The 71,422-nt window shown below is 41.0% G+C and overlaps 5 protein-coding genes across 6 annotated transcripts in view; 2 read left to right on the top strand and 3 right to left on the bottom strand.

The window, feature by feature from the left end:
- Positions 1 to 22,013: 22,013 nt before the first annotated feature.
- Positions 22,014 to 25,972, bottom strand: LOC147858875 (uncharacterized). Of its 2 annotated transcripts, none has more exons than XM_087325324.1 (11): positions 25,491 to 25,972; positions 25,085 to 25,374; positions 24,594 to 24,731; positions 24,007 to 24,096; positions 23,839 to 23,922; positions 23,670 to 23,732; positions 23,307 to 23,342; positions 23,152 to 23,226; positions 22,959 to 23,033; positions 22,553 to 22,612; positions 22,014 to 22,447 (listed from the first exon to the last, which is right to left on the bottom strand). In XM_087325324.1, the coding sequence occupies exons 1-11, from the start codon at positions 25,732 to 25,734 to the stop codon at positions 22,319 to 22,321; spliced, it is 1,284 nt and encodes a 427-aa protein (XP_087181450.1). In that variant the 5' UTR covers positions 25,735 to 25,972; the 3' UTR covers positions 22,014 to 22,318. The 2 variants fall into 2 exon arrangements, 1 of the variants encoding a protein (XP_087181450.1); XR_015530316.1 differs by lacking the exon at positions 22,014 to 22,447 and adding an exon at positions 22,744 to 22,853 and having other exon boundaries at positions 22,556 to 22,612.
- A 6,729-nt stretch (positions 25,973 to 32,701) lies between these two features.
- Positions 32,702 to 45,557, top strand: LOC147858874 (alpha/beta-Hydrolases superfamily protein). Its single transcript, XM_087325904.1, has 6 exons — positions 32,702 to 32,972; positions 42,305 to 42,543; positions 42,814 to 42,923; positions 43,094 to 43,246; positions 44,452 to 44,695; positions 45,353 to 45,557. The coding sequence occupies exons 1-6, from the start codon at positions 32,732 to 32,734 to the stop codon at positions 45,371 to 45,373; spliced, it is 1,008 nt and encodes a 335-aa protein (XP_087182030.1). The 5' UTR covers positions 32,702 to 32,731; the 3' UTR covers positions 45,374 to 45,557.
- A 3,372-nt stretch (positions 45,558 to 48,929) lies between these two features.
- Positions 48,930 to 54,754, bottom strand: LOC147858873 (endoribonuclease Dicer homolog 3a-like). Its single transcript, XM_087325650.1, has one exon. It carries the CDS (start codon positions 54,733 to 54,735, stop codon positions 49,321 to 49,323), a length of 5,415 nt encoding a protein of 1,804 aa, XP_087181776.1. The 5' UTR covers positions 54,736 to 54,754; the 3' UTR covers positions 48,930 to 49,320.
- A 7,118-nt stretch (positions 54,755 to 61,872) lies between these two features.
- LOC147858872 (luminal-binding protein 3) lies at positions 61,873 to 65,898 on the bottom strand. The gene is made up of 8 exons (XM_087325520.1): positions 65,795 to 65,898; positions 64,716 to 64,983; positions 64,238 to 64,452; positions 63,902 to 64,144; positions 63,333 to 63,812; positions 63,036 to 63,190; positions 62,868 to 62,950; positions 61,873 to 62,623 (listed from the first exon to the last, which is right to left on the bottom strand). Exons 1-8 carry the CDS (start codon positions 65,844 to 65,846, stop codon positions 62,128 to 62,130), a joined length of 1,992 nt encoding a protein of 663 aa, XP_087181646.1. The 5' UTR covers positions 65,847 to 65,898; the 3' UTR covers positions 61,873 to 62,127.
- Positions 65,899 to 68,074: 2,176 nt separating this feature from the next.
- LOC147858871 (endoplasmin homolog) overlaps positions 68,075 to 71,422 on the top strand; it is a 6,004-nt gene continuing 2,656 nt past the window's right edge. Inside the window, exons 1-11 of the mRNA XM_087325271.1 lie at positions 68,075 to 68,208; positions 68,750 to 68,870; positions 69,034 to 69,187; positions 69,509 to 69,589; positions 69,718 to 69,829; positions 69,937 to 70,063; positions 70,398 to 70,536; positions 70,619 to 70,742; positions 70,821 to 70,859; positions 70,963 to 71,096; positions 71,192 to 71,404. Coding sequence (XP_087181397.1) covers positions 68,139 to 68,208; positions 68,750 to 68,870; positions 69,034 to 69,187; positions 69,509 to 69,589; positions 69,718 to 69,829; positions 69,937 to 70,063; positions 70,398 to 70,536; positions 70,619 to 70,742; positions 70,821 to 70,859; positions 70,963 to 71,096; positions 71,192 to 71,404 — 1,314 coding nt within the window. The 5' untranslated portion in view covers positions 68,075 to 68,138. The remainder of the gene's footprint in view (positions 68,209 to 68,749; positions 68,871 to 69,033; positions 69,188 to 69,508; positions 69,590 to 69,717; positions 69,830 to 69,936; positions 70,064 to 70,397; positions 70,537 to 70,618; positions 70,743 to 70,820; positions 70,860 to 70,962; positions 71,097 to 71,191; positions 71,405 to 71,422) is intronic.

Raw genomic sequence — 71,422 nt, 5'->3', positions numbered from 1 at the left:
TCATCGGATCCTTTTATAGGCATCCGGCAAGGTTACAATCGGTGCGCTTAGGCAACCGACATCCGAATCGGTCCGGATCCGGATCGGTACAACTGTACCGAATCCGTCCCTCCGAATAATAATTCTACTATTATTTACTTCCTATTATCCGATCCGATTCCGCCTTCCCACTTGTCCTTGCTCTTCTGACCGGCCAACAACGACCCGACTGAGCGGACCACAAGAGCCTTTGAGTGATCAAAGCACATCACGTCCTAGCCCGAAGATGGACAAAGGCAAGGCGAAAATGGCGGAATATGAAGACGATCGCTTCACCGACGATGAGTCAACTCACTCACTCGACAGTGAGTTCGACGGTTTCGAGGTACCAATCGGAGCAAAGAAAGCCCTCATCTCTGTAAATGAAAAGCTCCGTCGATCCACTCGTGAAAAGAACCCTGTAAGTCGATTCGGCTACAACGATTACATGGCGTACCATTACGCCTTTATGATGAAGGTAGCGACAGTACGGGAGCCGGAAACCTTTTTCGAAGCCGCGAAGGACCCACGATGGATCGAAGCAATGAACGAGGAGATGTAGGCACTACGGAAGAACGAGACATGGGATCTCGTTCCCACCTCACTGCACAAAAAGGCGATCGGATGCAGATGGATCTACAAAGTGAAGTACAACGCGGACGGTTCTGTCAACCGCTACAAAGCTCGACTCGTAGCGAAAGGATACGCTCAGACACATGGCGTCAACTACGAAGAAACCTTTGCCCCGGTGGCAAAGATGACGACAGTGCGGACCGTAATTGCGATTGCTGCAGCGAAAGGGTGGCACCTTCATCAAATGAACGTCAAGAACGCCTTTCTACAAGGCGAATTAGAAGAGGAGGTGTACATGATCCAACCACCCGGCTTCAACTCGACCACCCATCCGAAAGCCGTATGCCGACTCAAGAAGCCACTCTACGGCCTCAAGCAAGCACCGTGTGCTTGGCATTCGAAGATAACGCAATATCTTCATCAAATCGGCTTCCGTATGTCCAAATCGGACAACTCCCTCTACATACGAAGCAATTCCGCAAGTCCGATCGTCATCATCTTATATGTGGATGACCTAGTCATTGGAGGTGAGCATCTCGTTGAAATCAATAAAGTCAAATCCCTCCTTTCCGACAAGTTCGAGATGACGGACATGAAGGAGCTCCACTACTTCCTCGGCATCGAGGTAATTCGGACTCCGGCCGGAATCATGATATCTCAACGACACTACATCCTCAACTTGTTATACAAGTTCGGGATGGCTCAGTGCAAATCCGTGGCAACCCGATCGTAATCTCAAACTAGATGCGAACTCCGGCACCAAAGCGTGTGAGCCGACTCAGTATCGGCAACTCATCGGGAGTCTCATCTACCTCACGATCACACGACCCGATCTCAGTTATCCGGTCGGTCTCCTTAGCCAATTCATGCAAACACCGCGTGATACTTACTTGGATTGCGCTAAGCGAGTTCTACGATACGTGAGCGGCACAATGGATTGCGGCATCCTCTACAAGACCGCAATGCCAATACGACTCAAGGGGTACACAGACGCTGATTGGGCCGGCTACAAAGCCGATAGAAGATCAACCTCTGGATTTGTTTTCTCCCTCGGTAGCGGAGCAATATCCTGGAGTAGCAAGAAGCAACCTACCATCGCTCTTTCGAGTACGGAGGCGGAATACAGGGGCGCAGCCATAGCTGCGTGTGAAGCCGTATGGCTCAAGAGGATTTTGAAGGATCTGGGCATACCCATCAAGGATCCGACTTCCCTTTACTGCGACAACATGAGCAGTATCTATCTGGCTCGAAACCCGGTGTTCCACGCGCGGACAAAGCACATCGAAGTGCACTATCACTTCATCCGAGAGCGCGTTCTGGCTGGCGATGTCGACCTACAACACATTAGCACCAATCTTCAAACGGCCGACATCTTTACTAAAGCCTTAGGAGCCGACAAGCTATGGCAATTCATGACTGGTCTCGGATTGACGATCCCTAACTTGGCAAGCTTGAGGGGGAGTACTGAAGACACTATGCAATAACGCGTAGATTCCACAACCACGCAACAAAGCCGCGAAGAAAGACGCAAGCCGAAGCACAGACTTCGCAACTACGCACGCAAGCTGAAGCACCGACTTCGTAACTACGCACAACACAAGCTGGAGCACGGATTCCGCAACTCCGCATACATGTGAGTCGACACGAGTTGACGCGGACTCCAGAACACGAGTTGAAGCAGATTTCGGATACAGTATGAAACCGACCTGACTTGAGCTTGAGGGGGCGTGTTGAGAATCAAGCTCAACTTGGTCTAGTGTGTGAACTCACCTTGAGAGTGAAGAGACACTCCAACGGTCAAGAGTCACCATTATGTCACCACTTTGTATTCTAACATTAAGTATGAGTCATAGAATCATATTCTATGACACATAACTTATGAGCTTTCACATTCCCCATGCTCCATGAGGCTTGTAGTTAATGAAGAGAGAGGGTGACTACATAAAGCACCCTCCTCCCACCATGTATAATGTTGAGTCTTTCTCCTTTGTCAATATACTTTTACCTTGCGTATTCTCTGTGTTTCACGCTCTCTCTCTCTCTCTCTCTCACACACACACACACACATAACTCACATCTATTCCGCTTCACAAGAATCCATCTCTTGATTCTTTACACATATCACCCTCATCACCCTTGGAAGGAGACTCACCGCAGAAAGTATGGACCGGTAAAGATGTATCTTACCGCTATCTAAAGGTGTTCGGGTGTCTCGCCTATGTGCATGTTGCAAAGGACAAGAGAGCAAAGTTGGATCCGAAGTCCAAGCCATGCATATTCCTTGGATATGGCGATGATGACTTCGGTTACAGGGTGTGGGATCTGGTCGACAAGAAGTTGTTCCGGAGTCGGGATATAGGACTCTTCATGGAAGACAGGACCATTGCCGATTGGGAGTTAGAGAAGAAGGTGAAGAACTCCGGATCATCCAATGAAAACCGGTTTGAGGACACAAGAACCTACCTGGTTGAAAACCGAATGTTAGCCGGAAGCCGGATGATACTCGATGAACCAGCCGGATTCGGACAAGAAACCAAACTGATTGAAGAAGAAGAAGAAGGGGACACCGGAACCAGACAAGACCTTGAATCAAACTCGGATGAAGAACAAACAGAGGAACCAGTAGTTGAAGACCAAAGGCGGAGATACCCTCTTAGAGAGAGAAGAGCCCCCCGGAGATTTCCGAATGCAAAGCACGTATTACTGACCGATGAGGGGGAGCCGGAAAGCTTCGAAGAAGCAAAGAAAGACACCCACAACCGCAAGTGGTTAAGTGCCATTCAGGACGAAATGGATTCCCTGCATGAGAACCACACATATGAGCTGGTGGAACTGCCAAAAGGAAAGAGGGCACTCTGGAATAAGTGGGTGTACAAGCTGAAACCGGGAGACACCGGAAATCCACCGAGGTACAAGGCCCAAATCATGGTGAAGGGTTTCCAGTAGAAGAAAGGTGTGGATTTCAATGAGATCTTTGCCCTGGTAGTAAAGATGACATCCATTCGGACGGTTTTGAGCATAGCGGCAAGCATGGACCTTGAGGTAGAGCAACTGGATGTCAAGACGAAATTCCTACATGGCGACCTCGAAGAAGAGATCTGCATGCATCAACTAGAAGGTTTTGAGGGGAAAGGGAAGGAGAGCTTATACGGATTGAAGCAAGCCCCTTGGCAATGGTACTGGAAGTTCTACTCCTTCATGACCGACCAAGGGTACCACAAGATGCAAGTGGACCACTACGTGTTTGTGAAGAAATTTGACGGAGGCGACTTGCTAATACTCTTACCTTATGTGGATGACATGTTGATCGTCAAACTAGACCGAACCAAAATTGGGATGCTGAAGAAGGCCTTCAACCGGACCTTCTCCATGAAAGATTTGGGTCCAGCAAGACAAATTTGAGGGATGCACATCATCCGGGACCCAAAGAAGAAGCTATTGTGGTTGTCACAAGAAAAGTATGTGACAAAGGTGCTTCATCGGTTCAACATGTCGGATGCAAAACTGGTAGGATCAACACTCCCTGCAAACTGCAAGCTATCTGGAAAGCAAAGCCCGAATACAAAGGTAGAGAAGATAGATATGATGAAGATAACATATGCCTCCGCCATCGGGAGCTTGATGTACGCAATGGTGTGTACCCGGCCGGATATCGGATATGCAATCAAAGTGGTGTGTCAGTTCATGAGCAATCCGGGAAGAGAGCACTAGAACGCGGTGAAGTGGATACTCCGGTATCTGAAAGGCACCTCGAGTATGTACCTCCAGTTTGGCTCTAATAAACCCCAACTTGATGGATTCACGAATTCAGATATGCCGAATGATGCAGGTACCAACCGGTCTACATCCGGATATGTCATGACATATGCAGGGGGAGCCGTATCATGGCAGTCGAGGTTGTAGAAGTCCATTCTGTCCACAACGGAAGCAGAGTATATGGCAACTGTGGAAGCCGGCAAGGAGATAATCTGAATGAAGAATTTCATCAGAGAGCAAGGGATCCGACAGGAGGAATTCCGGTTCTATTGCAATAGTCAAAGTGCCATCCACCTTGTGAAGAATGCGGCCTACCATTCCCGGACGAAGCACATCCAACGGAAGTATCACTGGATCCGGGAGAGAGTAGAAGATCAAGACTTCATGTTAACGAAGATCCACATGAAGGAGAACGGATTAGATATGCTGACGAAAGGTGTTGTCAACTGACAAACTGGACACATGCCAGAAACGGATCGGATTAACGAGAAATCCCATGCCGGAGTGAAGGGGGAGTTTGTTAGGAATTCAGTCCCTCCGGATGGGATCTGGATGAGAACCGGAGGAGCCGGATCAGACGAGTCGGATGAAGGAACCGGATCCGGAAGGGTTCTGGATGAGACTCGGAAACCGGATCCAGTGAATCCGGATGCATTCGGTGCAAACCAGATCAAAGGACATATGTGTAAATATGTTTCATGGTTAGCCTATTGAGGTTATATTTGTAAATAGCCCAAAATTTCATATAAGTATAAATATGACTTAGGGCAATCATATTAGTTATAGATGTTGTATATTGTTGTATATAGAGAGTGAGTGAGAGAGAGAAACATATAGAATTAGTTTTCTGTCTGTAACTGCCATTGGCAAAGACATAGAGCTCGAGGTCGTTGCCTCTAAGTCTCACTTTGTATTCCTCCTCTCATAGTGATGGTTGGAGTCCGTGGGCTCCCGTGGTTTTTCCCGTTTAGGGTTTTCCACGTAAACATCATGTGTCATCTCAGTTTTAGTTTGTTCTCTTCTATTCCTTGTTGATTACTCGATTGTGGCCGAGCGTTATTTTCGCACATGTACATGGTGCAACCACCCGAATTTGTGTTAGGTATGAATCTGACTATTGTTTGCCGACTCAAGAAGCCTCTCTACGGTCTCAAGCAGGCACTGAGAGCATGACATTCGAAGATAACCTAATGTTGACAATCAAGCTCAACATAGTGCAACGTGTGAAAACACCTTTTGAGAATCTATGATTACTCAAAGGTCAAGAGTCACACCACTACTCTCTACACATTAACTATGTGTCATAGAATCATATTCTATGACACATAACTAATGAGTTACATATTCTCCATGACTATGAGTCTTCACATTCCCCAAGAGAGAGTGGTTGTTATAGTTAGTTAATGAAGAGAGAGGGTGACTATATATAAAGCACCCTCCTCATACTTCATACTAAGTTTGTTGTGTTTCCTTGTAATGCTACATTTTGTATTTGCTATTCTATTTGTAAATATACACCTTCTTCTTGAGTATTCCTTTTTCTATCTATCTGTCTTGTGTTCTCTCTTCTCTCCTCTAATTCCTCTCACACATACACATAACACACATCTCTTCCACTACACAAGAATAAGACTTGATTCTTTACATGGTATCAGAGCGGTTTGGTAGCTCGATCTAGCCCATCCGTGTGTTGTGTTCTACGCCAACGTTCAAGAAGAACCAGCTCATCCCTATTGAAGTGCGACTACATAGCTCGTGTTCGAGAGAGAAGGAAAAGAAGAAAGAAAGCTTCATTGACAATGAATACTCAAATGGGGAGTGCTCTCCCTAGCGAGAATTTGGATCGAAACAACTTTGCATCTTGGGAGTACAAGATGCACCAATACCTTGTCAGCCAACTTAGGCAATTGGAGCTACATCAAAGGAGCACAAGAAAATCGACCCGACCCGAAAGATGCCGACTACGCAACATGGGAGCAAGCGGCAAGCCGAGTGATGTATTGCTTGGCAACATGTGTTCACGACCACATGCTCGGGTACATTCGAGAAGCCGAGACGCCAAAGGAAGCGTGGGAGAATCTATGAAAGATTTTCTCCGCCAACACAACCGCGAGAAAGTTTCAACTCCGCCAAGAGTTGAACAACATCCAACAAAGGGATATGTCCATCACGAGCTACATCTTGAAGATCAAGGAGCTTTGCGACTCGCTCGGCTCGATAAACGTCAATGTGGACGATGATGAGATGGTGCAAATATGCCTCAGCAGCCTTGCACCACGGTTCGGCACAATGAGGACCGTTGTATTAGCACGGGAGAATCCATCCTCCTTCTTCGATCTTCAATCCATGTTGTTGGTCGAAGAAAACCATGTTCGAACAAGGAGCAACGTCTCGGAAGACCACATGCTTTATTCACACTCGGACGGAGGAAGAGGACGAGGTCGTGCAAGAAGAGGCCAATTCGGCCAAGGACGAGGTGAATGAGGCCCGACTTACGAAAACAACTCGCAATTTCGACATCAAGACGGAAGCCATCGAGGAACCTTCGCAAGAAGGGGGAGCTTCCGTTACGGTTCGAGCCAACAAAACTCGGTCGAATGCGGATATTGCGGAAAAATCGGTCACCACGAAGAATAGTGTCGTAAGAATATGTGCGAGTCAGCTTCCACAAGCCGACAAATCACTAATTACGCCACCAACTCCGACTATGACGATCATGGTGGAATGTTCGTGATGAGACATAGAGCAAATTCTATGATGGCTTCTACTTCGAACAACACATCCAGTTTGGAAGACGTATGATTCGTTGACTCCGGTGCCTCGAACCATATGACATCTCATCAAGAATGGTTCCGAGAACTTTGAGAGCCGGACCGACCTGGGTATGTCGAAACCGGAGACGACACTACGCATCCGATTCGACACATCGGCAATGTCCCATTCAACAAAGAAGGTAACCAAAATTTTATTAAGAAATTATGTCTTGCATGTACCAACCATTACGAAGAATTTGGTCTCCGTCGGCCATCGGCACCCATTTCCGACGGAGCGGAACGTGAGCAAAGGCGTACTTGAAATAATTCATTCCAATGATTGGGGTCCGGCTTAGATGGCTACATTTGGCAGATGCCGATACTACATGGCCTTCATTGACGACTTCTACAGGCACATCTGGATCTACCCCATGTGGCAAAAGAGGGAAGTGTTCGGACACTTCCAAATATTTAAGAATGAAGTCGAGAAAGCCACGGGCCGACATGTACGATGTCTTCGGTCGAATGGAAGCAAGGAGTACTTCTCCGATGAATTTTCGGCTTTTCTACGGAAAGAAGGAATTCGGCAAGAGTTTTCGTGTCGACACACGCCACAACAAAACGGAATCATCGAACGAAAGAATCGGCACATCCTTGAAGTAGCACGGGCCATGATGAACGAAAATCACCTACTGAAGTCGTAATGGGCAAAAGCGGCTAACATGGCCGTATACCTCATGAATCGGTGTACGACATCGGGTGTGCACGAACTTACTCTGCACGAGAAGTTTTTCAAAAAGAAGCCAGACCTATCACATGTTCGGATATTCGGCTCCATTACATACGTGCACATCCCCGACGAGAAGCGACAAAAGCTCGACCCAAAGTCAGAGAAATGTATCCTCGTAGGATACTCACTTGAGCAAAAGGGGTACAAGTGCTATAACCCCTGAACTTGAAAAGCTCGAGTAAGTCAAGACGTCGTTTTCAACGAGTCCGCATCCTGGTACGCACTAGAGACAACTTCGACTCCGATTCCACTCGACCCGGAATCCGTCGAAATAGAGATAGAAGCGGAAGATCGGCTCATGCGCATGTTTGAAGAAAGCCCTATTACGACAAGGCTTAGTGGGCCACAAGAGCCTCCGAGAGATCAAAGCACATCTCGGCTGAGTCTGAAGCTAGACAAAGGGAAGGCAAAAATGCCAGGGTATGAAGACGATAACTTCGACGGCAACGAATCGACTCACTCCCTCAATAGTGAGTTCGAAGGCCTTGACATCCGGACAAATGGAACAAAGAAAGCCTTAGTATCCGCAAACGAGAAGCTCCACCGATTCACCCGTTAAAAACAAACCCATAAGCCGATTTGGCTACAACGATTATATGGCGTACCATTATGCCTTTATGATGAAGGTCGCGACAGTACGGGAGCCAGTTCTAAACGTTTTCCGAAGCCGCGAAGGACCCCAGATGGGTTGAAGCGATGAATGAGGTGATGCAAGCACTCTCAAAAAGCAAGACATGGGATCTTCTCCCCCACTCACTGCACAAGAAAGTAATCAGCTACAGATGGATCTACAAGGTGAAGTATAACGTTGACAGCTCCGTAAACCGCTACAAAGCTCGACTTGTAGCAAAAGGATACGCACAGATGCATGGAGTTGACTACGAAGAGACATTTGCCTCAGTAGCAAAGATGACGACTATGCGAACCATGATCGCACTCACAGCGACGAAAGGGTGGCACCTCTACCAAATGGACGTCAAGAACGCCTTTCTTCAAGGCAAATTAGAAGAGGGAGGGGTACATGGTACAACCACCCGGCTTCGAATCCAGTATTCATCCGAAAGCCGTATGCCAACTCAAGAAGCCTCTCTACGGCCTCAAGCAAGCGCAACGTGCTTGGCATTCAAAGATTACGCAATATCTTCATCAAATTGACTTTCGAATGTCGAAATCTGACAACTCCCTCCACATACGAAACGACTCTAGAAGCTCGATTGTCATCATCCTATACGTGGGTGATTTGGTCATTAGAGGAGAAAGTTTAGTCAATATCAACAAGGTGAAATCCCTCCTCTCCAACAAATTTGAGATGACGAACATGAAGGAACTTCATTACTTCCTTGGCATCAAAGTAATTCAGATTCTGACTGGTATTATGATCTCTGAACGGCACCACATTCTCAACTTATTATACAAGTTTGGGATGACAGAGTGCAAATCTGTGGCAACCCCTCTCGATCGAAACCTCAAACTAGATGCCAACTCCGGCACAGACGAGTGCGGCACACGCGTGTAACAAACTTCGTTGTCGCGTTGTTACACGCGTGCATGGAGAATGAGGCAGGACCACAGGGGCCTTGGACCGAGAAATAACCGAATGAGAAGAGGGGAAGGAAACTACCAATGTACTTCACACGCGCACAGACACACAGATTCACAGGAGTTTCAACTAACTCTGAACAATGGAGGCAGAACGAAGGTATATGTATATATATATCAAGGAGTTACAACTGGCAAGCCGGCGAGTGATAGGCTTTGACGCCTACACACACACACACACACACAATGTGAGATGGAGACTCTACAGGAAGCACTTGGGCGTTCCGCGGGGCAGAGTCAGCTTCCCGAAAACCTGCACAGAACGACTATGGAGAAGACAGAGGAGAAGAGCTCGGTTCCAGTCCGGCAACACTTCGTCTTCCACAAAACGCGATCCCCTTTACAATACCTCTCCCTCTCTTTTATAGCCCAAGGAGGGAGGCCGTTACCACCCGTTACATCATGTTTATTCCCTGTCCTTTCGGACAGGGATACGCCTCGATTTTCTCCCTAATGAATGCGTGCTACCTAGGATTTCACCTCAGCCGACTTGTACCTACCTACGTACTATACAACAAAACTTGTGCCCACGTGTAAGGGTCGGTTTACGCACGTTGTCGCGTTGTTACGCGCATGCGTGTGGAAGGGGCAGGACCACGGGGGTCTTGGACTAAGGAGTAGAGGAGAAAGAATAAGATACAAAATGGAAACTTAGCTCAAGAGGAGGTGAGAAAGAATAAGACAATAACATAGAATAGATGGGGCAAGATGCTCAACAAGTTAGCTTAAGGAAACATAAATGCTTTACAATGGTGGCCGCCATGGCCACACCAACGACTATGAGAAAAACCCTAAAGCAAAACCCAAGAAGAAAACCCTAACCGAATAGGAAACCCTCAACCTAAGTGGTATGCCTCTCTCCCTCAAAATAGGCAACCCCTCATAAGTGACCCTAGGGATCGGCAACGGTTCGGTTTAGGCTTAGCCGGTTTGGCTCCAAACCGGCTAAGCCAAAACCGTTTACAGGATCTCAAACCTGAGCCGAGCCAAGCCAAGCCGGTTCACAAACCAGTTTAGGCTAAACCGGTTTGTGAACCGGCTTGGTAAACGGCTTGTAAACCGGTTTAGAAACCTCCCTCTCTCTCTCTCTCCCTACCTCCCTCTCTCTCAAATGATCCACTATATACTATATACTATATACTATACATTGTACAAGCTCTCCCTCCCACTCTCTCTCACGTCTGTGGTCTCGATTCTCTCTCCCTCTCCCTCTCTCTCCCCTCTATGTAGTTCCTCTCTCTCTCTCTCTCTCACGTCTATGGTCTCGACTCTCCCTCCCTGTCTCTCTCTCTCCCCTCTATGTAGTTCCTCTCTCTCTCTCTCTCTCTCCCTCTGTGTAGTCTCTCTCTCTCTCCCCTCTATGTAGTTCCTCTCTCTCTCTCTCTCTCTCTCTCTCTCCCCTCTGTGTAGTCTCTCTCTCTCTCTCCTCTATGTAGTTCCTCTCTCTCTCTCTCTCTCTCTCTCTCTCTCTCTCTCCCCTCTGTGTAGTCTCTCTATCTCTCTCTCTCTCCCCTCTGTGTAGTCTCTCTATCTCTCTCTCTCTCCCCTCTATGTAGTTCCTCTCTCTCTCTCTCTCTCTCTCTCTCTCTCTCCTCGTTTGTGTAGTCTCTCTCTCTCTCTCTCTCTCTCTCTCCTCGTTTGTGTAGTCTCTCTCTCTCTCTCTCTCTCCTTATATGTTGTCTCCCTCCCTCTGTCTCTCTCTCCTCGTCTATGTAGTTCTCCCTCCCTCACACTCTCTCTCTCTCTCTTTCCCCTTGTCTGTTGTCTCTCTCCCCCTCTCTAAAATTTATAAACGACTTAAACGGTTTATCCGGCTTAGCCGGTTTGGCGAGGCTCAAGCCAAGCCGAGCCGAGCTCAAACCGTTAAGGCAAGTTCAAGCCTAAACCGAGCCGAGCCAAGCCGGCTAAGCCAAACGGTTTAGGCTTGAGCCAAGCCGTTGCCGATCCCTAAGTGACCCCTCCCTTCCTTTTATAGCCCAAGGAGGGAGGGACCTTAGAATGTGGGATAGAATTTCCCCTCTTATTTCTATACACCATTTCCTAGTATACATGTGCACATGGTGCACACCACCGATTTGCCTATTCCACCCCGATTTCCGCCTATGGACGAAAATTTTCACGACAACGTTATACCCGGTTTCCGCCTAGGGACGGTTTTCTCCACGACATCCGCCCCCACCTAACCGCGCATCCACCGATATGCGCCAAAATTAGACTCTTGCCGGAGAAGACCGGCCCACGCTTATCCTTCATCTTTCGGATCGACATCCGTTCCGAGTCGGTCGTTGTCACTATCCAGGTCGTCCGGGTCCGGTTCAGCCTTGTGCCGCTTTTTGAATGCTTTGATCCTTTTCCCCGCCACTGGTACCGCCATCCTTGTCCCTTTGAGCTCCGTGAGATGGTAGGTCCCATTGTCGTTGGCGCTTGTCACCACATAAGGCTCGAACCACCTTCTTGCAAACTTCCGCATTGCCCTGTGCTGGTTGTCGAGGCTGTTGTCATACACTAGAACCCAGTCGCCTTCCTCGATCTTCTTTGGTCTTAGTCGATGAGTCCGGTCGAACCGTCCTTTGTTCTTTACCCTCGCCAACCATAACTTCTCCGCGGCTCGGTTCACATCCTCCGGTCTTCGCTCCAGCTGTCGAATCTGTGCCGCTAATAGCTCCTCCCGGCTCATCTCGTCTTTCTAGTCCACCGTGGCCCATGAGGAGATTGTCTGCTCCGTTGGCATGATCGGCTTCTGCCCGTACATTAGCTCTGTCGGGATGAACCCGGTTACCGAACTATGCATAGTTTAGTCCGCCCACAACGCATGGGGTAAGAGTCGTGGCTAGTTCCCAACTTGGCCTCCACACACCCGTACTAACGCTTTGATGATCAGCCTGTGTCCGCGTTCCACCTTCCCGTTAGCTTCCAAATTGTATGCTATGGTGAGCGAGAGTTTAATCCCTAGCCGATCAAACAACTTTCCGCCTCTTGCGCGTCCAATTCTCCGTGGTCAGCCACGATCTTACCTATGCACCCGTACCGGCATACAACTTCTTCGATCAGAAATCGGCACATGACCATGATCATTTTGTTCTGCAACGCTCGGCCTTCCACCTGGTTCGTCAGGTCCTCCCGAACCAGCACCAGATACCGCATCTGCCCTACCCCCATCAATATCGTCACCAGATCCACCATCCACTTGAAGTGGACGGTCGGAGGGTAGGTCGAGTGAAGCTCATCCCGATGTCGGACTATGGAGTGCACTTGAAAGTTTTCGCAAGTCGTCACGAACCGATGCACGTCCCGGTATAGTCCCGGCCACCAGTACTTCCCTTTTAGCTTCTCGAATGTGGCCCACGTCCCGCGATGTCCAGCACAGGGACTCTCGTGGTATGCCGTCAGCAATTCTTCCTGTTCCTCTTTCTTCGCCACCACTCGGAGCGGGATGTCGTTTCTCTTCTTCGGGTGCTTCCATATGCTCCTGTCCCGTATGAAGAATCGGTACGCTTTCTTCCGAATCCGGTTGGTCTCTTCCTTCGTCCACGCCGTGTCCGGTGTCATTGTCTTTAGGAACCCGCCAATCTGGAACCACTCCCCGTCGTACTTGCCTCGTCGAATTCGTTAAGTGCTAGAGTGCTCCCCGTCCTAGTTGCCATGTTAGTTGACCCGAAGAAGTCCTCGTTGACTTCTTCGTTATCCGAAAACATGTCGTCCTCGTCACTAAACCGTGCCCTTGAAAGCATATCGACCATGGCGTTATCCTTTCCGGAGATGTGTCGTATCTCCGGGTTCAGGGACTTGATGTACACGATCCACCTGAGCATCGCCAGGTCCGGAGTCGCACATCCGGAAACCATACCCAGAATCGGTAGGCAATCCGTCTCGATGATCACTTCCGTCCCAATTAGATAGTCCTTATCGGCCTTGACTGCCGAAACGATACCCCATAGCTCGCGCTTTATTTGGGTGTATCCTCGCTGCTGCTCGCTCAATACCTTTGCCCCAAACCGGATCGGGAACTGTACGCCGTCTTCGTCTTCCTGATTGATCACCCACCCGATCCCAGTCGGGCTCGTGTCCACCATCACATAAATGGGGACTTCCTTGCCGTAAACCGCTTTTTGGAGAGCCAGTGCCGCGGCGAGCGCCTGCTTCAGTCTCCGGACCGATTCTGTGTGCTCCGTCCTCCATTCGAACCGGTGGCCTTTCTTTAATAACCCGTAAAGCGGTTCCATGACATGTGCGTAGTGCGGAATCCAGATGTGATAGAACGCACATGCCCCCAGGATCCTTCGGACCTCCGTGACCGACCCGCAATCATCCTTCATCGCGGAGATGGCTTCTACCTTCGCCGGGGATGGCTTCCAACCATAAGGCCCGCACAGGTGTCCGACTACCAGGATCTCCAGTTGTCCGAAGGCTGATTTTTCTCCAGAGAAGGTGAGCCGCACTCTCCCGAGTCTTTGCAGCACCTTCTCGCAATCACGGATGTGATCCGTCACGAACCTCCGGCAACCGTCGAGCCCGATCGACTCGTCCTTGGCCTCCACCAGACATCCTTTGATCGGGATGCAGTCCCTCAACACCTTGTTCATCGCATTCACCATGTGCACCACCGAGTTAGTTCCCCCTTGCGGTAGGGTACACATCTGAACTAGGCCGAGAGGAGTCCGCATCGTCGTGACATCCCTGCCCTCTACGGCTAGTTGGAACTAATCATACCTTGAGTACAGATCCCCGACTGAGTAGATTGACCTCCCTGGGAAGGCCTCCGCGAACTCATCAATGGTCGGTCTGATACCTGTGTTTCGAATGGTCACCTTGTTGACCAGCTGCAGGTCCTGTATGAAGCACATTGTGTCGTTCTTCTTTGGCACGGTAAACCATCGATTCGAATATGGGGTACTCGATGGTTTGAGGATGCCCATCTCCACTTTCTGTTTCAGCAACTCCATCAGCTTCGGGATGTGAGCTCTGGGTACCGGAATCGGTTTGAGATTTTGAAGATCACCATTGGTTCCACAACCGTCGGGTCTACGCACCCGATCTCCTCCGATGAGAATGCAAAAGCCTTCCCCTGCCTCCCGAGCATTCTTCGAAACTGGTCCTCTTCCGCCGACAGTAGAAAGCCATCCCCACCGATCTTGAGCTCCTGTAGCGTTATGTCCATGAACGTGTGTCTTATGCTGGCCGGATCTCGTAAACTTGGGTCCGACATGACCCCCTTTATCCGTAACTCGCTGCCCTCCGGCAAGGGTGCCACGACTGGCCTCACTTTCCAGTCCATAATCTTATACTTCGTATCCACTTGAGTCGTCCGATCCGACTCGAGTCCATTACCGAAGTCGGCGGTGACTTCGTACATCTTTTCCGAACATACCGGAATCGTCCAGTCCTCATTAAGGCCTTCTCTGAACACCTCCCGTAACTTCCCTAAGGTGTCATCGAAAGAGACCGCCTCCACGGCTCCGTTGATTTCCTCTTCAGGGCCGAGGCTCCGCATGCCCGAAGTCGCTCCTCCGCCCGCTTCTTTTCCCGGCCAACTGCACCGGCTATCGTACAACCTCCGCTATCGGAGAACCAAAATTTCCTACCTATGGTATAGGTCTTTTTGCCTATAGTACATCTGTGGGGTTTTCCCGGGGTGTCTGGACTATCGCGGCCCCACACCTTGATAGCCCTCTCTAAAAATCCCCTCAGTTTTCGCCACCGAGGGTCTCACGGTTACACTCATGGTTCGGTCGCACCTTCAGGAACTGGACCGAGTGACGCCCATCCTAGCTCTGGACTCGTGCATATGCCGAACCGTTGTCCAGCACCTTTGTCTCCATCCGTGCCGTCGTGATGTATGGTTCCCCGAGTATAACCAGATGCAAGGACATCTCCTGCACGAAGAAGTGTTGATCGATCTCGACATCGCCGATTTTCACTTGTACATTCGGGCAGGCTCCATGCAGCTCTTCCGGTGCGCGTTGTTGCTCGTATTTTCCACCCGTGCTTGGTGTTGATCAGCCACTTCCCCTTCTTGTAGAAGTCCATGGAAATCAAGTTGATTTCTAAACCGTGGTCTACCAACGCCACCACCGACTCCTGAACATCTCCGATCTTAACGGGGGTCTCCGTGGTTGCTCTGGTCCAATGTGGCCTTGAATAGTGGCTCTCCGCCAACTCGTCTTCTAGAGCCATGTCTTCTAGGTGCGTCGTTCGCACCTCCACCAGCTTCTTCGGCTCCGGCTCTATCAAAAGCCTTATCCGCTTCACCAAGTCCACGATGGAGTCGTGGAACTCCTTCTTGGCGATTCCGAGCACTTCCCTCAATGACAGCTCCACTTTGCTGTCAAGGATACGTTCCTCGAGGACCTTTCGCAAGTTCGTGGTCCTCTCGATCTCCGTGCTCAATCGATACCCGACCCTCTTGGCTTTATCAGGTGCACCGGTCGCATCGGCATCATTCTGCTTTTGCCCGAACCGGGTCTCATATTGTTGTGAGGGTCCGGCCCCTCTGGTCTTACCCGCACGCTTGTCCTCCACCAAAACCTGGTAGTTTTGGCAAGCGGCTTCAACGAAGCCTGTCTTCTATTCGACCGGGTCACTCCACCCGGTTGCCTCCCAGACCCGTTTCTCCGCGCGGTTCGCTTCCTCTTTCCTCAGCCGTACGCCGGCGAGGCCTTCCAACATCAACGGCCAGAATCCAGCTTCCTTCGTCTTACGGACTTCATCACTTCCAACCCGGATTCCAGCTGACGTCGAGTAGTGGATGGTCTCCGCGTGGCGAGCCGCCGCTTCTTCCATCAACCGTTTCATACCCCCTTGTTTGACATTCAGATCCAAGGCCCTTCGGGTCTCGCTAGCGTGCACCCGACCGTTCCATAGGTACACCACATTAGCTCTTATCGCTTCGGCGAAGTCCTCGTAGTCCTTTCGGGCGTGGCCGACCGCGTCACACCACAAGCACCGGTTCCCAACCGAAGGCCTTCTGTCACGGACTTGTTCGCCACCGTCCCTCCGTGCTTGTGCAATCTGGAGGTCCCTCACCATCTGAGTCAGCTCCTCCAGAGCCGCTCCTCCAAACGAGCCTTTGACCATGTTGGTCGAAGTCGAGCCGGTCTCGAGCCAGTCTCAGGTCTCTTCCCTTCGCGCAGGTGGGGGAACCTCGACCTTCCTTGTCGCAACAGAACCCGCCCCCGTCAAGCCTTTATCGACCCACTCACGTCGTTTGTCAAAACGGCCGCAGACTCTCTTTACCACGGCCCAATCGATTGTTAGGCCGTCATCAGTCTCCAACAGGAAGCCCACTTGCTCCCGGTCCCTTACGTCCACCGATTTAACGAACAATAGGACACGACTTGTGTCCAATACGGTCCGATCCAGCGCCAAAAGAAGTGTGAAGTGTTCTTCAAACTCCCGAAGGAGCACCGACGCGTTTCTCCCCTTTTCGGGGGTCTCCACCCATTCCATGAAGTCTCGCTTCGATAGCCGAACCGTGTCATCAAGCCCGTATTTTTCAAGGAGCCGACCTTCAAACTCTTCCTAGGTCCGACTCTCATCCCGTACCTTAAGCACCTCTGTGTGGATGCCCGGCATCGCCACCCAAGGGAATCCGGCCAGTCGCCTGTCCTCCGGGATGTCCCTCATCTGATAATATTGAGGATATTCTAGAAAAGCCTCCAAATAGCTTGTGGCGTCCTTCCCACCAAACCGGCCTATTGTGCCGACGATTGCTTCAATAGCCCTATCGAGGGCGCCTGTGCCTTCACGCGCACTCACTATCCGATCCACAACCGAAGCCATGGCTTCTGCAAGTTCCGACCCTCTCATCTTTCTATTCCTCTCCCTGTTCACGTCGGGTTCACCAAATATGTCGCGTTGTTACACGCGTGCGTGGAGAACGAGGCGGGACCACGGGGGCCTTGGACCGAGAAATAACCGAATGAGAAGAGGGGAAGGAAACTACCAATGTACTTCACACGCGCATAGACACACAGATTCACAGGAGTTGCAACTAACTCTGAACAATGGAGGCAAAACTAATGTATATGTATATATATATATCAAGGAGTTACAACCGGCAAGCCGGCAAGTGATAGGCTCTGACGCCTGCACACACACACACACACACACACACACACAGAACGCGAGATGGAGACTCTGCTGAAAGCACTTGAGCGTTCCGCGGAGCAGAGTCAGCCTCCCGAAAACCTGCACAGAACGACTATGGAGAAGACAGAGGAGAAGAGCTCGGTTCCAGTCCGGCAGCACTTCGTTCTCCACAAAACGTGATCCCCTTTACAATACCTCTCCCTCTCTTTTATAGCCCAAGGAGGGAGACCGTTACCACCCGTTACATCATGTTTATTCCCTGTCCTTTCGGACAGGGATACGCCTCGATTTTCTCCCTAATGAATGCGTGCTCCCTAGGATTTCACCTCAGCCGACTTGTACCTACCTACATACTATACAACAAAACTTGTGCCCACGTGTAAGGGCCGGTTTACGCACGTTATACCCGGTTTACGCACGTTATACCCGGTTTCCACCTAGGGACGGTTTTCTCCACGACACCGCGAGATATCCATTTCGATTGCGCTAAGCAAGTATTACAACATCCTCTACGCATCGGCCACACCAATTCAACTCGAAGGGTACACAGATGCCGACTAGGCCGGCTACAGAGCTGATAGACGATCGACCTCCGGATTTGTCTTCTCGCTTGGTAGTAGAGCAATATCTTGGGGTAGTAAGAAGCAGCATGTCATTGCACTTTCGAGTACGGAGGCCAAATACAGGGGCGCAATCGTAGCTGCATGTGAAGTCGTATGGTTCAAGAGGATTTTGAAGGATCTGGGCATTCCCATCAAGGATCCAACTCCCATTTACTACGACAACATGAGCAATATATATCTGGTTTGGAACCCAGTGTTCCACGCACACACAAAGCATATCGAAGTGCACTACCACTTCATTCGAGAGCGTGTTCAGGCCAGAGATGTCGATCTTCTACACATCAACACAAATCTTTAGACAATCGACATCTTCACCAAGGCCCTAGGAGCCGACAAGCTTCAGCAATTCATATCAGACCTTGGATTAACTATCCTTGACTTGCCAAGCTTGAGGGGGAGTACAAGCGAGAACCAGATACCATCTGAATCGGGTACAAGCCGAAGTGAACACCGGAGATCGTTCGAACCGGATACCAGCCGAAGCAAATATGCCGAGTTGAGCTTGAGGAACCACCCGAGTTGAGCTTGAGGGGGCGTGTTGAGAATCAAGATCAACATAGTGCAATGTGTGAACACACCTTTTGAGAATCTATGAGTCAAGAGTCACACCACTACTCTCTACACATTAACTATGTGTCATAGAATCATATTTTATGACACATAACTAATGAGTTACATATTCCCCATGACTATGGGTCTTCACATTCCCCAAGAGAGAGTGGTTGTTGTAGTTAGTTAATGAAGAGAGAGGTTGACTATATATAAAGCACCCTCCTCATACTTCATACTAAGTCGGTTGTGTTTCCTTGTAATGCTACATTTTGTATTTGCTATTCTATTTGTGAATATACACCTTCTTGAGTATTCCTTTTTCTATCTATCTATCTATCTTGTGTTCTCTCTTCTCTCCTCTAATTCCTCTCACACATACACATAACACACATCTCTTCCGCTACACAAGAATCATACCCGATTCTTTACACCTAATATCTTCATAAAATCGGTTTTCAAATGTCCAAGTCTGACAACCCTCTGTTCATCCGGAATGACTCCAGAGGAAAACTATTTATCATCATTTATGTGGATAACTTGGTCATAGGAGGTGAGCACTTAGCAGATACTGAGCACATCAAGAAGCTCCTCTCCAGCCGATTCGAAATTAAAGACATGGAGGAGCTTCATTACCTTTTAGGAATAGAAGTAATTCAGACTCCTGACAGCATCATGCTTTCTCAAAGGCACTATATCCTCATTCTTCTTTACAAGTTTGCGATGACACAATGTAGATGCTAACTCAAGCACAAGAGAGTGTGAGCCGACGCTTTATCATCCATTGGTCTTAAACCTCATCTACTTCACAATTACCCAATCCGAACTAAGTTACCCGGTCGGCCTCCTTAGCCAGTTCATACAAACTCCGTAAGACATCCATCTCGATTGTCCTAAGCGAGTGTTAAGGAATGTGAGTGGAACCATGGATTTCAACATCCTCTACAAATCGGCCACACCGATACAACTCGAAGGGTACACAGATGCCAATTGGGCCGGCTACAAAGCCGACAGACGATCAACCTCAGGGTTCGTCTTCTCCCTCAGCAGCGGAGCCATCTCCTGGAGCAGCAAAAAGCAGCCAACAGTCTCATTGTCGAGCATTGAAGCCGAATACATGCGGTCGTCGCTGCATGTAAAGTCGTTTGGCTCAAGAGAATCTTGAAGGGTCTAGGCATTCCAATCAAGGATTTGATTCTCCTCTATTGCGACAACATGAGTAGTATTCATCTCGCTCGGACTAAGCACATCGAAGTACACTACCATTTCATCCGAGAACATGTCTTAGCCAGAGATGTCGACCTTCAACACATCAACATGAATCTGCAAACGACTGGCATCTTCACCTTGAAGGCCCTGTGAGTCGACAAGCAATGACAGTTCACGATGAACTTGGGTCTTTCAACCGTCAACTAGCCGAGCTTGAGGGGGAGTAAGGAGCAGCAGGAGTGAACCAGCCATTTGAAGCCAAAGCCAGATTCGACTCAAAGTCGACCCAAAGACCAGTCTGAACCAACCATCTAACAATCCAACGACCGGAAGTTGTGTTTGAAGGGATGTGTTGAGAATCAAACTCAACTTCTCATGTGTGGGAACACACTCTAGGATACTCAACTGTGTGACCACCCCACCTCCTTGTATAATAACTAGTATGTCATAGAAGTTAATATCCTATGAAACATATTATTTTAGTTAAGACTCAACCTCTTTCCCAAGAGGTACCTCTAGTGAGAGAATCTAGAGAGAAGGTGACTACATAAGCACCTTCTCCATCTCTTTGTAACTGTTGGTCATTCTTGTTTTCTTGTAATACAATTTTATGTTTTTCTATAACCTTGAGTTCTCTCTCTCTCTCTCTCTCTCTCTCATACACACACACTTTTCTTCTGTTGCACAGCTTCAAATATTTTGGTAGTAAAGTTCTTTCATGGAATGAATGTGTTACTCGTCAACTAAAGACGGGAAAGAGAGCATATTATGCATTTGACAACACATGCAATCATGGAGAAATTAAGTGTTGGGTCCTCAAGAAGTACCTTTTGACACTTTGGTGACACTATTGCTTCTCTATGGGGTGGTAACATCCCTTAATCTACTTGAAAAATGTCCAAAGCATTTTTTTACAAAGTTTCTCCAAGTTAAGAAACAAACGCCATTCACCCTCCTACTTAAGATGGGATCACTTCCCATTGACATCATGCCCATGGAAAGGGTTGTCAAATACATGCTTAAGGTTCAAAAAAGTCCTTGACCCTGAATTCCTACAATTATATGGGAAACAAGCAAAAAGGTCCAAAATATACATAAAAACGAAACTTTGTGTTCTTGTTGGATGCAAGATATGAAAAAATGGTTTGGTAGATGGGATGCAACACACTTGCTTCATGATACATCACTAGATTCTTCTATAAATGAGGCAATTTTGCAACATCAATGTATCATAACATAGGGAAAATGTGGAGGCTCATGCTTCACACATTATACTACATATTATGCACCTAACCACAAAACCATATACATGGTAAAGCCCATCCCATTGTTTGTCATCTGAACCATTGCTCCCATACAACTTATAGCTCATATGCATCACAACGTGAGACATGGCGTTGGGGCACGAATGATGAGAGTGGTCGACTATGTTCACTTTGTCTAAAACAAGTTTGAGAGTAAGTATCACACTTATACAACACTCTGCCTTTGATCATATTCAACTATACTTTCCACACATCTTCAACCAAACTCAATCCTTGCACAAATATCTCTCACAATCACAATGTGCACTCTCAATTGTAACATTCATTGGTAAAGTTCTTGAACATCGAGAGTCACTACTCACTCTCACATGTATTGCATGATATGTAGTACTTTTGGTCTCAAAGGTCATATTTGACCGCCAAAGACAATAATAGAATCTCCCTCCCTCTCTATCAAGACACAAAGTGACAATATATTTATTTTCAAAAGAAAAAAAAGAGTGTTTGCTAACAACAAAACTATCAATGATTAGTCATAACTACTTCTAGGATGATCCATGGACAAATCCATCATCCACATGAGAAAGTGTAGCCAAGAATCATAACTTAATGGTGATATCTTATCAAATTTGTACATAAATTCATCAAAACACTCTTTCATACATAGGCCAATTCTTCATAATGATTTTACTAATAGTTAGGAAAACAAAAGAAGCCAATTTTGGGTACCTTATAGGAGATCCTGGAAGGCCTACAATGGAAACTATTAAAACGATAATAAAAGATTCCGTTAAAATGAGAAACTGTACAATTTATATTGGACATAAAATTCACATAGTTCTACAATTGATGTGCAGTTTAGTATATCATCAAGATGCAATGAGCGTGACTACAAATTGATGGTGAATATGACAATTCACATCAACAAGATACAATGTCACGACATTGGATAATGAAAATAATAACTCACATAAACAAGATGCACCATGCCTCTAAAACTTTAATTGATAATGAATATGATCATTCACACCAACATATGAAAAGTGACAAAAGATCTCAAGAAAATGAACCCATATCAAAATTGTGGCAATACTCTCATGCCTTTCTCTTCTTGAAGAAAGTATCCTTGGGACCAATTTCACGATCAATTAAGCTCACATTCTCCGCAGTCTTGCTCTCTAGTGCTTTTCTCTTGGCATTGATTACCACAGCATTTTCATCCTCCTTATATAAGAGATAAGGCATAAAAATTGACTGTTGGCTTCAAGTAAATAAAGGATATATCTAGTTACTATGACAATGAAACATATGCATGATACCATCATATACCTTCTCCCATAAGCTACAGTTTTTACACAGAGTGCAAGTCTTTCCTGGTGATCTCACATGCTGCAGAAAAGCACAAAGAAGAAAGATATCAACAATTGCCCATCAAAATCAAATGTAAATGTTCTAAATTCTAGTCTCGCCATAGTATGAACAAGAAAAAGGGATTAAAATAGAAAGTGTCCACATTTTACAGAACAAAACAGAAAGTTTTGATTGGTTACATAGAAACACTTTTGATTCTCTAATGCCCCTTAAATCCTTATGGTTTCTCAGACACTCAGTATATATAGAGAAAATAAATCTGTTAAATTGGTGAGACACCACTAAATAGATTTTAAAATTTTAAGATAAATGTCATTGAAAGCGGTTCTAAGTCAAAAATATTGTGATAGCACTAGGGCTTTACCTCACAAAAATGCGTATAGTTAGTAATTGCTTTCCTGCAAACATAGCACATTGACTGCCCACATCTACAAGTAATCTGTTGCACAACACAAACCACGTTTAATCTCTGTTTCATCTCAACATAATGGTATCCGCATGAAGCCAAAAATAATGTATATTTTCATATATCGACACTGAGAGGATCCATTACATACCTTGTTGCAGCCATCATCTTTTAATAGCTCTGCTTTACAGGATACACATTGTCGAATCACACTATGTGACATGATCTGATTGGAGAAACAATATCGAATACATTAGTACATAACTTTATGAGCCACACTCAAGGTTGGGCATGCCGATCATTTACCTCCTCTATCTCATTGCGGTAACGAATGTCGAATGGCTACGCAAACAAAAAACTGAATCAACATACATTCAACAAGGTAAACAGTAAGTAACCTCATGGAGTTAATATGAATGGTTATGCAGATTTTAAATAGGAATGTGAATTAACCTTTCAAGTTTTCACAATATTTAGCTTATTTTTGCAAAGTTATAACAAATCTAGAGTTAATCTCGCAAATTTTCAAAATATTGAATTTACTTTTGCCAAATACTATTCCTCATTTTATTCTAAAATTTGGAGAATCTTTCAAATTCCTCAATTATAACAATAGGCAAAAGTTCCTACTACCATTTATACAACGATACAAGTTCCAATTGTATATACCTTCTCTACTTCCTCGCATCGTAATGGCAGGTGAGATGGCTCCTTACACTTAATACAAGATTCCTACACAAGAATATAGTTGGTTCAGCTAAAAACATGCCCTAATCTATATTATTATATACACTCTAAAAATATACCTCACGTATAACCAATAATAAGACCATTTTACCTTTTGACAAGAAGGTTGTGGGCACTTGAGCACTGATATGGTTTCATCTACCTCACAGGCAAAATTGCAGGAAGGGCAATAAGCCTGAGAAAAAACTGCGAAAATAATTAAGAAAGCGAGTGACATGCATGAAAAAACTGGGTATAAATGGTGTAGAAAGAGAATTACCAATCCTTGAATTTTAGCTCTGGCAACACAATCACTAGCTTGACGTTCCTCAAATTTGACAAGCAAATCTGCCTGAATCGCACGTTTTATCTGTCAAGACAAACATAAACTAATGACATAAATTCAGAGAAATAAAATGTGGAAGTGTCGTACTTAGACAGATAATCCCGGTTTATAAATATAGATTCTTGCCAGATTCGTACTACATTGATAAATAGAAGTCCAACATATGATTATCCAGCAAGAAATACCTCATGTTTAAATATCTATTTGCATTAGACAAGGGAATAACTATTGATTTATGTTTGATTACTTGTTTACATAAAGACAAATCCATATACAAAATCAGGCTAAATAATACATTTAAATTGTAATGTATTTATAAAATAGAAGATACTTAACTGGTCAGACGATGTTTAATATAAAATTTTGATTTGCAGGTCTAGTTTTCTTTTCTAGGTTTTTGCAATAATGGTCTGTTCATAAAGGCTACAAATGGAATTAATAATCACTGCTTTAATTTGCATACAAAATGATACAAAAATAAATGTAAAATCTCATCATCAAACTATATTACAGAAGCATACCTCTGATAAGGGGATGGATTTATCACATTCTGCCATATCAATACATAGAAGAGGACTGAAAGCTGGAAGACCTCCATATGTCAATTCTTCAACTCTTCTACGCAGGCACATGAAGCAAAACAGATGACCATCTGCACACTGGAAAAGACAGCCTATGAGCTGGAAATAGCTAAGCTTGAGAAACCAACAATATAAAATATTGTATCAATCAAACATAGGATCTAATATCTAAACTCAGGAGCCTATCGTAGGAGACATATTGATTTTATGAAACATAAGGTCTATAATGCAAGAGCCCAATACAATAGCACATAAAATGCATTAAACATGGGGACTAATGTCTAGTAATAACTACACTTAACATATACATTGTAATTAATATGGCAACAAAACTCAATAGTCCACCAAGCTAACATATTAATTGAAGCCAATCAAAAAGTCACAGTAACAACAAAAGTCCACAACTCATTAAATGTTAAATGCAAGCTTACCTGCACCATTTCTTCAAAGGGCATTTCATTACAACAGCAACCACACTCGACATTATTGGATTCTATAATGCTCATAGAAATTGGACTGGTATTCTCCCCATAATCAAGGTCTAACTTACTCATCATTAAAAAAGATGAGTTCTCCAATTCAATTTTCAAGAAACCCAGGTCCCTATTAAAAAGAGGGCATGGAAGATCAGGTTTGTTATGTGGATATGATCTAGGAACCTTCTTAAGCTTCAATCCTGCGTATGGTAGACATTTCTCTGTCCTTACGGTTATTCTTAAACCTGAAGTAATAAAAAAATTTGAAAACCATTTTAATGTTCATTCACAAAGAATGAAATAGATCAATGTTGATGAAAACGCTAATCCACTGGAAGAATGAATCCCTACATAACCTTACCATCATCACGAGGATTCTCCTGTTCTTTATGCATAGCATCAGAGTGTGCCAAAGCAATGGCCATATAAGCAGGTATCAACCTTCCTTTATGCCTTTTGAGAACACAACGAATCTCTGAGATTCTGACTCGACGAAACTCTGAGCTGAGCAGATACATGCACCATTGAGAGTATAAAGAAGGTTTCTGGTATTTCGGAGGAGAATCTATGTCAACCAGATTTATCTCCAAAGGAGCTATTGCCATAGTTGCTCTTCTCACCTCACTATCCTTGCGAAATAGAACCCTGATCTTGTCTTCGCAGTAGATATCCTTAATCTTGTCGCTGTAGAAGAAAGAAAACTAATCCTGTCTCCGGTGAAGAGATCGTAATCCTGAAATTTGGAAGGAAACCATGTTCGTGTCTCTGAAGGGTGCCTGACCCGGATCAGTTTCTTCAGTGGAAACCCTAGTCCAGTCTCTACGCGAAACCCTAATCCAGAGAATGAAAAGAAGAAGAAGAAGAAGAAGAAGAAGAAAGACCACAGACAGAGACAGTTCTTAAGAAACGGCGAGACTCAGGTTCAAATATGTACATAGTTCCATTTCCATTTCTTTTGCTTTTTTGCTTTTTGCTTTTTGCCTTTTGCCTTCAGCTTGCTTTCTGCTGCCTTCTCCTCCTTACTTTTGCTTTTTGCTTTTGAGCCGTTTGCTTCATGTTCAAACTTCAAAATTAAATAGATCCATTTTTTTCATTTCTTGCTTTTTGCCTTTTTGCCTTTTGCCTTCAACTTGCTTTCTGCTGCCTTCTCCTCCTTACTTTTTGCTTTTTGCTTTTTTTGCTTTTCTGCCACCCTGCTTCGTGCTTGCACATCAATCTCCTACTTCACGATCGTTTTTTGAGATGGGTCTCCATTGAAGACCAAAAGAATCGAATAATGTGTGCAAATGGCCATCGAGATGTTGTTTCGGAGAGCCCGAAATCATGTCCAGTCAGAGTAAAATCTACACTGAAAGAAACTGCATGAACAACCGAAACTGCTTTTCCCCAGAAACCCTTTGCCCAAGCAAAAAAAAGAACACGAGCAAAAGTGCCACTTGTGTTCTCTGTATAAATGATTTAGTGGAGTGAATAGGTGTGTACGAAGTGAATGGTTGTTATCTTACATTATCTGTTATCCACGTCATGCACGTCTTGGTCACATGACAAAAGTTATCTTCCTCTTTTCAAGACTCGGCCCAACAATTAGCAAACTCGCTGAGAATCAAGCTCAACACGAGTTTATGGGAAAAAAAACATGATGTGTAGAAAAGTGTGTCAACACACTTTATTTGTAATCTCTGTGAACTATCTAGTTATACCTAGAACTAGATTGTGACATCTAGTTACTTGTTAAGTGTTAGATGTGGTCAAAAAATATTATATATTCTTATGACATAACTATCCTCAAGTGGATGTTTATGGCTAGACTCCACCAACCATATTTTACTTGAGAGTCACTTAAGGACTTGTATGTAAAGCCTACTTGGCACATTGTGTTCTATTGATCATTTTTAGTTGATCAAAAGTTGTTCGCTTCAATGCATAAGTTGTCATTCCCCCTCTTGTATATTTTTCATTTTTGATTGTTTTCTTTGATTCGTTCTCTTCCTCAAACATCCACTCTCACACGCGCATTATGTTTTTGCACACCCAGTCTACAAGAGTTAGCATTCTTTACATGGTGTCAATGCAAGCTCTACCATTGATGTTGCATGAGCAGTTGGAGATGCCATTCCAAATTGGCCATCGTTGTTGTAATGTTGTTGCACGACAAGCGGTGCACGTTGAGGAGAAGAGCTTACAAATTGAGGTAAATCAACATGATGAATGCACAATTGGAGAGCATGGTTCCAAATGAGAAGCTGAACATGCACAACAACGCATCTTGGGAGTACAAGATGCATCAGTACCTAGTCAGGCAAGGTATTTGGAGTTATATCAATGGTGCTCAAGAAATAGCCCTTGATCTCATAAACTCTCACTACACGATGTGGCAGCAAGGTGCCCACCATGTAATGTAATTTCAGCAACAACCAAGAGAAACTCTTTGGGTAAATAGTCTCATTGGAAGGAATCTTTATGGACCAAACAAAGGTGCAAACAATTCTAGAGTGGCTAACACCACAATTTGTACATGATGTCAAATGTTTTTGGGATTTGCAAACTTTACATCAATTCATAATGGATTACTCAAAGATGGTTTTGCCTCTTACACAATTAACATAGAAAAACCAACCATATATAGATTGCGGGTGCAACTAAGGCATTTGAAATCTTGAAACATGTATTCACGTCTACCCTTATTCTACTCCATATTGACCTAGCCAAGCTCTTTATATTAGATGTTGATGCGTTAGATATTGCACTTGAGAGTGTCCTCTCACAAACCAAAGGCAATAAGCAGTTACATCTAGTGGCTTTTCAATCACAAAAAATTGAAGCAATAGAAATTAATCACAAGATTCACGACAATGAGCTTTTGGATATTGTGGACTCTTTCGAGCATTGATGCCATTTATTGGAAGGTTCTCCCCATTTACAATTATCATAATAACCTAACGTATTTCCAAAATGCTTAAGACTTGAATCGTCACCAAGCTCATTGGGCATAATTTCTTATGTGCTTCGATTTATTGATCAAGTATTGCCTTGGAATACGCCAAGGAAAAGTAGATGCTTTATCTCAACATTCTTCCTAAATAACTCCTTGTTTATGGAACTTCTTTTGACCATAAAAAAGAGGCCATCCTTGGTCTTGATCGCTCACAAGTGATGGCAACTAACACCTTTAAGGCACCCATAGATTCCACGCTTATTGATTAAATTTGTATCAATCTTGATGCATATGACATATGAGTTCACACAATATGTCTTGAATCATATCATTCCAGATCATGCTTCTTGTTTAAGGTATGAAGTTCTCATAAAGGTTATAATTAGTTCAATTGGCACAACAATTTACTTTATGTCCTTTATTGTCGTTCACAACTCCTAATTTTACAACATTGCTACCACATGTGGAATGCCCGAACAGTTTGTAGTTTGTATGACTTTGGAACTAGTTTCTAGAACTTATTGGTGGCCACATATTTGTAATCATGTTGAGGATTACATTCATAGTTGAGATCCATGTTCTCACTCCAAGTGTCCTCGACTTCGATCATATGGGTTTCTCTAGCCCTTACCAATTATTTTAGGTCTATGGAAGTCTATCTCTTCGACTTTCATTCGTGATCTTCCATCTTCCAAAGGTTTTGATGTTATTCTTATTATTGTGGATCGGTTCACTGAAATGACACATTTCCTTCAATGCACAAAGACTATCAAGAGTCAAGAGATATGGTTACGCATGAAGTATTTTAACATCATGGTATTCTTGATAACATCATTAGTGATTCGGCATTGTAATCCATGTGAATGATCTAGTGATTCGGCATTGTAATCCATGTGAAATCCTAGTTGGATGACAATTGTAAATGTGATAAAAGAATATTAAATATTCTCATGACGGAATCGTACTCAAGTGGATGTCTATGCGTAGACTACACTAACCACATTTATGTGTGGCAATCCCTTAACGACTTATACATTAGGAAACAAATCCCTCCAAATGGGAAGGAGAGCACGAGCTGGACTGAAGTTTGAGGAACCAATCGGATGAAGGAGAGTGAGCTGGATCTGTTTGATTTGATGTAGAAGCGAGACCGAATCCAGATATGGGGTGGCATCCGGAAAAGGCCATATTTGTAAATAGGTTTTGTTGCGCCTATTTGGGCCAACTTTGTAAATAGCCCTAGAGTTGTATTAGTATAAATACAACTAGGGCAAATCATTATGTTGAATGGACGCATAGTTGATGTTGGTTGTTGCCTCTGTAACTAAGAGAGAGAATGAGAGAGCATAGTATCTATGTAACAGTCTGGTGACGAAGAAAAGAACTCAGGGTAGTTGCCTTGAAGTTTCTTATTGTATTCCTCTTAATCATATAGTGATTTCTTGGAGTTCGTGAACTCCCGTGGTTTTTCGTGTTTTCCACAAAAAATACTTGTGTCTTCTTGTTACTTCTGTCGTTTTCAATCTTTGCACCTGCATACGTATTAACCGGTTGTGGTTGGTCAAATCTTATCATTATATATAACATTCACTTAGCCCATTGTGTTCTATTAATAGTTTTTGGTTGATCGTATAGTTTTCTCCACTGCATAAGTTGTCATCCCATCTCTTATGTCTTTTCCAATTTTTATTGTTTTCTCTACTTCTTTCTCTAGCTCACACATCCACTCTCGCATGCATACTACGCTTTCACACACACCAACTCTATGAGAGTTTGCATTTTTTTTCAAAACCTAATAAGCATCTCCATACGAATGCCCTTGGCTTAAGTGGAAGACAATATACATAAGATTGTTTGCCCGCTTAGAGACCAAGCTAGACATGCATGACCATTTAAGTATATCATGGAAACTATCTGATAAATCAATGATATTCCTATTGTAAAGTTTTCATGCCATAAGATTTTGATACAATGGAATGCATTGTTTGCTTTGTTGGGGGTAGGGGGATTAAAAGGTATGTAGTTGATTCTTAGTTTTTGAAACTGCTTGCGTGCTTTTCTAAATCTTCTAATAGTTTCTTCATCCAAGCTTAGTATATACTCACAATGATCAAACGAGCCATCAAACGCATTGGTCTATCCACTCCATTGTACGATCAATGCAAAAGTCTATCGTTGAGGTATTTGAACAAGACAGGAAGGACATGAAATGTGAAAGCACAAAGTGATACGTGCAATATATACTAGAGTTCAACCAATACTCACACTCACTGCTTATAGATAGATAGATAGATATACATAAGCAATATGCGATTTAGACATTTAGGGCATAAACTTACGTAACGGAGTACACGAGGTCTACATCAATATACATAAGCCCATGCATGCATGTCACATTCTTGGCATTAACATTGGCCGATCTCTCAGATAGTAGTTTTGGGCGGGCAGGCCACCTAACAATCGGCAATGGTTTCGATTCGGTTTGAGAGTGTCAAAACCGAACCGTTTAAAACTTTGGAAACTTGAACCGAACCGAACCAGAAATTGTTAAAACTAAACCGTCAGATAAAAATCCAAACCGTTAAACCATTAAACCGCGAAAACCATGGTTTCGCGGAAAAGGCCATATTTGTAAATAGGTTTTGTTGCGCTTATTTGGGCCAACTTTGTAAATAGCCCTAGAGTTGTATTAGTATAAATACAACTAGGGCAAATCATTATGTTGAATGGACGCATAGTTGATGTTGGTTGTTGCCTCTATAACTAAGAGAGAGTGAGAGAGCATAGTATCTATGTAACCGTCTGGTGACGAAGAAGAACTCAAGGTAGTTGCCTTGAAGTTTCTTATTGTATTCCTCTTAATCATATAGTGATTTCTTGGAGTTCGTGAACTCCTGTGTTTTTTTGCCCTTTCCGGGTTTTCCATGAAAAATATGTGTCTTCGTACTTTCATTTCCGTCTTCTTTTGTCCTTTTCAATCCTTTGCACTTGCATATGCATACGTATTAACCGGTTGTCGCCGGTCGAATCCTTATCGTTATATATAAAGTTCACTTAGCCCATTGTGTTCTATTAATAGTTTTACTTGATTGTATAGTTTTCTCCACTGCATAAATTGTCATCCCATCTCTCATGCATTTTCCATTTTTTATTGTTTTCTCTAATTCTTTCTCTAGCTCACACATTCACTCTCGGCATGCATACTACGCTTTCACACACACCGACTCTACGAGAGTTTGCATTTTTTTCAAAACCTAATAAGCATCTCCATATGAATGCCATTGGCGACAATATACATAAGATTGTTTGCCCGCTTAGAGACCAACCTAGACATGCATGACCTTTTAAGTATATCATGGAAACTATAAGATAAATCAATGATATCCCTATTGAAAAAAATTCATGCCATAAGATTTTGATACAATTGAATGCATTGTTTGCTTTGTTGGGGGTAGGGTGATTAAAAAGTATGTAGTTGATTCTTAGTTTTTGAAACTGCTTGTGTGCTTTTCTAAATCTTCTAATAGTTTCTTCATCCAACCTTAGTATATACTCACAATGATAAAACGAGCCATCAAACACATTGGTCTATCCACTCCACTGTATGATAAATGCAAAAGTCTATCACTGAGGTATTTGAACAAGACAGGAAGGACATGAAATGTGAAAGCACAAAGTGATATGTGCAATATATACTAGGGTTCAACCAATACTCACACTCGCTGCTTATTGATAGATAGATATACATAAGCAATATGCGATTTAGACATTTAGGGCATAAACCTACGTAACGGAGTACATGAGGTCTACATCGATATACATAAGCCCATGCGTGCATGTCAGATTCTTGGCATTAACATTGGCCGATCTCTTAGACAGTAGTTTTGGGCGGACAAGTCGCCTAACAATTGGCAACAGTTTCGGTTCGGTTCAAGAGTGTCAAAATTGAACCGTTTAAATTTTTTGAAACTTGAACCGAACTGAACCAGAAACTGTTAAAACTGAACTGTCAAATAAAAATCCAAACCATTAAACCATTAAACCACTAAAACCATGGTTTCGTGGTTCGGTTTCGGTTTTTGACTCGAGTCAAAAATTCAAAATTTAAATTTAAAAATTTTTCATTATTTTAAATTTTACAGATTTTTCCTAAAATGTTAGAATTAGGCTTAAAAATGAAAAGGTTGTTTAAAAAAATAAATTAAAAACCATCATCCCGCAAAACCGTTTAAACCGAACCGAACCGTTGATCCCCCAAACTGAAACCAATCTGTTAAAAAAGTGAACCTGAACCAAACCAAACCGTTTTAACCGTTAAGCCATGGTTCGGTTCAGTTTCGGGCGGGCGGCCTCTTGGACAGTAGTTTCGGGCGGACCGTCTCTCCGGACAGTAGTTTCGGGCGGGCAGGCGGGCGGGGCCGTCTTGTGGACGGAGGCCAAAGGGTCTCAGATGGGATGGGCAGGGAACAGGGCAGGGCTACTACTGCTCTGCTCCTGCAAGTCAATCTCTTCTGAGAAATTGAATTGTGGGTGCTGTTTGTTGATTCATGGCTGAACCCACAAATCTTGTGACCTAAAACCACAGTCCTACCCCTGAGAAATTCACCCCCCCATGCGCTCCCTCCGATGTGGTAGTAGAAAGAAGCTGCACACAATCGATCTTATCTATGGCGTTCTTGCTTAGGAAGGAGCGCAGGATTGCTGGATTCTTGTTCGGAAGGAGCAGGAGTAGAAGCAGGAGATGGGCATCCACTCTCTCCCACGAGGTTCTCAGTGCAGGAGAGGACAGAGACGATGTTAAGACTGCTGTTCTTGTCCATGGCCTCATGGGAGCCGGGAAAAACTTGAGAGGTTTCGCCAAAGAACTTCTTCGCACCGTCATGGAGAGAAGCCATCCCAATTCATCTGGTATCTCTCTCTCTCTCTCTCTCTCTCTCTCTCTCTCTCTCTCTCCCCCTCCCCCAGTGCGTATGTGCTGCTTTAAGTAATTTCCTCTATCCACTTCTCCAGACGCAGTATCTTAAGTACCAATGATGGTGACCACATCTGCTGGCATGCGATTTTTGAACGTAAAGTCAGATCCTTGTGAATCCAGCTGCTCTTATTTTACAACAATGAAGACCGATTAGTTCCATTGCTGACTGAGAAAACTCCAGATTCCCCCTTTTAAGTATTTCAGCTACAGTATTGATAGAAAATGGTGGTCTAGAAAAGCCTTCTGTATAAGGTTTGAAATGGTGAATTGGAGATTCCATAGAAACTCATTATATTGACCCATATTTTCAATGATGAATCTTTACGGCGCTATATCCTTCCATTTAATTGGTTACCCATGGGATCTTTAGGCTACCCTTCTCTCAAGATTGGGTTAATCCTGAGAGGGTAGAGCTTATCCCCAAGGCTTGCAACAGCTTTACTTCAGATCAGAAGTATGCTTGTGGCCCGTGGCATGCCTTTTTCATTAGTTGAATAGCTATCCAATTTATAGATCAGAAAATAACACTGAAGTCAATGAAGAAAGAGAAACATTCAGATCAAGGGATAAAGAAAGAAAGCAAAATGCTGAAGTTGGTGTTGATAGCAGTATTTCTTTACAAATCGTAGCTTAACAATATTAATCAGAAATGATTGGTGAAACAAAAGAAAAACATAAGGAAAGAGAAATGCTCAGATCAAGAAAGAAAAAAGAAAGAAAAATGCCAAAGTTGGCCTTGATCAGAGCTCACAATATGGCAAAAAAATAACCTTACGTTGAGTTTTTTGCTCCCCCTGGTTCATAGCTTCAAAATATGCCAAATTTGGCTTGCAAATTATCCACACTTATTTTAATGTCGTAATTTGCAATCTTTTAGGAATTGTTCTAGGTAAATCATAGCCACATTTCCTCATCTGTGTGCCCATGTTGATAACATTATAAAAGGTAAACGATAGCCTTATGCGTTTGTGGTTCTTAACAATTAATGTAAGTGCCTGGTTAGTGGTTATCTCTTTGTCTCTACAAGTGTATCCTCTTTATGTTAATATTTTGGTATCTGTTTATAAGTTCCTGTTCTGTGTGTGCACAGTTAACCCCCTTGGTTAAGTATTTTCATCAACTCAGTTGATTATCAATGTTGAGCCAGTGAGGGTGGGTGTGAGAATGGAGATTTCAAATTATAGTTCTTAAGTATTCTATAACCATGGTCTATCATTTGATATAACCATTCTAACAATTTACATACCGACTAGTATTTGTGCATAAACTCAAATGATTTCAAGTAGAGGTTTGGATATGACGATAGTCGAATGCAGTCAGAATATAATACTGTATATTAAAGTCTCAATATGCATCAGAGTGTAAAGCTATGTATTACATTTCCAATCAGCATCATGCAACTAGTATGCCACATTTATAATTACGATGGAATAGGAAATTGTGGTCAGCGTCTCTGTTTCTCAAACATAGTGACTTGGAAACAAAGTTTGGAGTTCTTATCGATTAAATACAGTTGGTGTGTAATGCCTTATACTATATGTTCCAATATGCCTCTGATGACTAGTATTCTGAGTTTATAAATCATGATGGACTGGTTGATGTCTAGGTACTATATTTACCTGTGACCATGGGGGTTATTGGTTCCAACATGATCTCCATTCCAAATCTGGAAAAGGTTTCATATAAATTATTCTTTGCAGTTGATAACAACTGCAGATGCAGCTAATAATGTTTAGCAAACGAGATTGCATAGAGCAGCCAATAATATTTTGCAAACGTCATTATAAGTATAAGTACATCCTCATTGCTTTCCTTATCATGTCAATCACTTGCCTACCCACCCACCCAACCCCCCTTCTAGTTGCCCAATCCCCTAGAACGCAACCCCTCTATAAGTACATCCTTACATATCTCGATCTAAAAGCCATTTCCTCGTACCGACTTGCCTCGCCCCCCTTCCCATTCGTCCGGCTTTCATCTTGTCTGTCCCATTTCGCAAATTGTAAAGACGATACACATTGTTGGAGGGTGGCAGCTACAGACCTGCACTCTCTTTCATCTTTATTATCTCTGTTCTACATTCTCTCTCTTCCTAGATTCTTCTCTCTAGAATCTGCAACTATTTAAATGCTTTCTCTCTCTAGAATCTACAACGCTTTAAATGCCTTTTCTCTCTTCCACTTTTTTCAAGATATTCCCTCTTATTCCTAGTCTATTGTACTTGTTTGGTAGTAGAAGAGCCACTTAACTACCAAACAACCATTTCACCCACTACTCCCAATTTCGTATAAAAAGGCTATACCAGCCTCTTTTGTAAAGAATTTTACTTTTGTTGCTACTTACAAACAAGCTCTACTCTTTGGCTGTGTCTCTACCCTTTGCAACCGTTTTTTCTATTGCTGTCTAACAGACTTCTCACAGCTTGGCTGTGTCTATTTTGTTCTAACAACTGTTCTGTTGCTGCTATTAACAACTTTTCTCACATGGTATGGTATCACAGTAGTGAGGTCTCCATATCCTCAGCCTGATGTATTTATTTTTGCCAAAGAGCACACGAAACTATCTTCATTTATCCCTCCGTCCCAACCCTATAGAGGAGGTTCTCTTAGCAGTCACCCTCCCAATCTATAGAGGAGGTTCTTTTTCTTTTCCCCTCATCTGAGGCTCGCCTAGCATCTAGGGAGGGGTAGAAAGACCCTTAGCATCTACTTACAGCTGTTGCAAATTGTCCAGTTGTAGCTCAAGAGGATATCCATGGCCTCACATGCCACCATTGTTTCATCAACCATTCCCCAACAACCCAAAGAGTCCATCTCGGATGGGAACAATTACTTAGATTGGGAACTGCAAATAAAGACCTTGCTACAGTACAATCGTCTATGGAATGTAGTCAATGGTAGTGACAAGAAACCACTGGTAACTTCATCCTCCTCAACCAAATCAGTTGTTGGCTCATTTAATGCTGAGATTGAAGCTTGGCTAGATAAAGATTCTCGTGCTCATGCTTTCCTCATATTTAATATTAAACCGAGCATCGCTCGTCAATTTCAAGATACAGATGAAGAGACAGCCAATGAACTATGGGCAACCATCAAAAAGACTTATCATCGAGATAATCATGATGAAATGATAGCTATTGAGAACCTACTAGCAAATCTCAAGATTCACAACACTCCCAACATCATGGATCAAATAACGCAATTTGTTACTCTCCAAAAGGAACTAGTTTCTTTGGGAAGCAAGTCAACTGAAGTTGAGTTTGTGCATCGTCTAATGATAAAGTTGCCTAAGTCATTCTCAGCCTTTTGTGACACAATTTCTCTTCTTCCCAACACATCTAATATGAATACATTTCTTGGCATGCTCCAAGACAGGGCAACAAGGAAGAAAAGTGCTCAAACTTCCAATGAGACGCTTCTACACGCTAAAAGTAAAGGCAAGTGGAAGCAAAATGGCAACTCCTACGACAAACCCAATCAAAGACCAACAAACAACCCAGCCTACAAGGAGCTCACTTGTCATTATTGTGGCTACAAAGGTCACATTCAGCCCGACTGTCGGAAAAAGAAAATGGACAATGTCAAGAAATCTTCTTCTACCAAAAGTCAACCTTCACCAAAATCAAACTTGATCCACTTAGCCAAAGAAACAATTTTCCTTGGCATCGAGGAACATTCTTCACATTTGGCTGGAACAACTACCTCAACCATTGATGAGTGGTGCCACTACACACATGACTTATGACAAATCCATTTTGCATGATGTGATGCCTAGCTGTGCCCAAATCTCCATAGGAGATGCCTCAAGCATTGAGGCTTCGTGTGTGGGTAATGTGTTTCTTAACACTTCTTCAAATGACGAACCTGCCGTTCTTCAAGATGTGCTACATGTGCCTCGCGTCTCTGCCGACCTACTTTCATTCTACCGAATCATTAAGCAAGGTTATGGATGTGAGAAAAGCTGTTAATTGCATCAACATAGTTGCTAGAACAAAATAGACACAGCCAAGCTGTGAGAAGGCTGTTAGATAGCAGTAGAAAAAATGGTTCCAAAGAGTAGAGACTGTTATTAAGTAGCAGCAAAAGTACAAGTCTTTACAAAAGAGGCTACTGGTATAGCTTATGTATACAAAATTGGGGAAAGTGGGTGAAATGGTTGTTTGGTAGTTAAATGACTCTTGTACTACCAAACAGGTACAAGAAACTAGGAATAAGAGGGAATATCTTGGAAAAATGGAAGAGAGAAAATTCATTTAAAGCGGTGCAGATTCTAGAGAGAGAAGAACCTAGGAAGAGAGAGAATGTACAATTGAGATATTAAAGATGAAAGAGAGTGCAAGTCTAGAGCTGCCACCCAGCAACAATGCAGTCTGCTTTGATAACTCAGTTTTGGAAGTCATTGACACCAACATCCTACAAATTGTAGCTAGTGGCACACAAGAAGGGGGTTTATATTGCTTGAAAAGTTCCTATAGCCCCTCGGAAAAATCCAAATCCCATCTTCTTCATCTTCTTCAAGGCTCTCATGCCTTGGTGGCACAAGAAGATCCCACATGTGGCATGCTAGGTTCGGTCACCTCAACTACGATTCTCTACAAAAGCTCTCCTCTTCACAGCTAGTTGAGGGTTTGCCTATTTTCAAAACTCCCAATACCCCATGCGTTGCTTGTCTTCATGGCAAGCAACATCGAGGGCCTTTCCCTCATGAAGCCACTCACCGTGCAACATCTATCTTGGAGTTAATGCACATGGATCTTTGTGGTCCCATGAAAACCACTACTCTTGGTGGTGCATGCTACTTCATGCTTATAATCATAGTACGTAAAACTCGTGTTCGTCTAGCATAACATTCGTTTTCCTATGTTGGAAAACAAATGCAAATGTTATTCAAACATTCTTGTGTTTTTCCCATTTTTTTAATGTTTTTTTTGTTTTTTTCCATTTTCTAGGCTTATTTACCTCATAATAAATAGTTAATCCAAAAGCATGGTATTTATCATTCTTTGAGGCTGTTTCTCTTATGTGAATGATTGAAACATTCGCGAATGCAAATGCACATATGGTACGTATGGTTCATACTATGCTTATAATTGATGATTTCTCCCGCAAGGTTTGGGTTTATTTTCTTGTCGAGAAATCTCAAGCCTTCACCAAATTTCAAGAATGGGTAGCTCTTGTTGAGAACGAGACATCAAAGAAAGTTCGAAAGATCAGGTCTGACAATGGTGGAGAGTTTATCTCCCAAGCATTCTACCATTTCTGCTCTCAACAATGCATTGCTCGCCAATTTTCTACACCCAATACTCCTCAACAAAATGAGTTGTGGAAAGGAAGAACCGGACATTCCAAGAGATGGCTTGTACAATGCTATCTCAATCTAATCTTCCTCTCTCGTTTTGGGGTGAAGCTGTCAACACAACAATCTACATCATCAACTGCTGCCCAACAAAAGCAGCTGCTGCAATGACCCCTGTAGAAGCATTTACAAGTGTAAAGCTCTCGGTTTATCATTTTAAAGTCTTTGGTTGTGATGCATATGTTCACATTTCAGATCATAGAAGGACTAAATTTGAGTCCAAAACCAAGAAATGCAAATTTCTTGGTTACAACACACAATCTAAAGCCGACAGGTTATGGGATTTAGAATCAAAGTCCCTAGTCATCTCTAGGGATGTTCATTTTGTGGAGTCTCAGCCGGATAGGATTTCACCTGAGTTCACGGTTGAAATCCCAACTTCGCCGGAATCTCCTATTTTAGACGAAGATGTCTCACCTTCAAGCCCCCCATATCCTCCTACTTAATCTCTAATTTTGCCAACAATTCAAATCTCTCCCTCAAATCCACTTGTTTCCCCTCCCTCTACACACCAGCTTCCACCACTTCCCAATTGATTTAAGCCACCATTTGTGATTCTCATCTCTTCGATTCTGAGCTTCATGAGTATACATCTGGTTCTCCAACCAACATGAAAAGAACACGTAGGTCACAACGGCCTCTTTACTTGTGCAACTTTGCCTTACTATGCATTGTTGTGCAATCACAAGAACCCACAACCGTAAAAGAGGCCCTTGTTCTTCCAAAGTGGAAAGCAGTAATGGAAGTTGAACTTGATTCCATTGAGTGGAATCATACATGGGAGTTGGTTCCACAGCCTCAACATTGACAAGTCATTGGACTGAAATGGATTTTCAAGACCAAGTACCATGCTGATGGTACTTTGGATAAGCACAAGGCACGTTTAGTTACTAAAGGCTACTCACAAATCGAAGGAGTGGATTACGAGGAAAGTTTTGCTCCAACAGCAAGGTACCCCTCTATTCGATGTGCATTTGCACTTGCTGCTCACAACAAATGGCCCATCTTTCAAATGGATGTCATGTCAGCCTTCCTTAATTGTGACTTGAAAGAGGAGGTTTATGTTGAACAACCTCTAGGTTTTGAGTTTTTCAAAGCAAAAAAACATGGTCTACAGGTTACACAAATCCTTGTATTGCTTAAAGCAAGCTCCCAAAGCTTGGCATGACAAGATTGATACATTCTTTCTCTTTCTTGGGTTTTCAGAACTTTTATGCTGATAGCAATCTCTATGTTTTTTCCCAAGATAATTTGTTATGCTTGATCATATTATATGTTGATGACCTTCTAATTACATGGTCCCTTGCTTCTAAAATCGAGGAGCTCCGCACTAACCTCAAAACAACCTTTGAAATGACTGATCTAGGACTTCTCCATTATTTTATAGGTATGGAGTTCTATCAATCACATAGTGATATCTTCCTCAGCCAACATGGGTATTTCAGGCAGTTCCTTGAGTCCTATAGCATGCCAAATTGCAGGCCACTCTCCTGTCCAATGGATCCAAACTCAAAGCTATCTCGTGAAGACAATTCTCCCATATTTGAAGATATCACGAAATATAGAAGGTTAATTGGGTCTTTTCTTCACTTAACTTACACCAAGTTTGGTTTGTCCTATAGCGTGAGTATTCTCAGCCAATTCTCAAGTGCTCCAAGACAAAGTCATTGGCAATCAACTATTTGAGTTCTTCAGTATTTGGCCAACACACTCGACTGTGGTTTGTCTTTTAGAGGTGGCATTGCGCTTGTTGCCTAGTCAGATGCTGATTGGGCAGGTGATATTGATTCTAGAAGGTCCACATCTGGCTATTGTTTTATGTTAGGTTCAAGCTTGATTTCTTGGAAATCAAAGAAGCAAAACTCAGTTTCTACTTCATCGACCGAAGCTGAATATTGTGCCTATGTGGATACTTGTTGTGAGTTGCTATGGTTAATGCAATTGTTTTCTCACATTGGTGTTTTGCAAGACTCTCCTATTGCAGTTTTCACCGATAGCCAAAGTGCGTGTGCCTTGGCACATAGCTCAACATTTCATGGTAGAATAAAACATATCGAAGTGCACTACCATTTTGCTCGTGAATTAGTGAAATCACAAGTCATCAACTTGGCATATTGTCCTACTCAAGAAAATGGGGCTGATTTATTTACTAAGCCACTTCTAAGGCAAGCCATTCATTGATCAGCTCCTCGGTTGACTCAATGTTGGACCATTTTTCTGGAGCTGAGAGGAGGTGTTGGGGGTGGCAACTCTAGACATGCACTCTCTTTCATCTTTATTATCTTTGATTATCTCTCTTCCTAGATTCTTCTCTCTCTAAAATCTACAACTCTTTGAATGCCTTCTCTCTCTAGAATCTGCAACGCTTTAAATGCCTTTTTTCTCTTCCACTTTTTCCAAGATATTCCCTCTTATTCCTAGTTTATTGTACCTGTTTAATATAAGAGTCACTTAACTACCAAACAACCATTTAACCCACTTTCCCCAATCTTGTATAAAGAGGCTATACCAGCCTCTTTTGTAAAGACTTTTACTTTTGTTGCTACTTACAAACAAGCTCTACTCTTTGGTTGTGTCTCTACTCTTTGCAACTATTTTTTCTACTGCTGTCTAACAGCCTTCTCACAACTTGGCTGTGTCTATTTTGTTCTAACAACTGTTCTGCCGCTATGGTTAACAGCTTTTCTCACACACATTTCATACCTAGTTGCGGCCATCATCTTTTACTAGCTTTGCTTTACATGATACACATTACCAAACCACGCTATGTGATATGGCCTGATTGGATAAACAATATGAAATACATTAGCACACAATTTTATGAGCTACACTCAAAGTTAAGCATGTCAATAATTTACCTCGTCTATCTCATTCCGGTAGGGAGTGTTAAAGGGCTAAGCAAACAGTAAATGAATCAACCTCCATTCAACAAGGTAAACAGTAAGTAAACTGATGAACTTAATATAAATGGCTATGCAAATTGTAAAGGAAAATAACATATGGTGACCAACGATGTAATCTGTTTGTTGGTATATTTGTGTTCTTCCTTTTTCAAATTTTTGTTTCTTAGGTGTAGATTTATCACCAACATAAATTTTCATTCCATAGTAACAAATTAAAAATAATAATTCTGGATTGTCTGTGTCGTATTAAAAAAATACTCTCATTGTTTTTTGTCATTATTACTCTTTGCTTCTGCACAACATGGTTATGGGGTACCCTATTCCAATTCTTTTTTCCAGACTTCAAGATATACACCTATACTTTTCATCATTGAATCCATTATGTTTAGCATTTAATTTAACTTTCTTAAATGCCTGCATAATTTTAGCTTTCTTTAATGGCTTTGCATACGAGTCTTGTTTTAGGTTTGAGATTGAGCATAATCAATTCAACATACACTTTTTCTAGAGTCTAGACATGTAGTACAATTTACACTCCTTAATGATAACCTGCCAATCCCTAGTTGAACATGGATGCTCACATGCACTTGGAGGGATTTGCAACCCATAACAAGATAGAGTCTCTACAATTTGGAGATTTGCACCTGTATCATTGAGAAGGGCACCTGACATACCTCCCATTTATAGAGTTGTGTCCACCTCCTTTGAACCTTGGGATCAAGCTATACCATGAGAAAATTAGATGAAATAGAAAGTTTTACCTCCTACTTAAAAAAGAGACTTTTGTTTTCTTGATCATAAATTCTTTAATACTCATGAAAGCTGACTTTTTTTGAATGTTAGTAGCTTGAGAGAGTTGAGAATACAGTGTGCTAAAATTCAGCATAAATGTAAATTTTCTGTTTGTATTAATGTGAATAGCAAAACACTGCTGGATCACTCTTCGAACCAAGAGGTTTCTGTATCAAGTTATGCTTAATGTTGATTGTCTGGTGGAGCTTTTGCAGGTTGGCAACTTGTTCTTGTAGATTTGAGGAATCATGGAAACTCAGCTAATTTGGCACACTTAAAACCTCCTCATAATATTCAATCCGCAGCGTCAGATATAGTAGAGTTAATTAAAACCGAGTTGGGAAAATGGCCAAATGTTGTGATGGGACACTCTCTAGGTGGGAAAGTTGCTCTTGAATTTGGAGAAGGTTGTGCTAATGGGGTATATGGGTCTTCAGCAGTTGTTCCAAGTCAGGTAGGTTTTTCTTTTAAACATCTTCATTGAATTTAAAACTGGAAATGAGATAGTATGTCTTCTAAATCTCTAACTGATTGTATCATCTTCATGCTTGATTACTGTGTACTTGCATGTACAAATATAAAGAAGAAATATTTCTGAATTGCTTTGCAATCTTTCATCTGGATTGAATTTCGAATTTTAACAAGAACAATATTAGAAGGGGGAGATTTCACTTTATTTGTCAGTGATTGGATATTTTGCACATGAACATGATATGTGAAACAGTTGTGGGTTCTGGATACGGTACCTGGCAAGATTAACATTGTACAAAATGGGGAAGTGGAGCGTGTTCTAAACACTATTCAAAATCTTCCGAACCCTTTACCTTCACGCAGGTCAATCTCTAGTTTGCTTGTTCAAGTCAGAGATCATCTAAGATCTTGAAAGAGTAGGCAGGTTGATTTTTTTATCTGTTTTTATGCGAAAGTTAATTGCCTGTATCCTCATATTTGTAGAGATGCTTGAGCTTGTAAGCTCATGTAAGGATGTCTTGTTCTGGCTGCAGATGGCTGGTAGAATACTTGGTTAAGGATGGGTTTTCCAAACCACTTGCTGATTGGCTATCAAGTAATCTTAAAAGAGTCGACACCTCAAGCACTGCAGAAATGACATGGATTTTTGATGTTCGTGGGATCTACGACATGTATCAGTCTTACAGGTAGCTTTTTTTCCGACCTCAGTAAACATATGATCATAGATTGACACATGCGTGAGATTCGTCATATTCTCCATCCGTGATATTCTCAATATTCGAGAATACAAAATGGCCCTAAGAATATTTAAAAACCATTCGTTTTGTAAAATAAATATACAAAAAATTAATTAATTAATTTAAAAATAAATCAATTTAATTCCCTAAAAAAAAGAACAATTATTCATTAATAAATTATAAAAATATGATTAGTATAAACTCTCCTTTCTAGTGTCAAATAAAAAAAGAGGAGAGTTTATGAACCTTTATTTGATTTAAATAATTGATTTTTTATTTATAAAAAACGAATATTTTTATATTTACTATGAAAACATGATTAATGTGAAGTCTCAATTTTAATGTCAGGTAGAAATATCCATAAATTTTGGGAAAAGAAAAGGTGAAGAATTAATGAACCTTTATTTTATTTTATTTATTTATTAAAAATAAAACGAAAAAGGATTTTATTTTATTTATTTATTTAGTAAAGAATCAAGATCTCCAATGAAAATTTATTACTGTCAAGTCTCTCTCTCAACTCCCTATTTTATTATCCCCTTTTTATTGTCAAGTCCCCCTTTTTTTTCTAAGAAACTAAAAGGAGGGAGTTCATCTCCTTTTTTTCCTTTTTTTTTTAACGAATACTTGACCACACGAATGTATGCGTATTCGAATGGAAAATCCCACGAATGCGAATATGTCAATCTATGCATATGATCCAATCTTATGCTAACACGCCTTCATTATATTACACTTTCAGCTCATGGGCTGTTTGAAGGTGTTCTTCCAAAGTGTGTCATAGTTACTATTATCTGTTGTTTCTGGTGGTTGACATGTATTGATTTTATATGTAGTCTTGTTCCCAGTTATAATAAGCATATTATACCCTATAAATTGCATGTGCATTGTATTAGATATTTCCGACATGTATTCATCAAGGGACATACCATACATGTTTTCTAGGTCACGTGTTGCAAGCGCATAGAGTATTTATCTTACACTATGCCAACTTGATAAGCATTATTTATGTGCACGCGCATTTTGTTTATTCAAGTACCTACCTATATGATTATGTTTTGCATGTTTGCATGAAGACATGCTTACCAAATTTGTACTACAGCTTGTATTATGCTTTATCCCTCAGTGATTGACATGCTGGATATATCTTACAGGGAGACCTGCTACTGGCCGTTGCTAGAATCACCGCCAATGGGGACGGATATCGGTATAGTTCGAGCTGAAAAGAGTGATCGATGGTGCCCAGAAATACTATCCCAGTTAGAACGGATAGCTCAAGCAAACAACACCCCACGATCCAATGTTGGCACTATTTCCTACCATATCCTTGAAAATGCAGGGCATTGGTTGCATGTTGATAACCCCAATGGGCTAATAGAAATTTTGGCACCATCCTTGGTAAGATTAGCTTCCCTGTAGCTCCAAGTTGTTTGTTATCTGAGAATTGTTGAGTTAAATGGTATATCACTGTTTTCATATTTTTAGCATATCACAGACATGCCGCAAGTTTGTGTAGTCTAGCTTCAAAGAGTATACAACATTATGTGCATAGCATAATGTAATAATATTCAAAAAATGTTGAAATTAGCCAATCATATGCAAATGTAATAATATCAAAGTGTGGAAATAAGTGTAATATTCAACTTTTAAAAAGCTTTGGGAACTTTTAATGAAGTAATTTAATTCAAAGTGCCGAATGTAACTCCCAAAGTAATGTAACAATTGGCAGAGACGTGTAAATAGCTTTGAAGCTCAAATAGTTTTAGAACATTAGGTTTATGGTATTCACAGTATCTTCTTTATGTTCCACAGTTGAACTAAATGGTTTATCTAATAGTTCATGAGTTCTCAAGTAATGATAAAAGAAATAGTTATAATTAAGCAACAATTGCAGAAAGTTAAATACAGCAGAAATATGATATGCATGATCATCTCATGCAGCTCATTTGCCTTTTATTTTTGCCATAAATCACTTATTTGCTTATATTATAGGACTTGATGTTATCTTTAGATGCATTTTGAAGTGGGTTTTAAGAAAGTTTTAGCAATCTGCAGACCAACAAGCTCAAAAGATAATTGGGTTTCAGAGCATAAATTGTCAGGAGGATATGCTATTGCAATGATTTCAGTGTCACATTAGAAGAAGATTCTGTTCATGGTAATGCAATGTGAAATAGTTCAAATTGCAACGCATTCCCATCGATGTCATGGACAAAGAGGTCAACGTGAGGCTAAAATAGCAGGAATGTCATATGTACATGACCCACCCCTTATATGGGTGTCAATGGTTAACTACCAGTTTATTGCACCTGAACACCAATGCCCAACTATACATAAAATGCTTAGTATGTGAAGCTTCTGTCATTCAGAATTATGATCTATTGCTACTTTACATGACGTTACCATGACGAAAGGTCTTGACCAAAAAAATCAATAAGATATTCTACATACACATCGCTTGGTCCATTTAGTGTCGCTTGCTAGGAGAAATGACAAGACCAAATCAATTTAGAAGAAAGTGTCATAGATATCATCACATTTCCCATGTTTGGATTGCCACCTAAGTGATTGCCATTATCAATTGCTCACATTGGTACAACATAATTTACTACAATTTTGTGGCTTGTGCAAAATGTCTATTAGAAGAATTATGATCTAATTCTTGAATAAATGTTATGATAGGGACAAGTAAATGTTATGATGGGAATGATTTAGTAGTACAAATGCTTTTACCTGTGAATATTCATTCAACTTAGTGCCATTAAGTGAGTATTACTTGGAACCACTTCCTCAAAACGACCCAAAAACAATCAGGCCTGATGTAAAACAATGATCAAGGACATAATGTTTCTCAATATTTAGCTTGAGAATGTTTGACCAATGGTTGTAAGAATTTTGGTAGCCAATGTGGCTAGAGGAAGAACAAATAAGAAAGTGAAAATGTACAACAGGAGCAAAAGCAAAGGCAAGGTTGAAATGATTTGTTATCAATGTGGTAGGAAAAGTCATAAGAACCCTAATTGCAGGTACCACAAAGCTAAATTAGAAAAAAAGAAAGAACACACGTGACAAGAAGACAAAGGACACCGGAAATTAAGCACATAACAACTTTAAGGACAAGGACAAAGAGAAGACCAGTGTGGCTTGTAGTGCCATCATTGAGGAGCCATCAGATGTAGAAGATATTCTTTGTGCTGAAGTTAATGATGTTTCTATTTATATTCATGCATATGGTATGCAGATTACAAAGAGCGATGTAATTGATGTCTTGCTTACTCTGAAAGATGTTTTATCACAAACGTGGATTTTGGATTTAGGTGCATCATTTCATATTACTCCTAGTAAGGAGTGTTTTACTACCTTTCATGCAAGCAACCATGGACATGTATATCTTTGAAATAACCATGCTTGTTTTATTGAAGGTATTGGCACAATGCATCTCATAGTGGATGATACTAATGAGTTGGCTTTGCATGATGTAAGGTATGTACCAAGCATCAAGAAAAGCTTATTGTCAGACAAATGGATATGCATGGATATAATACAATCTTTGACAAAGGTTCATGGAAGCTTATCAAAGGCTCTTGGCTAATTATTAAAGGTACAAAGAAAGGGACTCTATATTGCTTGCATGGTAAAGCTTTGATGGCAAGTTTATTGCCTTGGCTGAAATCCATTCACTTATGAAATTATGGCATGAAAGGCTTGGCCACATGAGCCAAAATGGCCAAGTTTGATGCTAATGATACTTGGGATTTGGTTGAGTTGCCCAAAGTTGTACGAAGGCCATTCCAAACAAGAGGGTATACAAAATCAAAACTATTGATGGCAAACCCAAATATAAGGCAAGCTTGATTGTCAAGGGAAATCCCCAAAAAGAGGGCATTCATTTCCAAGAGGTTTTCAAATGGGTAAGGTTAGCACACTACATCTCTTGTTTGTTCTCACAGCCACCTTGGATTTGGAATTATTCCAAATGGATATTTAAACAACCTTTTTGCATGGTAATTTAGATGAAGAGTTGTACATGAAACAACCAAAAGGATATGTCATTCACGGAAAAGAGCATTTGGCATGCAAGCTGAAAAGGAGCTTACATGGATTGAAACAAGCCCCGGGCAATAAGTTTGGTGCATTTATGCTCAAACATGGGTTCAAAAGAAGCCTTGCAAACCACTGCTTGCATAATAAAACGGACAAAGATAGCAACCCAATTATTCTCATACTATATGTAGATGATATGTTGTTGATACGGAAGAAAAAGAGCACTTTGAATGCTCTAAAACACCATCTCAACTCTACATTATCAATGAAAGACCGTGTTGGACAAATTTAATGTGGCTAATGCTAAGCCTCTTGGAGTGCCATTGCAACCACATGTTGGCTTTCCAAGGATAATTATCCAAAGATGATGATGCAACAAATTACATGAAGAATATTCCATATGCATCAGCTTGTGGTTCACATATGTATGAAATGGTTGCCACTCGGCCAGCCATTGCTCATGCAATCGGAATTATTAGCAAGTCGATGGCTAATCTTAGTAGAGCTCATTGGGAGGCAATCAACTCTATTTGAGATATTTGAAAGGGACTAAAGGTTAATGCCTATGTTATGGAAAGAGTTCATTATAGTTAAAAGGATTTTGTGATCCAAACATGGCTGGTTATGTGTATATACACAAGTCCACAAGTGGCTATGTACACACCCTTGTAGGTGGAGCTATTTCATAGTGATCTAGACTTCAAAGGATAGTAGCTTTATCAACTATAGAGGCTGAATATATTTCAGCAACAAAGGCTTCCAAAGAAGCCATTTGGTTAGCCCACTTGTGCAATGAGTTTGGCACTAGTTTGGATGCGATAGCTAAAGTGCCATATGTTTGGCAAAGAATGCAATGTTTCATGCTCGCACAAACCATATTGATGTGAGATACCACTTCATCAAAGAGGATGGCCTAATCACTTTGATCAAGGTCAATACTTGACATTATCCTGTAGATGCTCTTACAAAGTGTCTACCCAAGGCACAACATTAGCTACGTATATAGATGGTGGGAGTTACTTAGCTTAAAGGAGCTTCCTTGGTCTTTTAAGTGGGAGGTTGTTGGGGATTGAGACCCTAAAGACTTTTGTTTTAGTATATTTTGACCTTTCCATGTGAAAGCTCCTTCGAGAGCTTTCTAGACACACTTTTACTAAATCTTTGGCCGAAATTTTTACAACTTTTAGTCATTGGCCATGTCTAAACATGCCAAAATGACCTAAAAGTTACTTATCAATAATAATTGGTCCCAAATGTCTCATAATGAGATAGGGACTTTTAGCGGCTAGGGATTCCTCTCCATTTTTTTGCATAGTTTTTCTACTTTCTCTCTTCTCACACAACCACCACCCATCCCTCATAATGATCACACAATGATCATCCCTCTTTTAGCTTGTACCAAATGTCTATTAGAAGAAATACGACCCTTGAATAAATGTTATAGCAATACAAATGCTTTTACCTTTGAATATTCATTCAGCATATAGACTCTAACTTCCTTTAAGTCATTACTAGAGCCATTGAGTATTACTTGGAACCACTCCCTCATAATGACCCAAACACCATCAGCCCTGATGTAAAACAATGGTCAAGAAAATAATGTTTCTTAATATTTAGCTCGAGAAAGTTTGACTAAGGGTCATAAGAATTTTGGCAGCTACATTGTCTTTGGCCTGGTTCTTTCTGGGCATAGGATCACCCATACACTTGATGATATTTAGCTCAAGAAAGTTTGACTAAGGGTCATAAGAATTTTGGCAGCTACATTGTCTTTGGCCTGGTTCTTTCTGGGCATAGGATCACCCATACACTTGATGATACCAAGAGGAACCATACACTTGATGATATTTAGCTCGAGAAAGTTTGACTAAGGGTCATAAGAATTTTGGCAGCTACATTGTCTTTGGCCTGGTTCTTTCTGGGCATAGGATCACCCATACACTTGATGATACCAAGAGGACCCATACACTTGATGATATTTAGCTCGAGAAAGTTTGACTAAGGGTCATAAGAATTTTGGCAGCTACATTATCTTTGGCCTGGTTCTTTCTGGGCATAGGATCACCCATACACTTGATGATACCAAGAGGACCATGGATGGATGCAGAGAACATAAAGAGACCCACATGACCTTGACCTTGTGGAAGCAGCTCATATTGTGGTCCAGTCCATTTATGCTTGAGGCAAAATCCATTGAGAAGAGCTCGACCACATCCTTTCTCAAACAAATTGCACTCTAGATCTTTCCGTAAGTCTGCACTGGCCTTCATTATAAGTTCCTTCTCGTCTTTACTACGTAATCTCACATTCACATCTGTAATAGTCACCTCAGCCATGTCACCATGATACGAGCAAGGTCTCTCCAATTTCATTGAAGTATATGCAACGTCCTTCCTTCTTTTTCCACTAGGGCTACCCGCTACACCATTATCTAATCCTTTTTCAAGCACTAGATCTTTGCTGTCTTTTGAGCTCTCCACTTCAAGAGAGCTCACATCAGAATAACCTCTCTTCTTTGTTACATCAGAACCAACTCCTCCATCAAATGCAGGGTTTCTAGATTTTGGGGTGTTATCATAATCTTTATATGAGGATATATTCCCTGTTTCATCAAGTTCACCCTCAATCACATGCTTTCCTCCAAGGTTAGAAGCTATATTATTTTTTGAGCTACTTTCCTCACCATCTTCTAAAGCACTCATATTATGATTCTGGCTTCCTTCAACATCATATATGTCACTGGCATTAACATCATCAATTAGAGTGTCACAATCGGTTCTAGACTGTTCTAACCTCCGAGGATGAATTATTCCCCTACTACTTAATAGGGAGAGAGCCCCTTGTGCAGCATTTTTTCTGGCTATCTTCATAATTCGTGCTGAGCCAGTCTTTATGAACGCCTCACTACCAAGCCACAATTCAAGTGTAGCTATTGACTTCAAACCATGTCTTTCTACCTTCTTCCATTGGAATGGTATTTGCCTTAATTGGCTCAACTCTTGAAATTCTCTAATGGGATGAAGTGGCAAAGTCAACGGTGTTACTAATGGAGATAATAACCGTTCCATTACACTCCATACTTGTTCCAAATCAAATCCACTATCCACTAATATTGCTCCAGCAATACTCTCAAAAAGGTCTCCAAGAACTTTTGGACCTTCAACACCTTCCCAACCAAACACATGGTCACCCTGCTTTGTAGAGGCTTGAGTAGCCCTAACAAAATTTGTGATTTGAGAGAGCAACTCTGATGATGCATGGCGCAAATACCTTTGAAGGTTGTGTTTGATGATAGCTCGAGAAAAGCAATGGTTATTCACAGCTGCTGAACGAAGGTCCGAGAGGACACCTGGAGAAAGGCCAGGGTGAGCAAAAAAAAGATGGCGCGTGATGAGAAAATCAAGCACAGCATCACCAAGAAATTCTAAGCGTTGATAGCACCATCCTCCATTCAGATCATGATGTGAGGCATGTGTTAATGCCTCAACAAGGAGTGATTTATTGCCAAATTCATAGCCTAGTTGTGCTTCTAGACCAGAAATATTCACCTTGTTCAAATCTGTCTGATAAATATTGCATCTTTTCCTTGCCATTTCATACAACGACTGGTCAAAATCAATCTCAAAGCCAATCCACTTCATAAAGCCCACTGCAGGGCCTGCACCACCAGAGACTACAAAGGCTCCAATCAAAGCCTCTACTGCATCAGAAACACTTTTGGAACAAATCCATCGATGCCCTTTACTACAACTCTTTCCAATTTTAAACACTCTATTACTTTTTTCCTCCTCTTGATGATGTTCATTTTGCCAACATGACAAGTTCCCTAAGTTGCATTTGCATTGAATTGACTGAGTACAGAGCATTCCGGGAACATACCAATAATCAGGCTGGAATGGCTCGTCTCGTATATATCCACTCAATTGCCTTTTCATAGCCAATTTATGAAGATTCTCATTACAGATTAACCTACATCTCCTTGCAGTCAATTGTCCTTCGTGTTTCTTATCGAATACAAGATAAAGATACCGGCTAGCTGCATATTTTAAGAAAGAATCACCCAGCAATTCCAATCCTTCGGATGAGAAGGACTCCAAGCATCTCTGAGTTGTGAGAGCCTTCATCACAAGTGAAGGCTGAATACGATAGCATTCAGGAATTTCTTTTGCTATCTTATTCCTCAGCTCTGCAGCTGAAATTAATGCATTGAACCGATGCATGATAGATGGTAAAAGATACAAAGAGTGCACAACTGCAGTTGATATCCCAGTCAAGAAACACAATTCAGGTGGAATCTGTACACTGTAATTTTTCTTTGTTTCTTTCACCTTGTTCTTAGAAGGATCTTTCGTGAGGAGGTTATGTATTCGATGACTGTGCTTCACTGAAAGCAGTGGTTGAAGAGGATACTGCAAAGACAAGTTATATTTTTCTGCAAAGTAATGTGCATAAGAAGTGTAATTTGATGACCCCCCTTCGATAGCCGAATTAGCATCTTTGTCCTCCAGCACATCAGTGACGGAATAAATCCTTCCCGTATGACAGGTGATCACAGCCATACCTCGAACCATTTGATAGGATGCTGATTTACATGCCATATGCAAGACTTTTTTGCCATGACTAATATTCTTTTCATCTGAGGAAGCATTTGTATTTTGGGTTTGATTACCATTACAAATAGCAAAAAGATCAGAGAACATACTTGCAGCCATTGCAGCATTTCTTATAGCTTCCCAATCAATAGGTATAACATCAGACTGATCTGAAAGTTTCGCTAAACTTAAAGGAAGCAGCAAAAACATACACAAGGGGTTCCATGTTTCATCCAACGTGCATTGAGATGAAAGCAAATTTTGCATTCTTGTCTCATGCGAAGATGGTCCCTCCTTTCTCAACCGTCTGATCAATTTTCCAAACATTCCATTGAATATCAATTGCTGATATGTCTTCGCCTCTTTAAGCTGATTAGAATTCAAAGAGTAGGTGCCACCTGCATATATTCTTGTAGTTACAGTTCTATCATTTGTTAAATAAAGAGGAATTTCATGGTTCAGTATATCATCATCAATGGCAGAGTTAAACAATAAAGCAAAGTCTGAATATTGACTCCCCTCTTCCGTAGAACTGAAGCAAAGAACATAAGCATAAAGCACAACATTTTCTGAACTGTTGATCCAATCTCCAGCAAAAGCTTCTGTTACAGCCGTGTTATGCAATTCCTTCCTCTTAGTTGTGCCTGCACCAGCAACATTCTTCCCTAAGACATTCATCACCTTCTCCTCTTCATCCTCCTTATCTACATCAATGGCAGGTGTCAGATGTTCAGTCATTTGGCCCATTTCATATAGTTTCTTGCAAGCCTCTAGACATACAGATTGCTTAGCAAGGGATTTGCTCCTCCTCGGTGGCCCAATCATTTCCCGAAAAGGTCCATTTGAAGGCATAATGAGCCTACAAACATGCACAACATCATCACCCCTGATAGTTTCATACACGAATTCTGCCATAGGCTTATAATATTTGTCACCAGGAAGCTTCGAACAGAAACTATGGATAGCGTTTATGCTTGAGTTTAGATTAATGGTCGCGCCTGTCTCGTCAACATGAAGAATCTCCGTGTCTTTATATGGCTCCTCCTCAATAGCGACCAATACACGGGTTCTATTGATAGCTTCATCTCTCATTGAGACTTCACTTTGCATCAATTCTGCCAACAGATCAGTGTGCTTCCGGTTGTTCTTTTCAAGAAATATGATGAAGTCTGAATTCGGCCGTCGCGCACGACCACGACTTTGTATATAGCTTCTGACTGTCTTTGGGAAATCAAATCTAATCACGGAACTACAACTCTGTATGTCAAGGCCCTCTTCGGCCACATCTGTAGCTATTAATACATTAAATTTCCCACTTCGAAATCCCTGTAATGCACTTTGCTGCTCCTTCTTTCCCATCATATCCAATGATGCTGTTGTTCCTGATAGATATCCACACCTGATGAAGGATAAGCAACCTATTTTGCATAAAATTTCTGTCAAAACAATTGCCGCAATAACTCTATCCACAAAAATGATGCACTGAAGTTCCTTTGTATCTCTATATTCAATCAAACTTTCTACTAGTAAAACAACTTTTGATGTCAGAAGGCCATTCTCAACAGCGGCCAAGCAATCTTCAATGCTATTTATTTGTGGATCAGATGATCTTGCATCCATGGCTTCACTAAAAACCCTCAGTGCCTCCGTGAGGAAGCTTTCTATGTTATTCTGCATCGGATTATCATCACATACCATCTCATTATTTGTCTTTCTAAGCAAGCACTTAGCTGATTCTCTTGCACACAAGAGACCCAATTCTTCTAAGCTGTATTTCAAAGCACTATGCATCTTCTTCACTTTCTGATGAAGTTTCTTCGCTATCTCTTCCACGTCTTTAAAAGAATTGTTATTTTTCATCATGGAATTATAATGATCCTCATATCTCTTCAAGCTACAATTCAAGGAATGGATGACATCATCAAATGATGGTGATGAAAACTCATACGACTTACATGTTTGGATAGGTGTAGGAGCAAAGCTTTCGAGCTCAGTTTTATCTTCAAGAGTAAATATTTTACAATCCAGCAATGTCTCTAGTTGTTGGATTTGCTTTGCCGAATCTTCAGAAGAAGTCACTCCTTTGTTAATGACTGGAGAAGCAGTCATCCCCAAGATTTTCGGCTTCTTTTGACCGAGTGTATGATAATATTCTCTCATTATCTTTGCATATGCATGTTGTTTCTGAGCACTGTGGCATTCATCGAAGATGATGAGATCAAAGTCTTCCATCTTCAAGTATCCATGTCTCATCGCATCGAGAAGAACCATTGGCGTCATCACTAAAACCTCATTTCGATCGAACTGATATTTCCAATTAGAGGCACTCCAATTGTCTACTTTTTTGGCTCCATAGAAGCTTTCCACTTGAAGATCAGTATTGATCTTCATAACTTCCGTTTGTTGGTTGACCAGATGAACAGTGGGAGCGAGAAACACAGCAGAGAACTTTTCTTTTTTCTCTCTGTGAAGTGAACTAAGCTCTTTGATAAGCAGCACAGCGATCAGCGTTTTTCCACATCCAGTTTCGAGGTAAACAATGGTGTTCTCTTGCAAAGCTTTCTGGAACAGAACCATCTGATAACCTCTAGGAGTAGGTTTCTCTACATCTTTAGTCTGAGAAGACGGGATGGGGAAGCTTTTGACTTCTTCTGCATCAGGCTTTGCTTTGGTAGACTGGTTTTGGAGAGTTAAGAAGCTTACCTGTGGCTTAAACCTGGTAGCGCCAGGGTTCACTGCGAGAAGAGGGTCATTGGCATGGAAACTTGAAGATGTCTGCGATGCTTTCTTCTTTCTCTCCATCTCTGTTTCAATCACCCTCTGCCTCCTCACTCTCCTCTGCGACTCTCTCTCTCTCTCTCTCTCTCTCTCTCCCGCTTTCTTTGTTTCTCTGTTTTTCGTCTTTTTTGCGTTTTGCTTTTCTTCTGCGTTTTTGCTTTTTGCTCTGCGCTTTGCTTTTCTTCTGCGTTTTGCTTTTTGTTTTGTTGTTTTGCTTTTTTTCTCTTTTTCTCTTTTTTCTTTTGTTTTCTGTTTTTTTTCCCCTAGTAAAAGGACACAATTACATATATGATATATTTATGTACAATACATAATTGTATGTAAAATCCACTTGTCATAGCTTCTTGCTCATTCTCTTCCTACCTACACCTATACATATATCAATATGTATGTATAGTTTTATTAGTTAGGGAGAGGCACATCTCGTAAAGCCGTTACAAAAACCCGAATATTATGCACCCGAGGAAATGATCCCCCACATGCTCTAACATCACAAAAAAATTCATAAATGTCTTTCAAACTTCTTCACCCCATGTGTACCATCAAACATGGAAAGTATTACGCATTTCCCAATTGTGCTACAGTCCCCAATATCGTAAACATTGGAACAATGTCTCCAGCTCGCTCTTCATTTGGACCCTTTTTGAACCTATTGAGCAAAAACACCCATTGTTGAGGCCTCACACACCAACAACTTTAAACTTGCCAAATATCCAATAAGCGCTTCCAAATTATATGCGGTATAGGACATTTAATGAAGCTATGTGTGTTGTCCTCCAATGGAATGGTGTAAAGCGTGTACTTGACCCTAGTCCTCATCTCTTTAAGGTAGAATCTAATGGGAGCCCACCAATCATGACCACGTTGCAATATTTGCCACCACTTTGCATTTTACTTATATACATTCCACACTTTTTTCTGCATTAGGTGATAGCCAAGATAATGATGATACAATATGTTTGTAGTGACTTGTAACCAATACGTACCGTCCTTTAACCGCCAATCCACCCAATGCACAACATTTGTTTTTAGTGGCAAAGTTTCATACAACAATGGTACATCTTGTAATTTCCCCCAAATAAATCCATAATCTTGAGGAATACATAACCATCATTAAGCATGGTCAAATTCGAACAACCCCATATGTCCTAAGTCTACAACCCCAATCGAAATAAGATTAAATTGAGATCTCAACTTATATTTTCCATGTCAATGCAATGGTCGAGAAGAAATGAGCAATTCATTTTGTAATGAATTACAAAGTTTTTGATTACTTAATGGTGCCCATTCAAAACCATATAATGCATCTTCCCATGACCTTACCAAATGTTGGGTGCATACAAAATGTTGAATCTTAGAAGAATACAACGATTGAGCAATGACCAACACAATGCGTGAATCTTAGTTTTCCCATGCACCAATCCTCCACGCTCAATAAAATATTTCATCATAGATATCCAATTGAGATTTGATCGATCAATCTCAATATATATATATATATATTGTAATTACCTTATCCTAGTGGTAAGTTGTTAGACTACTAACTCTAGGTCATGGGTTGCGTACTTCTTTATTACTCCATACATATCCCTTAATTTTCGTCGATTGATTTGGATATAGATAGACACAAAGGTTCCGTTGTAGAAGAGTTCAACGACCTCAAATCGAGTAGTACATATAATAGCACTTGGGATGGTACAAGCTTGATAAAAATCTCGTCCTCTTGGCATCCCATAGATTATGAACAAGATGTTGTTCAATCAAGTTACGAATCACGAAAGCTTGGAAAAGCTCAATTGCTAAATCTTGAGGTAATCCGCATTGATGTAACGAGAGATACATGCCTATCATGGTAACCAAACAATATGAATAAGTAGGCTTGTTCTAGTCCATGATCTTTTGATAATAAATTGGAATCGAGGTGCGAGGTGTTGGGAATTGGAATGTGCCACAAACAAAAGATGGATAATTAGAATTTGAATGATGAGTAGGGGAAATCCAAGCCATAAGCAAAGGTTGATCATCATCCATGATATTATAAGTTCTTAGATTCTCTAGCGTGGCGAATTTTCTCCCGCCAAGGTGTCAAATTACCTACCAAAACATCCCCCGCATCTACCCATGCTCGTGATTTTACAACCCCATTATTATCTAGATGTCTAGGTGCATAGCTATCCAACTAAGTTACATTAACGACCTAATCTACAAGGGCAATAATAGGGACAATACTTGGTGATTAGATGATTCTATTGAGGGGGAGTCTAGAAAGTCGTCATTTTTGTAGGAAAAAAAATACTATCATTAAATACTAGAAAGAGAGGCGAAAGGAAGATGTAGTATTGCATAAATAAATATGTTTTTTTGTCTTTCATTTGAGGCAAGTCTCTCTCTCTCTCTCTCTCTCTCTCTCTCTCTCTCTCTCTCTCTCTCTCTTCATGGTAACACAAACTTTGTTAGGCGTGTCACGAGGCACGGATTGAGATTGACACGCTTCAAATTATGTTAATGATGTTTTAAAGAGATGTTTGGGAGTTAAATCCAACACCTCCTATCCAGTTATGCTCTTGGAAATATATATTCAACCTACATAGATATTGGCGTTGTAGAGAGTTTATAGATACATTACAAAAATTGGGATTCTACCAAATATTAGATTACTACATTTTGCTTGGAATGTTGGATGTAAACTACAAAAGAATCAGAAGATCAGAATTCTCTCATCTAGTTTAGGTAATTGACATCAAAGAATGGTTCAAAAGATGGGGTGTGGAAGATCTCTTAAAGCTTGCAACTTATCCTCATATGAAACTGTAGTTATTGAGGAAAGGTTAATGAATCATTAAGGAAGAAATGGAAGATGCGAAAAGGACAAAATTATAATATTATATTGCAAACATCAATCTTAAATATTGGATTGAATATAAGGCAAGAATGCCTATTGATTATATTCAAGTTTTCAACCTTATCCCACTACTAACATGAGTATTAACCCTTGTAAAACCTTGGAGCTCCTCTAAACTTGATCTCACAAGGTAGGTTTTGAAGTTGCATTATGGCATCAAAATTTGTCAAATATAAAGGCACGTAAGGTATGCGAGGAAGGGCTAGTATCATTTTCTTTTTACATGTTGGACATATAGTGCAATTCATGAAAGCTATGATGGCATATATAAGAGGGGGTGAAGACTTGAGTGTCACTCTAAAGAGAACAATTAGAAGGTTGAGCTCATATGTGTATGCCTTATTTACACATTGAGGCACATAGAAGGTTGTACACATAAGGAATACACATCAACTTTGTTTTATTTTGAAATATTTCCCATGCATTAATAATTAACTATCTTTAAATCTTTTCTATAATCCTTCTCAACATTGTTTGCTTCAACACATTATGTCTTGTTATTATAAAAAAACATTTATTGTGATGAGTTCATAATGTAACTCCATACAATATTTATGACTTCACCAATATTATTTTTTCCCAAAACAGACTTCACGAGTATTGATATCACAAGAGATTTTGTACAACAAATGCTTGGGATTCCTGATATAATCAAATATAAAGTTCCAATGGCCATTTACATATGGGAATTCATGGGGTTTTTCTTTTGTTCTAATGAATAATTCATTGAGAATATTCAAATCTATCAATGAGATGGATAACAATTACTTTTACATGCATATGGTAGCACAAAAAAAGTATGATGCACATTAAAACAACACATTGATTTCCTATGTTAGGTTAATAGAAGTATGAGAACCACGTGAAGTTTGTGCTCTTCGTGAGGGAAATAGAAACTACAATATTGGTATGCTTGTATAAATCGAACATCTCTCAAGCACAAAGAAAAACTAATTCAAATGATGCCACCGTTTATAGCAAAAGTATAAAAACCACCATTAAGTTACAATCGGTCACCACATTATGTCCTCTTGTTTTGTGTTTAAGAGTACTACTAATGACGAACTCAAGAAAAACATGTGATATATATGTAATTGAAGTTTCTAGAGTCCATGTTCTAAGTACATATGACCCTATAAGAAGATTACATAGAACATTGAAAAATGAAAGTTTTTTGCACAGTTGCATCCAAACGTATGCTTCTAGAGCAAGAAAATAGAACCTAAAAAAACACCCTAAAGAGAAGCTCATATTGATCTTACATTGTTTCCGTTGTTGAAAACAAGGAAAAAACCTTTTTTTCTTCTTTGTTGGGTTCAGGCCTACCCACAGGACGAATGGTTTTATTTTTTCCACAACAAACAAAAAAAAAGATTGTTATTGTTCACATTTGTGTCCTAAATATTCAATGTGTGCATGTTAGCCTTGGGAATGAATGTCTTTTAAAGCATAAAATGAACCACTCTCATTGTCCACCTCCACAATGGGAATATGATAACATATTATTACCCATTTTCTTTCTTTATGTTTCCATTATCAAGGGGTGAGCATGTAAAACAATAACCTTTACTTCAAGTTTTCAAGGTTCTCCATTATGAGAACCTTGTTTTCTGTTCCCTTATCCGAGAGAAACAAACCAATTGGCAATAGTGAAACATTCACCACATTAGTTATGATAAATGTTATCTCTGGCTGAAGAACAACAGAAATGTTAGACTTGTGTTAGTCAAATGCACCACCATCAATTTTCTTTGCATTAAATGTGCTCCCTTGAAATAATTCGAATTGTTTAATGATGGGTTCTTATTTTGTCCTCTTGACGTCCTTTTCTTGCACTTTGGTATTTATTAGTTCAACTCTCCATCTTGTCTCTCTTGCCAATCCTTCGCGATCTTAAGATGTTGTTGATCATCACCAACGATTTTGAAAGCCACGTTGTACATTTCACCTTTTTACAAAAGAAACTGAAAATTTGAGAAGATCAATTTGAAAGTCAGGACGGAGGGACTAACAATCGGCAACGGTTCGGTTCAAGAGGGTCAAAACCGAACCGTTTAAAAATTTAGAAACCTGAACTAAACCGAATCGAACCACGAAACCGTTAAACCGAACCATTAAAAAAGTTCAAACCGTTAAGCCATTAAACCGGTAAAACCGCGGTTTCGTGGTTCGGTTTCGATTTTCAGTGTGGTCAAAAAAAATAAAATTTAAATTTAAAATATTTCATTATTTAAAATTTCAAAAATTTATAGATTTTCCTAAAATGTGAGAATGAGGCATGAAGATGAAAAGATTGTTTAAACCCAATTTTTAAAATTTTTTAAAATTTAAAATAAATAATAAAAAAACCGTTAAACCATTTAATTTGCGGTTCTAACTGTTGAAACCGAACTGAACAGTTTAAACAGTTAAACCATGGTTTCGCGGTTCGGTTAAGTTCAAACCGAACCGTTGTCGATTGTTAGGAGGGACGGAAGTTGTCTCTCTATTTATGAGGTTAATTACATGTTGCATGCTCTTACATTTGTATATGGTCAATGTTCTCTTTCTTGCAAGATGAATTGAAACGTTGAAACACTTGAACACAATACGACTAGGGGATGGTGGTTGAAAAGAGACTTGAAAGGGGTTAGAAGTAAAAGAAAAAGATGAAAACTAACAAACAAGACACATTTACATGAAATATAGGTGAGAAAACATATTATCCATATCCAAGACAATCTAATATATCTTACGGATGTTGAAGAAAATTTAATTTGTATCATGGTGATAGTTCAGACTCGAGAGTCATCAAATTAGACAAGCGAAGGGGACATTATGCATAAGCCTTTTTAAATGCTCTCCGATATGATGATGAATTGTGTGTTTTCTTTTGGAAGAATACTCAAGTGACACCTTACTTAGTATGCGGGATTAATGTGAAGAAAAAGAAAAGTCTTTCATAAGACAAGAAACTAGGGAATAGATAGAACAAATAAAAAATAAATCATGGTGGGTTAAAATCTACGCTTCATTTACAAGTATGGAAGTAAAGCACTCACTTCTTCAATGAGGTCTTGAATGAGATTTGCCCATTACGAAAATGTAAAAGAGTGCTTCATACATTATCGAAGCTTTGGAGTGAACATAGCTCTTGGTCCAATGGAATCTCATACATATCATCCCATTTGCCTACATTTCATCAACTTTGTTTCATACAAATGTCCTAATATTGTATTTCCTGATATATTTCTATTCACCTTTCCAAGCAATTCAACGTCTAACATGAGAAGTTGCCAATGGATTATACATCATTAGATTTTTCACATTACAAAAAATGTGCATATTTAAAAGGGGATGGAAGCCAAGTGGTTTACCGTAAAATAATAAGGATTTGCCATGTGATGTCAAATTGTATAGCTCCTACATTACAAAACAACTAGGCAACATGTAAAATGCCCCTAATACACCCACGCTAAATGGTCCGATATCAACATCTTATCAAAGTGGCTCGCTCGACAAGTAAAGCAATACAAGGTAAAGAAGTTCAAGAAGTAATAAGGATGCAACTAAGTTACTTATAGCCAATTTAGTTAAAAGAGATAGGCTATGCTTAATCAACTCTGCTACATCAGCTAACTAATGCTATGTCAAATACTAGCAACAGTTTGGATGTTCAATATCCCACAATACTATTGTTGAAGACCTCGTATAATTCCCCTAGTAAGGAACAAATGTTAGTAATAATCAAAATGTAGCACAATGCAGGTCATTGAGACCCATCAACTGTGGCAATTAGACATGATACATATAAACATTGAACATGATCTAGAGATAAACAACTGACATACAACATTGTCGGCTTATCTGATCACTGTGAAGTTTTTGTTCTGGCAGGTCAAGCACAAATGTTTATAGACAAGATATCAGACATGGCAGGTCATTCAGCTCCATCAAATGTAGCAACAGAACACGATATAGCACAACACAGGTCATTGAGATTCATCAAATGTGGTAATTAGACACAGTATACATAAACATTGAACATAATTGTATGTTTCCTCTCGATGAAATCCTTCTTCTGCCAGGTCAAGAATATAGACTGAAGGTCACACAATTCAGCTCATTCAGATCCACCAAAATTAGCAACAGATCACAATAGATATATAAGAATTGGAACATAATCTAGAGGATCATCCACTGACATACATTAAAAGCTTATTTACTACCAAGGAAGCTTCAAAATAGAAAAAAACTTTCCAAAGTTCAAATTCTTATACTGAAAAAACTTCACAAAATAACTTATCAAATTAATAAAGAGCTCATCTACAAGAGTGTTTTTTTTTGTTTGGGGTTCAACAACATAGTGAAGATAATTTTTGTTCTATTTTAACTTGTTTCTTTCTTTCTCTCTTTCTAGACGGAACCGATTGAACCATTGATTCAAATGTCAGGCAAAGCCCATCATGGGATGTGTAAATGTTTTAACCTCAAAAAAAGAAGGAAGTTCAGCAGAAGATTTAACCTCTGTCCTTCTATAACTCCTCATGTAAATCTTCATCTTCATCATCACTACCAGAAGATGGTCCACCTGATTGTTGATAAACCTTAGAAACAATAGGGTTACACACTGCCTCGACTTCTTTCAACTTCTCTTCAAAATCTTCTTTTTCTGCACTCTGATTATCATCGAGCCAATCAAGTGCATCCTTCAATGCCGAATCGATCTTTTCCTTATCCTCTTTCTCTATCTTGTCAGCAAGTTTGTCCTTATCATTGATGGTGTTCTTCATGTTGTAAACATAAGTTTCCAGGCTATTTCTTGCATCTACTCTCTCCCTCACTTTCTTGTCTTCGTCAGCAAATTCCTCTGCTTCTTGAACCATTCTCTCGATTTCTTCTTGGCTCAATCGTCCTTTATCATTGGTTATAGTAATCTTCTCCGATTTACCTGTGCCCTTGTCTTCGGCCTTGACATTCAAGATACCATTGGCATCCACCTCAAAAGTGACTTCAATCTGGGGCACACCCCTGTGTAAGTTGAGATAAAATTTTATTAGTTTACTAGATTCAAATAGGCATGTTGAGACAAAAACATCAACAAATACTACATTTTCTTTTGTAATTGGTTATGGTACACACTACACCACTAATCAATAGTTCATTTTAAAGACAAGTTCTGCCTTTCAATATTGTAGTGGGCACTCACTAAATGATTGACTACTGCACGAGAATGTTGGGCATAGATTCTAGTGTTATAATGTGATCCACATACCTAGGGGCAGGAGGAATTCCAGACAGATCAAATTTTCCAAGCTCACGACAATCCTTGGTCATACTTCGCTCACCTTCAAAAACCTGTAAAAAATAGACAATATTCAGGGAACCTTGCTGATACCACAAGCATCATGTTGACTCCCACAAGCATTTGATGACACAATACCTGAATAGACACAGTTGTCTGTTGATCCTGATATGTTGTGAAGACCTGAGACTTCTTTGAAGGAATCACAGTGTTCCTAGGAATGAGCTTGGTCATAACTCCACCAACAGTCTCAATACCAAGTGTGAGTGGCGTGACATCCAAAAGAAGGATATCTGCAGTAACAATGCGAGCACATAAGCTTCCATTAGGCACACATGCACAAGTATATACTAAGGATGTATGCATGTATCGACCTAAGATAGGAATGTATAGGTCTGCATATGCATATGCAAATGTATAGTTCACATACAGTACCTTTTGTTTCATCTCCACCTTCACCGCTGAGGATGCCTCCTTGGACAGCTGCACCGAATGCCACAGCTTCATCTGGGTTCACACCTTTGTTGGGTTCCTTGCCATCAAAGTACTCCTTAAGCAATTGTTGAACCTTGGGAATACGAGTACTTCCACCCACCAATACAATCTCATCAATTTGAGACTTCTGAAGACCAGCATCATCCATGGCTTTCTTCACTGGACCCATTGTCTTCCTGAACAAGTCATTGTTGAGTTCCTCGAATCTAGCCCTTGTTAGAGGCTCGGAGAAGTCGATACCATCAAATAGAGACTCAATCTCAACTCTGACTTGGTGTTGGTTACTCAAAGCTCTCTTGGCTCTCTCAGCTTCCCTTCGGAGCTTTCCAAGTGCTCGGTTGTCCTTGCTAATGTCCTTGTTATACTTCTTCTTAATGAGCTTAATGAAGTATTCCATGATGCGTTGATCGAAGTCCTCACCTGTGAGCCAGATAACAAATCATCATTAGGTCACTGGATTATTGAATTGTTCTGAAAGTGAACACATGCTTGAAGTAAGAATAGATTACCTCCAAGATGAGTATCTCCATTGGTGGCAAGCACTTCAAACACACCATTGTCAATTGTGAGAATGCTCACATCAAAAGTACCACCACCCAAGTCAAAGACAAGGATGTTCTTCTCTCCTCCTTTCTTGTCCAACCCATAAGCAATAGCAGCAGCAGTAGGCTCATTGATGATACGAGCTACATTGAGCCCCGCAATGATACCAGCATCTTTCGTTGCTTGCCTTTGGGCATCAGTGAAGTATGCTGCAATTTACATCCATTACATCAGCATATTTAATTCTTCGGTCGAATTCACATAAAAAATTACAATATCATTAAATACACTAGAAATATTACCTGGAACAGTTACTACTGCATCTTTGATCTTCTTCCCGAGGAAGGCCTCAGCTGTTTCTTTCATCTTCGTAAGAATCATGGCACTAATCTCTTCAGGACTGAAGACTTTGACCTCACCATCCTTAATCTTAACTTGAATGTAGGGTTTTCCATCCTTGTTAATGATTTTATAGGGAAACAGCTTGATGTCCTTTTGAACTTCCTTATCTTCAAACCTACAATTATGTTAACACATTGTTACCCACAGAATACTATCATGAAAGATCTAACAGACGCTCAGCATATACAAAAACATTATAAACACAAAAAGCTGCTACATCTAACAGGCAGAGACAGCAATATATGATCATTGAATTGAGCAAGCATGCATTGTAACAGACGCTCCCTATGACAGACTGCAAAAAGACCTATGTGCACAGTAGCATTTACGGTAAATAAACAAAAAAATTAGGACAGAAACAATTACTAAAATACTTACTTCCTGCCGATGAGCCTTTTGACATCAAAAATAGTTCTTTCAGCATTCACTGCTGCCTGGTTCTTGGCAGCCTCTCCGATTAATCTCTCACTGTCTGTAAAGGCCACCCAAGATGGTGTGATACGGTTTCCTTGGTCATTGGCAATAATCTCCACATGACCGTTCTTGTAAACTCCAACACATGAGTATGTCGTCCCAAGATCGATTCCTATAACTGTACCAAGCTTGGGTGCCTCTTCAGCCAACACAATGGATGAAAGAAAAACACCTGTGCATAAGAGGACATTACATCACAAAGTTAAAACATTTTTTTAAAACAAATGTCATAACTAGATATGGGAGATCTAGAAGCACAAAGTCAGAAATATTTCAAAGAATCCCGAGGATGGGAAATTCACAGTTTCTTTGCAAATGTCAGACCCTAACTTCATTCATAGTCGTAGTCTGTAGATCCTTCATAGAGGAAAGGAACAAGTGTAGAAGGCAACAATACAAAGCAAGAAACACCTTTCCGAATGGGTGACTAAGCCTACCGTTAACCCTGATCTACAGGTCATCCAGATAGGAAAAAACGGCATCCTAGGTAAAGATGTCCAAAAACGAGAAACTAACAAAAAAGTTGTATATTACGCTGCAGAAAGAGCTAAAGTTCAGAGAGGCAGAAACTAATACTCAACAGTCTTCACACGTTTCTAACAGAAAATATTTGTCAGATCTAAAAATACTTCTTTTCTTAACAACAACATTGCATCGGACCCAGGCCTTAAACAAATCTGAAGGAAAAACGTAGAAGGTGCACAACAATGAAAAAAAACACAAAAGCAGACACAAAAAAAAGCTTAGAAGCTCTCTGCGCGGAGCCATCTACGGCAGAGAGAAAACAGACGCTTGCAATGCACCTAATGTGCTATCAGAGGCACAGACATACACTGATATTGATCAGCATTGGCCACAAGACGTGACGATCTGTGGGGGCTTACGCAAAGCGAGAGAGAATGGAAATAAAAAAGAACAGCAAAACCAAATTCGAGATCTGGAATCGAGAGGAGCCGGCTGATCTAGGGCCAGACAAGACATACCTGCAACGAGGAAAGCGAAAAGGCCGACTCCGGAGCAGCGAAGAGGAGCCATAGGGGAGAGAGAAAGACGAACAAAACGAGCGTCGGAAGGCAGAGGAGGAGAGGGGGAGATCAGAGGAAGGAAGCCTGGTGGACGAATCTATGAGCGGGCAGCTATGGCGCTTCTTCAGTCCTTCAGATTGCAGAACCGGGGGGGGTGCTTCTATCAGTCTCTATCTACAGAGATCTGTCAGTCCGTCGGTCTGTCTGTGTCTGTCCGTGTGTCTGTCTGTGTGTCTGTCTGTACGCAGAGAGATAGAGAGAAAGTAGCTATGGCGATGGCGATGGCAAGAAGAAGCTCTCTCTGTGCGAGTTATAAGAGCGAGGAGAGTGAAGAAGAAGACACAGGGAGAGAGAGAGAAAAAAAAAAGCCTTTTTAATTTCCTCTATTTTCTAATTTCCTGAATTTCCACGTGTCGGCCCGTGGTTAGTTCCAGCCCACGTCAGGAGCGGGCGACCAATGGGATGCCGCCCCACACGTCTTGGCCCTGCGCCAGCCAATGGCATCCATCCTCGCCGCTGGGGCCTCCCGATGCCGTCCGATCTCGCGCGCTGGCCTTCGTCGCATCCCCACCGTCCGATCCCCACTTCTTTTCTCTAGAACCTTCCTCCCCTTTCTAGAAGATTTGATTGTTTTTCTATTATTTATGTACATACATATATTCAAATGTAAAAACTAACTAACTTTCTCCCACCGTCTGTAAGACATAGAAATAAAAGCCAAAAAACCGACTTTGCTTGGTGGGTGGGTTCTCTTCTTGCATGACACACCACCCCCACCCACCCACCCACCCCACTTCACGAAGACCTCTTCGAAGATCATCCAATTCAATCCAGTCCGGTTCGGACAGATTTGGTCTAGTCTGATTCAGTTCAATTTGATTTGGTCCAGTCCGATAAGGTTCAATATGATCTCGTCCGATCCTGATTGTGCGATGCGGAAGGTCTGGTGCTCCTGTTCGGACTCCGGATAAAACTTCCCACTACCCTTGTCACAAACCACGGCCAGGACAACACGAAGAATGTAGCGTGGTCTCGTAGGAGGAAAATTGGTTTCGCTTATGTTAGTTATCTTCCTGTTCGACCAAGCGAGAGTGTGGCAATTAGTTACCTTTTCATGAGAGAATAATGCATGAATGTAGCCCTAAATTTGTTGAACCTTCACGTAGTAACATTTCGAATGTTAGACACGTTCATGAATAAGACGGCATGGCACAACACCTCTTTCGTGAATACTAATTTTGTTGAACCTTCACGTAGTAACATTTTGAATGTTAGGCACCTTCGTCAATAAGATGGCATGGCACAACACCTCTTTCATGAATACTACCATGCCACCTCCATGCTTTCTTGTCTTCTCTTCGTTTTGTTCATATGCTTCTTGTCCACCCAACACAAAAGCAAGCATCGATATATGCAATGTAAGAGGCTTATTTTCGGGCTAACTTTACGAATTACTATTGTACTCTTGAAAGCTTCAGGTTGACGGATGTTTCTAGATTGATTGAGACTACGCAAATTCATTTTGTGTTCCACCGATGAAGGACAGAAGCTCTTACGAAGAGCGTTGCAAAAGTGGCATCGATGGAAGTAAGAGATGCCAAGTAAAAACCACTTCACATTGTGTCCTCAAATCCAATGAAGAGGGGCGGAGATATGCCAATGTACTTTATATAATTTGATGCATAAATTCACAATTGCTTCATCCACGATATAACACATTGGGAATACCTTCTACACATATGCCTAATCAAGACAAACACACAGAAAACACTATTCATCTTTGCGCGTGTTTTCGGCCTCCTCAGCTCAAATCACTCTCGGATTATCGATAATGCGGGAAGACGGCGAAACGGCTTGCGCATTTCCATAACAAAAACATGTGTACATTCAGTCGACACGTGGACACAACAATACATCATCGCGAACCATATGGACAAAGCGCGTGTAGTATCTATGTATATGTATGTATCTATGGACATACATATATGTATTTGTACATGTATATGTGTATGAATGTATATGTATGTATGTACATGATGACTGACATATGCATACATACACTGAAGTTTGAACAACGAAGAGACACTCAGATTTCTGAGTGTGAAACCGAGAGAGAGAGAGAGAGAGAGAGAGAGAGAGAGAGATAGTACTCTCTCTCTCTCTCTATAAAGAGAAGCAGATCTCTCAAAAAAAACGCCTGTTCAGTCGACATTACATTTTTTTCTGTGTATTTTCTTTCCTGTTGATCCTGCTTCGTCTTCTTCCATCGCCTGCTCTGCTGCATCGCGCACGAACGAAAACCATGTTCCGATCCTCCTCCGCCATCGCCGCATTCTTCCTCCTCTCCGTCTTCCTCCTCGTCCATCATCATGGTATGTACTTCTTTTGAACTCCCTTGATCTATGCTCTGCTCTCTCTCTCTCTCTCTCTCTTCTCTTTCGCTTTCTACGTGTCTGCTCTGGTCTTGGTAGGAATGTTCAGATTCCTTCACTATGTGTTTACTATCTACAGATGTCATTTCCTTCCAAGGGAGGCAAATTTCCCTTCTTTTTCTTTGTAGATTCGGTTTTCTTCATGATATCTAGCACGCTGTCTCTCCCATAGCTTCGATTTGATGTTCTCTGCTCACGAAGTGTTCTGTCCAAGCCGAGAATTGGATCACTCGCGAAATTTGCCTTCCCCTCATAGTGTCACTCTTCCTAATAATGAAGAATACTTCCTGCAGTTTCTCTTGTTGCATTAGCTTTTTTTTTTGAAGCTCAAGAACTTCGTTTAGATGTATAGGAGATGACCTATTATTAAAAATCTTCATTTCATCGTTCTAAGCATCTTGTGGTCTATTTTCGAGTAAACTTGTAAGTACATTGTTGTGAGGTTGATTCTAAGGTTTCTAGTTTGGTAAATTTTCTTCAGATCCAGTTGTGCGAGTTGTAGCAAATGATGTTGCAGAAGGTAATGGCGATCTTCCCAGAGTGGAAGAAGGTTTTGGAGCAATTCCTGATGCCCTTTCCACAGATTCAGATGTTGTCAAGAGGTAAATTACAATATAATTCCACCTATATATCAAAATTTGATGTGATTTATTTGCTATCTGTTTTCTTTCACTAATTACAACACTTTACTGATGTGTTCTTGATGCATCGTGCTCTGATTACTTCTTCTTTTTTCTGAACTAATCCGTATATTCTCTTTTGAAGGGAATCTGAGTCAATTTCGTCAAGATCCTTCAGATCAAAGGCTGAGAAGTTTGAATTCCAGGCTGAAGTTTCGAGACTGATGGATATAATCATCAATTCTCTCTACAGTAACAAAGATATATATCTTCGAGAGCTTATATCAAACGCATCCGATGTAATGCTTTATTTATTTTTCTTCCAACAATATCTTTTAAAAAATGCTTTATTATTTATTTGTTTATTTATATTCCAAACAAATATTAAGAAATGACATCTTGAATGACCGACAAATGTATCTACACACAACCAAGAGAAATGTTTCAATTTCTTGTAATTCGCACTTGGTTTAGTTGGTACCTATTGCATTGTAAATCGAGGGTCTATTTAATAACATGAAATTTGAGCTATACAACCTCTGTAGTGCTTAGGGTGAAAAACCTACTAACTTTGATGAAGCTTTGTGAACACTGATCTGACTTTTTCGTTTACTGTATAGGCCCTTGACAAAATCAGATTCTTGGCCTTAACGGACAAGGAGGTTCTAGGAGAGGGAGATGATACCAAATTAGAGATACAGGTTCATTTCTGCCTTTAATAAATTCTTTCCATTCTAGCCATTTGGATTAGTTTAAGTTAGGATTACTTCCACTTTTATACCATTGCACAGATAAAATTGTAGTAACTTTCAGTTTGATGACATTATAGATCAAATTAGACAAGGCGAAGAAGGTGCTTTCAATTCGTGACAGAGGTATAGGTATGACTAAAGCGGAACTTATCAAAAACTTGGGAACGATTGCAAAATCTGGAACTTCAGGTATTAGATTCTAGAACAATTAGTTTATGTTGAAGACTTTACTGGTATCCTTTATCTCTTAGACGTATCTGCACTTCATAATTGTCTATGAATTTTCCAACCTGCAGCTTTTCTAGAGCAGATGCAAAAGGGTGGAGATTTAAATTTGATTGGGCAATTTGGAGTTGGTTTCTACTCTGTATACCTTGTTGCTGATTATGTAGAAGTGATAAGCAAGCACAACGATGACAAACAGTAACCCTCTCTCTCTCACTGTGTGATCCAGCCATTTATATTCTATGGATAGTTATGAGAATTAGTAAGAATTATTTTGGGTTTCATTTAATTTCCTCAAGTGCCCCCTTTTCAACCCCTAGAGTTGGTAAATGGAATGAATGTCAATATACCTCACAAACTTGAGAAAATTGGATTAATTTATCATAAAGCTCAAAAAGAACCTATCTTGTGGGAGGGGTTGATGAAGGGATTTTGGGAAATAAAGAAAAATTTAACTAATTTAAGTGATTTCTCAATAATTTTTGACATTATACCATGATTAAAACTTGCAATATTTTTGTATATTTTGAAGATATATCTGGGAGTCGAAGGCTGATGGTGCGTTTGCCATATCTGAAGATACAGAGAACGAACCTCTTGGACGAGGTACCGAAATAAGGTTGCACTTGAAAGAGGAAGCCAGTGAATACTTGCAAGAGGATAAACTTAAGGTTATTTAGTTGTATGAATTTTCCTCAAATAGATCTTTGTTTCTGCAATGTGGACACTGATATTTGCCACTACATTGCTCAGGACCTCGTGCAAAAGTATTCAGAGTTTATCAATTTCCCCATATACTTGTGGACAAGCAAGGAAGTGGATGTTGAAGTTGAGGCAGATGCTGAAGAAACTTCTGAAGATGATGAAGAAAAAACAGGTTTTTGCTGCGCTTTTGTTCTGAATGTATGTAAGACATTCATCAATCATTTCTTAGTTGTATCTCTTTGTTTTTCAGCTACCGAGGATGAAGAAACAGAAGAAGATGCTGAGACCAGTGAGTTCTTCTACCTTGTCTCATGCTCATATTTTGACTACGACAACTTTATTTTTAGCGCTCTTTCTATTTTATTGATGATGTCTTCAATGTATTCTATCAGAACCAAAGACCAAGAAGGTGAAAGAAACTACCTGGGACTGGCAGCTTCTGAATGATATTAAGGCTATCTGGTTGAGAAATCCAAAGGAGATATCTGATGAAGATTATGCAAAATTTTTCCACTCTATAGCCAAGGTTTGTACAAAAGTGTATCTGTTTGTACTGGCAATTTAAATGACTTCTCGTGAGTATGATTTTGGTTATAATTTATTGTTTTTACATTTTGACAGGATTTGACTGGAGATAAGCCTTTAGCGTGGACTCATTTTAATGCCGAGGGTGATGTTGAATTCAAGGCAGTCTTGTTTGTTCCACCTAAGGCTCCTCATGACCTTTATGAGAATTATTACAGCAACAAGTCTTTCTTGAAGCTTTACGTAAGGCGTGTTTTCATCTCCGAAGAATTTGATGAACTTCTGCCTAAGTACCTGGCATTCTTGAAGGTAAATTATGGTTAGCTC

The sequence above is a fragment of the Azolla caroliniana genome, unplaced genomic scaffold, assembly GCF_043228905.1.
Source record: "Azolla caroliniana isolate FFs.n. ecotype wild unplaced genomic scaffold, voAzoCaro1.0.p SCAF_10, whole genome shotgun sequence".
NCBI lineage: Eukaryota > Viridiplantae > Streptophyta > Polypodiopsida > Salviniales > Salviniaceae > Azolla > Azolla caroliniana.
Note: the sequence above shows the minus strand (reverse complement) of the source record. Positions and strands in the feature narration are given on the sequence as shown.

Excerpts from the sequence above, each read along its gene's own strand:
- LOC147858872 (XM_087325520.1), bottom strand. The coding sequence starts at position 65,846 with ATGGCTCCTCTTCGCTGCTCCGGAGTCGGCCTTTTCGCTTTCCTCGTT. Across the intron at positions 64,984-65,794 it reads TTTCGCTTTCCTCGTTGCAG|GTGTTTTTCTTTCATCCATT; the intron begins GTATGTCTTGTC and ends TCTTATGCACAG. Across the intron at positions 64,453-64,715 it reads AAAAGGCTCATCGGCAGGAA|GTTTGAAGATAAGGAAGTTC; the intron begins GTAAGTATTTTA and ends ACATAATTGTAG.
- LOC147858873 (XM_087325650.1), bottom strand. The coding sequence starts at position 54,735 with ATGGAGAGAAAGAAGAAAGCATCGCAGACATCTTCAAGTTTCCATGCC.
- LOC147858874 (XM_087325904.1), top strand. The coding sequence starts at position 32,732 with ATGGCGTTCTTGCTTAGGAAGGAGCGCAGGATTGCTGGATTCTTGTTC. Across the intron at positions 32,973-42,304 it reads AAGCCATCCCAATTCATCTG|GTTGGCAACTTGTTCTTGTA; the intron begins GTATCTCTCTCT and ends GAGCTTTTGCAG. Across the intron at positions 44,696-45,352 it reads AAATTTTGGCACCATCCTTG|ACCAACAAGCTCAAAAGATA; the intron begins GTAAGATTAGCT and ends AGCAATCTGCAG.
- LOC147858875 (XM_087325324.1), bottom strand. The coding sequence starts at position 25,734 with ATGGCAATAGCTCCTTTGGAGATAAATCTGGTTGACATAGATTCTCCT. Across the intron at positions 25,375-25,490 it reads GGAGAATCCTCGTGATGATG|GTTTAAGAATAACCGTAAGG; the intron begins GTAAGGTTATGT and ends TTATTACTTCAG. Across the intron at positions 24,097-24,593 it reads AATCCATCCCCTTATCAGAG|ATAAAACGTGCGATTCAGGC; the intron begins GTATGCTTCTGT and ends TTGTCTTGACAG.